General features: G+C 49.0%; 6 protein-coding genes and 1 long non-coding RNA gene across 8 annotated transcripts; 6 read left to right on the top strand and 1 right to left on the bottom strand.

The window, feature by feature from the left end:
• Window positions 1-2,008: 2,008 nt before the first annotated feature.
• On the top strand, window positions 2,009-4,279 carry Hoxa6 (homeobox A6). Its single transcript, XM_059257849.1, has 2 exons — window positions 2,009-2,624; window positions 4,020-4,279. The coding sequence occupies exons 1-2, from the start codon at window positions 2,183-2,185 to the stop codon at window positions 4,277-4,279; spliced, it is 702 nt and encodes a 233-aa protein (XP_059113832.1). The 5' UTR covers window positions 2,009-2,182.
• Window positions 4,280-4,281: 2 nt separating this feature from the next.
• On the top strand, window positions 4,282-8,794 carry Hoxa5 (homeobox A5). The gene is made up of 2 exons (XM_059257848.1): window positions 4,282-6,874; window positions 7,817-8,794. The coding sequence occupies exons 1-2, from the start codon at window positions 5,980-5,982 to the stop codon at window positions 8,065-8,067; spliced, it is 1,146 nt and encodes a 381-aa protein (XP_059113831.1). The 5' UTR covers window positions 4,282-5,979; the 3' UTR covers window positions 8,068-8,794.
• A 10,182-nt stretch (window positions 8,795-18,976) lies between these two features.
• Window positions 18,977-20,443, top strand: Hoxa4 (homeobox A4). The gene is made up of 2 exons (XM_059257847.1): window positions 18,977-19,499; window positions 19,990-20,443. The coding sequence occupies exons 1-2, from the start codon at window positions 18,989-18,991 to the stop codon at window positions 20,334-20,336; spliced, it is 858 nt and encodes a 285-aa protein (XP_059113830.1). The 5' UTR covers window positions 18,977-18,988; the 3' UTR covers window positions 20,337-20,443.
• Window positions 20,444-38,021: 17,578 nt separating this feature from the next.
• Window positions 38,022-41,677, top strand: Hoxa3 (homeobox A3). Its single transcript, XM_059257846.1, has 2 exons — window positions 38,022-38,657; window positions 40,005-41,677. Exons 1-2 carry the CDS (start codon window positions 38,129-38,131, stop codon window positions 40,808-40,810), a joined length of 1,335 nt encoding a protein of 444 aa, XP_059113829.1. The 5' UTR covers window positions 38,022-38,128; the 3' UTR covers window positions 40,811-41,677.
• Window positions 41,678-45,453: 3,776 nt separating this feature from the next.
• Hoxa2 (homeobox A2) lies at window positions 45,454-48,480 on the top strand. The gene is made up of 2 exons (XM_059256667.1): window positions 45,454-46,535; window positions 47,176-48,480. Exons 1-2 carry the CDS (start codon window positions 46,163-46,165, stop codon window positions 47,913-47,915), a joined length of 1,113 nt encoding a protein of 370 aa, XP_059112650.1. The 5' UTR covers window positions 45,454-46,162; the 3' UTR covers window positions 47,916-48,480.
• A 265-nt stretch (window positions 48,481-48,745) lies between these two features.
• On the bottom strand, window positions 48,746-52,338 carry LOC131905865 (uncharacterized). The gene is made up of 2 exons (XR_009378064.1): window positions 52,055-52,338; window positions 48,746-48,874 (listed from the first exon to the last, which is right to left on the bottom strand). It is a non-coding gene; the product is annotated as an uncharacterized LOC131905865 (long non-coding RNA).
• Window positions 52,339-52,523: 185 nt separating this feature from the next.
• Window positions 52,524-54,850, top strand: Hoxa1 (homeobox A1). 2 transcript variants are annotated; one of them, XM_059256665.1, is made up of 2 exons: window positions 52,524-53,181; window positions 53,658-54,850. In XM_059256665.1, exons 1-2 carry the CDS (start codon window positions 52,524-52,526, stop codon window positions 54,011-54,013), a joined length of 1,014 nt encoding a protein of 337 aa, XP_059112648.1. In that variant the 3' UTR covers window positions 54,014-54,850. The 2 variants fall into 2 exon arrangements, with proteins under 2 accessions (XP_059112648.1, XP_059112649.1); XM_059256666.1 differs by lacking the exon at window positions 53,658-54,850 and having other exon boundaries at window positions 52,524-52,883; window positions 53,087-53,146.
• The last annotated feature ends 11,636 nt before the right edge of the window (window positions 54,851-66,486 follow it).

Raw genomic sequence — 66,486 nt, 5'->3', positions numbered from 1 at the left:
ATCAAATTCTCTTATTGGTTGAGACAATTAAATGTAGAATCCAGGGCAAAACATAACAATAATAGTGGTGAACTATTGCCAGCTCCAGCCCTGTGCAGGACATGGAAGGATGAAAGAGAAATGATAAATGTAAACAATTAACACCTGCAAAATGGCTGTTTTCACTTCGAATTATATTGGTTGAAATAATTATCTGATTTTTTTTGTTTAAGAACCAATAACTCAAACTTATTTTCTTCAAACAGCTTTTTAAGAAAAAAAAATCCCCCATTTTTTCTCCCAGGTTTTCATTTTTCATGTATCGCATCTTCTCTGTGAGACACGCTAAATTTTATCCTCTCCTGGATAACTCTTGGTTTTATGGAAAGAAAAAAAACTTTCTTGGGTTGGAGAGATAAAGACTTAGGGCACACGGTTTCTGGCACAGCCTTCCTTCAATGTGCCTTCATAGGTTCTCTGGAGGCAAGTCCTTTTCCAATTTTTCCCTTTTAGGGGGAAGAAGGCCAGGGGAAAAAAATCAGAAAAGCAAAGAAGAGATTAAGAATGTCCTTACCAGATTCCTGCAAGACCATTACCAATTGTCACCTCGGCCCAAAGCCTAACCTCATCGGTCCGCATGAGCCAGGGTTTTACAGATCTTACGAACAACCTCCTGAATTCCAAGCAAACCTTGTAAACAGTCTCTCCACCGCCCACAGAACTGGGGATTTTAAAGCTGATTCAAGAGTTTTTATAAGCCCTACAAACACAAATGCCATCGAACCGACATCACGTTTTACAAAATGAGACTGATCCCTGTACCAGCAAGTCCAAGACAGGCTTTCCATGTCCAATCTGGAGGTCACCAGGCCTGGGCCGGTGGTCAAGGCAATTCAGGATTCTGGAGCTGGTGACAAGATGGCAGGGCTATTCTAGCTTTGGGGCTACTGCAGCAGTAGGGGTATTTTGGGGGTGGGGAGGTAGGGGACAAGTGGGTATACCCCCACGACAGTGCAATCTACGTACTACCAGGAAACCAAGCCCATTAATTATCCTGTGGGAAGCTTTGGGCCCCAGGAGCCGCACTCCGTGCCCTGCGACTGGGGGCCCTGCATCTCTCTTGCTTCTGGAATGAGACTAGGGAGAGACTGCATCTGGAATTTTATCTGTCCCTGCTCTGGGCAGTCCCAGAAGCTTCGGGGAGTCCTGGGACGCTGGGTGAGGGGAGTTAAATCCCCTGGATGGCTTCCTAGTCCGGGTCTCACAAACACTCTTTCGTAGAGCATTTCTTGTTGAAACCATGGATTTTTAGCCTTTCCTTTCTCTGGGTTCAAAGACAGGATGCGGTGCTCAGCGGGTGTAGCTGCTCGCTTTAAGTCCACGCAGGCACGGGCCACTACAGGCGAGTCAAACATGGAGTGCGGTCGTGGGAAGAGGGGGCTGCAGGAAGGCCCTGCCTTTGGCCTGGGTCTGCTCAGAGAGGGATGGTCTTTCAGCTTTGGGCAGTAAGGCCCAACCTGTAGTAAGAATGGGAAGGGATAAGGCGTTCATGGATCCCTAAAGCATAGGGCTGAAAAGCAGAGTGAAGGCCTGGTTTCCCAGAGCCCCTTCTCCAGCTCAAGAACCCACACCCACGATTAAGGGACCGCTAGGGGAGGGGCAGCCTGGGACCTGCCTGGGACAGAGGGCTCCCACGAGCAAAGCCGTTCTAGTCACCGCCCCTTCTGGCTCAGGCTTGTCAGGTTTCCTGTTTGGAGGGGAAAACCAGCAAAACCCAACAAGGCAAAAAGGGAAAGAGGAAAGAGCAGGCCTAGTGGGGCCTCCTCGTTGACCTGGGCACCAGTGCCTCTCCTCGGCTCTGAGCTGCACCTCCCTGCCCGGGCCGTGCCCGCCGCTGGCGTTCGGGGGGTGTGTGGGGGAGAGCGGGGGCCGGCTGGCTGTGTGCGCCCATTAATCTGCCGGGCGGGCGGCGGGCGGGCGGGCTGGGGGCTGTTTGTAACTTTGCTGCCTCGGTCGCCGCGGTCCCCGGGGAGCGGGCTCCGGCGCTCGCTCCCATTGGCCGCCGCTGCGTCAGCTGGTGCGATTTGCTGCTGTCGCTTTTGGCGTTCGGCCATCCAGAAACAAACCAGTTCGATGACTACTAATAGTTATAGCCAGATGTACTAATACACAACAAATCACAGTCCTGCAGAGGGGCGCGCAAATGAGTTCCTATTTTGTGAATCCCACTTTCCCTGGGAGCCTGCCCAGCGGCCAGGACTCCTTCTTGGGCCAGCTGCCCCTCTACCCGGCCGGCTATGACGCGCTGAGGCCCTTCCCGGCCTCTTACGGGGCGTCGAGTCTTCCGGACAAGACGTACACCTCACCTTGTTTCTACCAACAGTCCAACTCGGTCCTGGCCTGCAACCGGGCATCCTACGAGTACGGGGCCTCATGTTTCTATTCTGATAAGGACCTCAGTGGCGCCTCACCCTCGGGCAATAGCAAGCAGAGGGGCCCCGGGGACTACCTGCACTTTTCTCCCGAGCAGCAATACAAACCTGACAGCAGCAGCGTGCAGGGCAAAGCCCTCCATGAGGAAGGCACCGACCGGAAGTACACGAGCCCTGTTTACCCCTGGATGCAGCGGATGAATTCCTGTGCGGGTAAGGCATTTCCCTGCTCCCCCATCCCAGAGAGTGTAGGGAGAAGGAAGGAAGGAAGGAAGGAAGGAAGGAAGGAAGGAAGGAAGGAAGGAAGGAAGGAGAGAGAGAGAAAGAGAGAGAGAGAGAGAGAGAGAGAGAGAGAGAGAGACTAAGAAGAAGGACAAAGTTTCCTTCTCTCTCTCTCTCTTTTTAAAAGAAAAATTTAAAAAAGAAAAAACCCAAACATTCCCAGTGGGGCAATCAGGCCCAGCCAGAGGAAAGACTGGGCCAGGAGCTCCATGTAAGGTGACACTTGAGGGGTGTAAAAGATTCACTGCCAAGCTACATGAGGAGAGAAGAAAGCCTGTTCAGCTGCACCCTTGTGACACCCCTCAGGTTTCCACGCAAAGGGGGCCTCCAGAAGGCACCAAAGACAAACTCCTTCACATTCCTACCCCTCTTCCTTCTGCCCTTCGGAAGCTCAGAAGCCCAGACAGGCAGAGGCTCTCTTTCCCTCACTTGACCCTTTCAGGGTCCTCCACCAAAGCTCTGGAGCTGTGGAGGGCTACCTCCTTAGAATATTCATATTCTCTCTTCTCTCTCTCTCTCTCTCTCTCTCTCTCTCTCTCTCTCTCTCTCCCTCCCCCCTCCCTCCTAGTCTTACCTTCCACTCAACTTCACACTTTTAGCCAACTTCTATCTCCTCCTGAGACCCTTCCTGAGCCTCACACCTGCCTTGGGTACCTCTGGGTACCCAGACAGCCCAACTCAGTCCTACACTGCCAGAACCCCACCACCTCACCTATGGGACCATCTCTCTATTCCAGGTTTTTAAGGACTCCACAGGGACTCCCCTTTCCCCTTGCAGCAGGACAGAGCCTAATGGGGACTTTAAAACACACCCTCCCAGTGGAGTGTGTTCAGAGCAATCACATAACTTGCTAACAATATGCAAAGATTTGAGAAGGCTGGCCATATTTACGTTTCCAAAAATACATTGAGTTCTGACACGAGGAGCCTCCATAGCATCTTTCATAGACACCAGTGTGAGAATTCAGTTTTCCATGCTGCTCCCAGGATCCCCACTCCACCCACAGAAAAATAAATGCTACCCTCCCTTGACACAGTGGCTTTGGCCCCTCAAATTAAGAATGCCCATGCTATTTCTTCACTTCTAATGGTTTGCTCACAGACCACATTTGTCAGAAGCAATGACTTCCCACCCCAAGTCGTTTTTAGGTGAAAAACATCTCGCTTGGTAGGAATCATCTTTGGCTGGCTTTTTGCCTTCGGTTGTGGCTGGTGCTAGAAGCTGGGGTGGAAGTAAGGTGTTCTCAAGCTTAGGGACTGCTGGCGGGAGGCACACGGACTGGATTCCTTTGGCCTCGCTTACCCGCACTGCATTTTTGCCTGCAGGTGCCGTGTATGGGAGTCACGGGCGCAGAGGCCGCCAGACCTACACGCGCTACCAGACGCTGGAGCTGGAGAAGGAATTCCACTTCAACCGCTACCTGACGCGGCGCCGCCGCATCGAGATCGCCAACGCGCTCTGCCTCACCGAGCGCCAGATCAAGATCTGGTTCCAGAATCGGCGCATGAAGTGGAAAAAGGAAAATAAACTCATCAATTCCACACAGCCCAGCGGGGAAGACTCTGAGGCCAAGGCGGGCGAGTAGACTCCAGGCAGGGACCAGGCCAGCGTCCTAACCTCTATTGGCTTTGCCCCCTGGTGCCCCTGCCTGCTCCCCCAAGTTTTCTTCCAGCCTGCTCCCAGCCGGGTGCTTCCGCAGCTTAGGGAAGTCCAACGCTTTGCAAGCGTCTGCGCATTTACTTATTACAGAAAACAAACAAACAAAACTCACACACCCAATGTCAGCTGTGGGACAGACGCACTGTATACACACACACACAGGTTCTCTCCTCAAAGCTGCCCGAGCCAGCTTGGGAGTCCCGGGGTGCACCCAGAATTGGCCCTGCTGCTGTGTTAGCGCCCCTGCGCTCCCTGAGCTACGAGACGCGAGGTTGTTGGGGGAAGAAAGAGCCCCAGGCAGTGCCCGGTTTGGTGTCTGGACTTTTCCGCCTTGGTCCTTCGCCATCAAATCTCGAAGGTCATCTCCAAATCGGCCCTGGCTACTGAAAAGAAAGGGCCTATGAGCTGGGCCCCAGCCCTGTCTCGGCCTCTCAGGATGCCCCTAAACAAGAAGCCGGAGGAACAAAGGGGAACTCCCCTCTTCCCCGACAGAACCAAGTCTTTCTGCCGGCGCATAACCGTCAGTGGGAGAGCCGCAGTTTCAGCAGAGGCGAGCCAACCTGGGCGCGAGTGGAACCGTACAGCCTCGGGAGCGACTAGGCTCCTTCCTGCAGGCTCCCAGCTCCGGATTCCCACTCCCTGCCTCTTATAGCTCGGGCGCCGCATCCTAGAAGCTCTCAGGACCCAAGGAGGGGGCCCAGGACCATAGGAGCAGCAAGAGTCCAGCTTCCAAGCGTGCCAGGGACGCCTGAGATGCCAGGCCTCTAGTAGGGAAAATCTGCTCGCCTCTCAGCTACATTTGTGATTTACTTTCGTCTTTCGGAGCCCAGGAAAATAACTACGGAGATACTAGGCACTGCCACGAAATGGTTCCATTAGTTCCCGCAATTTCCTCTTGGAGGTCTAAGCGAGACCCCAATAGCTCTGCCCACGGATCCCAGCTTCCAAGCAGCCTCAGAGGCTGCAGGGAGTCAGGGCTCACTTTCTGGGTTCGCCAAGAACCCTGCTACCTGGGGCCCGGCTGGCCGGAGAAACCGGACCAGGGATGAAGATATTCCAGGCTGGATAAATAAGCAAATCAGATAGCAAACTAATGACACGAAAAACATATTTACAAGGGAGGAAAATCGACTCTGGTTATACGAGTGTATGGAATTTGACCTCGCCTCGGAGCAACACTACACAAAAGCTATCTTTAATAGACGCCTGTCGTTTAAGAGCGGCAGGGACACTGTCCTTCACGCGCGCTCACAAAAACAGAGCCGTAATTGTGGCTGCTGCTGTGGGCAGGATTTATTTCTTCAATTGGCTAAATGGTCTTTCCTTCCCCGAAGGTGATATCTGTGTTTCCAAAATTCACAGCTGCGGGCCGGACGGGCAGAACCGACCCCAACCTCTACACAGAAATAAGGGGCTACAAAGCCAGGGAAATAAAGTTGTAAATAATTCCAAGTCACCACCTCCCCCTAATCCTCTGTATCCTCGCCGGGCGTGCGATCGGCAGCTGACGGCCTCACAATTGGTACATCCTAATGGAACTGCGAGGGAAATGCAATAATTTTGCCATAATGGGCTGTAACCTCAATTCGACCCCGGCCCTTGCAGCCCGAGGTCGGAAGCGATGCGATGCGCCCTGCCTCCAGAGGGTGGCGCTCGAGTCCGACTGAACGGCGGCGGCGGGTGGCGGGCACGCGCCCAGGGCGCGCGCACCACCCCTCTCGCCTCCACCCAACTCCCCCATTAGTGCACGAGTTTACCTCTAGAGGTCATCAGGCAGGATTTACGACTGGACAACAAAAGCACGTGATTCGAAGTCGTACCCCATATTTGGGTGCCTACGTAGGAGGGAACCGAGTACATGTCCCAGTCATTTCCATAATTCATCATAAATTGTGCAAGGGTGCTATAGACGCACAAACGACCGCGAGCCACAAATCAAGCACACATATCAAAAAACAAATGAGCTCTTATTTTGTAAACTCATTTTGCGGTCGCTATCCAAATGGCCCGGACTACCAGTTGCATAATTATGGAGATCATAGTTCCGTGAGCGAACAATTCAGGGACTCGGCGAGCATGCACTCCGGCAGGTACGGCTACGGCTACAATGGCATGGATCTCAGCGTCGGCCGTTCGGGCTCCGGCCACTTTGGCTCTGGCGAGCGCGCCCGCAGCTACGCGGCCGGGGCCAGTGCGGCGCCCGCCGAGCCCAGGTACAGCCAGCCGGCCACGTCCACGCACTCGCCTCCGCCCGACCCGCTGCCCTGCTCGGCGGTGGCCCCCTCGCCCGGCAGCGACAGCCACCACGGCGGGAAAAACTCCCTGGGCAACTCCAGCGGCGCCTCGGCCAACGCCGGCAGCACCCACATCAGCAGCAGAGAGGGGGTTGGCACGGCGTCCGCAGCCGAGGAGGACGCCCCTGCCAGCAGCGAGCAGGCGAGCGCCCAGAGCGAGCCGAGCCCGGCGCCGCCAGCTCAGCCCCAGATCTACCCCTGGATGCGCAAGCTGCACATTAGTCACGGTAAAGCCAGCCGTTTTCTGATCCACGCGTCCGTGGGGGCGCGGGTCTCGGTCACCCTCTGTTCTTTGCAGGCTCTCTCCGGGTCTCTCTCCTAGTCTCGCCTCTCTCCAGCCCGCAGAGCCTCTCCCTGCGGTTCTCCTTCCCTGCCTTCCTCTTTACTTCCTCCCCATTACTGCAGCAGCATCCTGTGTTCGCAAATACTGGGGGGGAAAGGGGTGGCCGAGCGAGTTTAGATGTGGAAAGAGGAAGAAATTCCATCTGGAACCCTAACGCCTCGGAGCGCGCTTAAGGGTCAGGCCAGCCGAGCAGGGCATGGAGAGGTAGGGATGGTCGTAGGGGCCGTGAATCGGGCTTGTCAGGGTGGATAATTTATGAGAAGGGCTACGCTGGGGAAACAGCGTTACTAATTAGAGTCCCCTAAAAGGGGTTGGGGGGAATAATCCCGGCGAGGGCAGGCGAGATTCTGAAGTTTGGGGGCAAGAGAGAGAGAGGGAAAAGGACAGGGAAGGAAAAGAAAGCGGGCGCCCCAAGCGTACAGGCTGGAACAGGAGGCGGCTAGGGCGGCTGGAACTTTCACGGAGGGTGACCTGGAGGCCACTTGGGAACTCAGAAAAAGGCAGTGCTTCGGTGCGTTTCTGAGCGGTGGGCAGCCTGGGAGACCAGTGCCCCTGCTCATGACAGGGCCAAAGAGCAGAATGGGGGCGAGGGAGAGCCAGGCTGTCCTTCAAGACAGGGTTCCAGCCTCAGGTGGGCCGCTTGTTCCCAGAGTCCAAATCCTGTTGTTTTTCTCTCCAGAAAGGAAGAGGGAAGGAAATTCGGGACAGAGTGGGTGGGGAGAGAGGGAGGACTTGTTGAGCTTTCTCCCCAGCTCAGGACCCTGGCTGACTCTTGGAACCAGGTGCTAAGGGGTTGGTGGCTAAACCGCTGACTTTTCTGTTGCAGATAACATAGGTGGCCCGGAAGGCAAACGGGCCCGGACGGCCTACACGCGCTACCAGACCCTGGAGCTGGAGAAGGAATTTCACTTCAACCGCTACCTGACCCGCCGAAGGAGGATTGAAATAGCACATGCTCTTTGCCTCTCCGAGAGACAAATTAAAATCTGGTTCCAAAACCGGAGAATGAAGTGGAAAAAAGATAATAAGCTGAAAAGCATGAGTATGGCTGCCGCAGGAGGGGCCTTCCGCCCCTGAGTATTTGAGTTCAAAGTACTGAGCGGTATTAGCGGGGCTCCCTGCCGTAGTGTCAGTACTAAGGTGACTTTCTGAAACTCCCCTTGTGTTCCTTCTGTGAAGAAGCCCTGTTCTCGGTGCCCTAATTCATCTTTTAATCATGAGCCTGTTTATTGCCATTATAGCGCCTGTATAAGTAGATCTGCCTCTGTTCATCTCTTTGTCCTGAATGGCTTTGTCTTGAAAAAAAAAATAGATGTTTTAACTTATTTATATTGAAGCAAGCTGTGTTACTTGAAGTAACTAAAACAAAACAAAAAAAAAAAAACAAAAAAAAGAAAAGAAAAGAGAAAAAAACACACACAAAAAGTCCCCCCCTCCAACCTCGTTTAGTGCCAATGTTGTGTGTTGCACTTGAGTTGTTTAACGTGCATGTGCGTGGAAGTGTTCCTGTCTCAATAGCTCCAAGCTGTTAAAGATATTTTTATTCAAACTACCTATATTCCTTGTGTAATTAATGCTGTTGTAGAGGTGACTTGATGAGACACAACTTAACTTGTTCAACGTGTAGTGGCTAGTGGCTGTGACGAAGACTGTGACTCCAAGCGGTGTGTGTCCCTGCGTGCCTTTGTAGGACCCTTTGCACGAACTCTGGAAGTGGCTCTTATAAGCCCAGCTTCAGTGATGTATGTTTTTGTGAACAAAGTTACAAATATTGTCCAAGTCTGGCTGTTTAAGCAAACTGTGATCAGCTTTTTTTTTTTATTTGTATTTGTTTTTGAGGAAAAAATACTGACTGGAAACAAAAAATAAACTTTCTATTGTAAGTTCTCTTGGTCTGATTTGTGCCAAATAGCAAGCGGCTCTTTCTGTTTTTCTGTCTGTCCAGCCGTGCTGGAAGCTGGTGAGTCTGAGGCTACCTGGGCAGCTTGCCTGTTCACAGTGGCCTCCCACCGACACCTTGACTCACACCCTTCCTAACTCGGAGCCATCAGAAAATTCAGGCCAGAAGAAAGTGGGAAAAGCTGTAGGAGGTTCCAAAGCATGAGTCCACCCTGTCCATCTGTGAGGAAACCAAGTTAACTAACTTAGTGGGTACCAAAAAGGCGAGGAAGAGAGAAGAGAGAAAAGCTAGGTCTTTGTTAGCCATACTCCGGCCCACACAGATCCTTCATTCCTAAGGCTGTCCTAGGCCTTGCTGAAGGGGATTCTCTGCCAGGATGTAGACCCCCAAACCCCTGCCTACTAACCCACCCCAGCACCCCTTCCCCACTCCTCTCACTTAACCCAGTTGGCTTCTTTTGCTACAATTAATTTGCTACAAATGGAAAGTACTTACCCCATCTTAGCTCCAATGGGAAACTCCTCAGAACGGCTAAAGCGCAACTAGAGATTTGCACATTTACCGACTGCTTACACGGATGCCGTCTTTCCTTTTAAAAGTTATAAAACAGTAAACTTTATAAGCCCCAGTTCCGGCTATATGACATTTGGGTGCCAAATGAATAGGGTTTTGTCTATGAATTAGATCGTAAAATCATCCATAGCACAGACAGATCGGCTCACTGGCTATAAAACGTCACGTGGGGCCATTAAAGTAAGTTTTATGGTTTTGGGGAGTTGACATCCAACATTATATACCACATAACATATAATCTCACTAACGCTGGACTCCATTTGACTCTTTTGCAGGCTACGTGTGCTGCCTGGTCATTCAAATTGTCAATTTTAGGTCCAGAAGTGTCCAAACCACAAGTTCTCAAAACTCTCTGAAAAATGGCTCCCTCCAAGTTAAGGTAAGCTCGCCTCTTGAGTTTATTTGCACTCCGCAAAGTTCCTTGCTCTTCTTTCTCTCTGGCTCAGTAACGCTAAAGCTGTCTCTGGATTCAAAATGGGAGAACAAACTTTTCTCTCTGCCCAAATTAGCAAAGCCAGAGCCAGCTCTGTGGAGGCAGCACGGTGAACAGCGCCTGTGGCCGAGCCGCATCCTAGGCCTAACTTTAATTGCTGCGCAATCGTGGATGTTAATGACTTCCGCTGCTCCCGCCGGCGTGCAAAAAAGATGATTTTTGTGTGTGTGAGAATGGGTCTGTGCGTGAAAACTTGGCAGCCCCCCGCCCCTCTTTCTAAGCTTGGCCAGGTCCAGGCTCTTTGGGGGTCGTGGAGCTCTGGTATGGGGAGGGGAGGTCTGGGAGATGAAGGGGCGCGGGCCACTGGAGTAGAGGGCTGAACTGAACCGGAGAGTTTGAAAGAAAGGCCCAGGCAGGGCTGAGGCCGACACTGGCGGGATTCCTTCTGGAGCTGTGGCAATATGTCTTCGCGGGCCAGGGTCATTTGGCAGCCCTGAATTGAGGCGGCGGCCTTTGGGGCTGGGCTTCAGACTGGCTGGAGAGAGTAGAAGCTGCCTGGAGCCCTGGCTGTGTGGCAGAGACCAGGCTGCTAGCACCCACAGGGTGCTGGGGACAGCGGGTCCCCACCTAGGAGGTAGGGAGTACTCAGCTTCCCCGGAAGCAAGCACCGGGCCAGGCCCAGTTGCCAGTTCTTTTCATTTCGCTGGCCGTGTTCTCACCCGCCTGTGAGTCTGAAGCAATAAACTTTATGGCCGGATTTAACTTTAGTCTTTGAATCCTCAGGCTAATTGAAAGGGGTAAAAGCGCTTTCTTTTCTTCCGCCCTGCCTTTCTTCTGACTCCCTTCTTACCTTGTCCTCCATTTCTTTGTAGGAGTAAGACATCAGTGCTCAAGACCCTCGAGGGCAACTTAGGTGGTTCCCTCGATGACCCTAAAGAGAGAGAAATGCACCCCTCTTCAGGCTGCAGACACAGTCTCTCTTCTGAAACTGTGGCTAAAGTTTTGAGGGACATTGAGGTGTCTTCAATGCCCAACTTAAAAGTCCCTAGAGCCATTAGGCTGTTTTTCTTGACACATCATAAAGGGTAGTTTAGGAAGAAACTGCTCGTTTGTCAGTAGGAGATTTCCTTGTCTCTTTTGTTATTTGTTCTTTCTGTTTGATCCCAGGAAATTTACATAATATATGTTTTCCAAAACAGTCTCCAAAATTACACCAATGAGTGAAGTTAGGTAAAATACAAATTTCCTGGATACAATTCCATCCGGGCTCCAGCCTCCCACCTCCTTCAATGGCAAAGCAAACCAAATAACTGAGGACTTGCTGGCCTGTCCTGGGGTCTTTTCAGGGTAGGTACCCACCAGAGACCTAATAAGCTCCCCTCAATCCTGTTTCAGGAGCTCAGCAAAATTTCCAACTATATTTAGAAATGAAACAAAAAAAAAGGGGGGGGCTCTTCTCTTTCTCTGGAGCTGGGTAGTTCCTTCAAGTACTGGTTGGTAAAGGTATTTACCAAGTACTTACAGAGAAACATTTCAAAGTGTTGATTTGAAATCCTAACAAGTATTATTATGTAGATGTCTCTTTCATTCAACATAAATCCACAGAAGCCCCAATTCAGAGATCCAAAGAAAGCTAAGCTTAGGACATAAAAAAAAAAATGAAAACTCTCATAAATCCCACTTCCCCTAAACAGTGGCGAGCTGAAGAATCCACAAAGTTATTTTGTGTGCAGTGAATATTTGTACTTCAGCACTCGGGAATATGTGCCCACCTCTTAGAAAGAACTGGAGTAAAAAATTTACATGGGAATGGGTTCTTACTATTTGATGTTTCTAAGAATGCTGGAGTCTTTGTTTTGCTGCTCTGAGTTTGGGTTATTAGAAAATGTTGGGTTGTGGTTCTGTTTTGGTTATATGTCTGGTGATTTTGCTTGCATAATTTTTTGGTGGTTGAAATTAGGAGGTTAAAAAAAACCCCAAGGGTTGTAGAAATGCTGGTGTTCCTGGGTGTACCTAGAAGAAAGAAAGCATCCACAACATCCGTTGGCCACACCCTGAGGTATGGGAATGGGTAAAAAGGGTGATGGTATCCTATCCAACCAAATACATTCCTAGGGACCTTTCCCACAAATTAAAAAAAAAAAAAATACAGGCTATGAGTGCTGTCAGCTTGCTGGTTTCTGTCTGCTTTAATCTTCACAAGGCTTAAGTAGAATTTGAGAGGGCAGGTTGACCCATGTGGCGTTAAGTGACTGTGGGGCTGCCGTTGGAGGAATTGTTCTCTTTCTTTCTTACTGTTTTCACGGAAGCATACAGAAGATGCTGGTTGGTTATCTGCTCATTTTGTAGATGAGTTATATCTTCTTGTGGATTCTTTTGAGTCTTTTTTTTTTTTTTTTAAAGAGGAACTTACTTAGAGGAAAAAAACCCAACTCTCCCACTGAGGGCTTTATGAAGACATCCAGCTTCAGCTGGTGGCAGAAATCTGTGTGTTCTCTTGTAAAAGGAGAAGGTGGCGGAAATGTGCAGGGCCCTGTTTGTTTCTACGAGCCAAAAAGAATATATTTCCTCGACTATGAGTATCGTAGGAAGCTTCTGGTCACACTTGCTTAGGGGTTTGTTAGTGTCTCTCTGGTCTAATTTCACAACATTATGCCAAGATCCCTTTTCTCCTATGATTTCTCACTTTGCCCTGCTTCATTTGGCTCTGAGAGAGCAAGACAGAGTTTTCTCCCAGAAACAGTGGTTCTCACTTGTTGAGAGTTGGAGAATGTAACATTCCAACAACCACAGAAGAGAAAATTGGCTGTTAGAGAGGAAGACCACCCTTTCAGCTTGCAAGATGCCCTTGCCACCTCCCCTTCTCTGGCTGGGGTATACCCATGGCTTGCCCATCAGAAAGAAGGCAGAGTATCTTAGGCTGCAGATCCTTGACTTCCACAAGAGTATAAACAGGATGCCAAGGCAAAAGTGTGGGGGGGGGAGGCGAGGGGGGGTTCAGACAAACAGGGAAGGGGATCCACAGCCCTAAGCTCCAGAACTGGAGAGGAAGCCCAGATTTGTTTTGTTTGGTGTTTTCTGAAAAGAATTTTGTCCCTCTACCAGACCCCTTCCTCACAAACTGGCCTTTTCAATAATAATATTTGTTATGAAGGTTACTGGGTAATTATTGCGATTTTGTGAAGCAGCCCTTGCTGGAGGTGAAGTCTGTCATCGCCTAACAAATGGCGCCCATGCAGTTCACTGCCGGGTTAAGTAAATGCAGAGAATATAAATCTGCACACCCTAGGACCCGCCAGCAGAGCACGCTTTAGTACAAGTTCACAGTCAACCGGCCCTCCACCCGGGCCAGCTCTCCCAACAATTAAGGCTGCGGCTTTATTTTTAAATAAAACAAAAACCAACCCACACCCCCTTGCCAGCTCACCCTCCCTCTCTCTTTTCTTACACTTCTGCTTCAAAAGATTCTCCTGGTCTCCCCTAAATTGTCCTCGTTAGTGGGGTCACCAGCGATTTCAAGTTAATCTAGCTCCTAATTCCTGACTTAAAAAAAAAAAAAAGAGGAGGAGGAGGCTGGTTTGACAGAAAACATGGTCACAACACAAATACACAGAAATATATACTCTATCCTCTAATTCCAACAGAAAGTGGGAGAGGCAGGACTGCCTAGGATCCAGAGGGCCCCTTCCCCCTGAAGAGGGGGCTCAGGCTGTGTATCTTTGTGGTTAGTGCGTTACAACTGCAGGTCAAAAAGTTGAGGGTCAAAAGTTTACATTGTGCAGCACTCTTAGTCATCTGCACAGACAGAGTTTGATGTCAATGTTAGAGCTGCGATCTTGACTATCAGCACAAAAGATAAAATAGCTCAGAGTGACGCGTGTATCACGGTGTGGACTCCAGGTGAACCCTAGTGGTTGAATGACCTCAATTACAGAGGAAAGGGTAGAAAATTCCTCTTTTCGGGAGTAATACATGCTGTATTTCATATTGAATTATCACTCCCTTTGTGAGGGAATCGCCGCAGGTAAATAGGCATAGATTACCAAAATACCAAAAACCTTAAATGTTGGAGAATCAAGAATGGTTTGTAGACTTGTCACAAAATAAAAATGCTTAGAACTCATCAGAGGACCGCTAAAAATCCAAGTAGCGAGCTTCTAACGTTTCTAAAGTTCCATTATGCCCCTTTTCTATGAAAAAAGGGAGTGATTCTGATTAGTCAGAGTGGGTTTTTTTTATATAGTAATACATATAATGATCTCTAAAGTGTGGGAGAAAAGGGCAGATATCTTGCAAAGAGTATTCTTGGCAATTTTCAAGCATAGATTATGCACCCCCCAAACTGCAACCCAGTAAATGCAGAGGTTGTCAGAGCAGGGAGGTGGAAGCCCTCATAAAAGGGGCAGGATTCCTAAAATCACCACTACCCGGAGCAAAGTGCTTATGAGCGTTATTGTGTTCATGTGGTTGGAAAATTTTCTGTTATGTTTATTATTAAACCACTGTTGGATATAAAGACTGCGACAATCTGCAAATGAGTAATGAATGGCACAGAAGACAGGAAGCTGGGTTCCTACATGCCATGCCATTGTTAAACCACCAGGCTTCTGCTCTCCAGAAGACACTTCTAAAAAATAGGTGTGGACCAGGGGTGGAGGATGAACCCAGGACCAGAAAACGAACTAAGGAGGAGGGTGGGAGAACAGAAGAGAAAGGGAACAGTGTGTTCAAGAAGCAGACGGGGAACCATGCCTCATTTGTCTGTTGCAAATGAAGTGTTCACCAATATTTTATTTTTCATACATCTAGATTAGCTTTAAGTGTCTGGGCTGGAATCTATTTTCTAGGGGACATATTTTCTTTTCCTATATGTTGACCTTCAAATGATCAAAGTGGGAAAACAACAATGAGAAAGATAAAATATTTTTCTTCTTAATTTTGGGAATAATTTAAGGACTCAGAATGTCAACCTTGCAAGTATGTTTGAGACAATCCCTACACACTCAGGCTAATTAGATTTAATGGTGCCAGGTGTATGTTCAGTGGTAAAGTAAATATTTCCCAAATGCTGCCTTCATGGAAGCAAGTAACCAGAGTATCTCCTCTACTGTGCAATGGGTAAAGATTTACTCTGGCCAGAAGCTTGGAGCCAAATGGGGTTTGCCAGATGAAATGGAAGGTCACTGCTGTTACAGCAGTGAACACTTCACATCTGGTCTCTTGAAATGAAGAGAAGAGAACTCAGCCCCCACTTGCTCACCCAGAAATTATGTCTCTTCCAGGAACCTTTCCATTGCATTTTTGGTTAAAGCCATGTGACATAGCTAAGAAACATTTTAGCAGCAATACTCAAAAACACCCTTTAAGCTAGCCTAGTGACAAAATGGACCTGTGGAAGTCACTGTTTTGAGATTGCTTACCTCTTTAGAGGATTTTGATCATTAGGTTTTTTTTTTTTTTTTTTTTTTAATACCATCCTGGTACTAAACTATAATAATCCTAAAATGCATATCAGTCCTTATATCTGGGCTGTATTTTTATTTTAAACCATCACCAGGAAATTACACCCTAAACAAATTAATTGGTAAAAATGGCCAGTCAAGTGTTGTTCCTCTATAACCAAACGCCTAGTGTAGGTGGGAGGACGCCCTAAAATGTCACTACGAGGCAGTTTAAAATCCTGCCATTCCCCAGTTTGCTCCAGGGAAGCGCTTGAGATAGAGGACAGCCTGGAGGCCCTCACTCTAAAGAACAAAGGACAAATACAGTCAATACATCCCATAATGCTTACATTTCCTTTGCCTTTTCCCCTTGGTTTTGCCTGGGAAGGGCTGACCTGGGCAAAGCACCCTGCTCTCTAAAAGACACTGTATAGACCTTTTAGAAGCGCAAAGTCCAAGGCTGAGGTGAACTTCAGGTCAGCGCGTCTAACAAATATGAAAATGTCGGCTGGTGAGGGCGCGCCTGTGACTTAACAAAGACTGTCAATGTGTAAGATTAATAAGAAACAAAATGCACACGGTGTCACTGTTCGGTCACTTTGAAACTTGGGACAGGGTTGCATTCAAGTGGGAAGGCTGTTCCAAATATATTCAAAATGATTCAAATCAGATTCAAACCAAGCTGCAAACACTGCCTCCTCCTAGTCCCCCCTCTCCCTCAGACTCCCTTCCACTCGCCTCCTCCATCTGGGATTCGAGGACATGATGAAAAGTTATTTCACTTAATGGGATTTTAAGAAAGCTTCTGGGGGGATGTATGTTATCCCTGCACATGGAAATGAGCAAATGTGCTTACCAGTTTCCCAAGGAAAAGGTAGCTTCAGCCCCGCTTGGGACTAGAGCCAGTTGGTGTGGGAAGATTAGCACGCTCCCTCTCTGCTCCAGTCCAGGGCATCCCATCTTTTCCCCGGGCAAGATGCTGCTGGTAAACTTTGGTTTGTTTTCTCTAATTGAGTTAGTTTCTTCCTAGCTCTTCTTTGGTGTCTTGGATAGTATGTAAAGGCAAGAGGTGCTTTTTAGTTTTAATGTTTTTCAAAAGATGATTCGATTCAATGGGATTATGCTGTGGCTTGCTTGCAGAGGGAGGCTGTGGAAGGTTCAGGAAAGGTACTGAGACTGTTTATTACAGCCATAAATCTTGCAGTAAAATGTCAAAATGTCGGTGTGTGAGATAACACTTGGTGGTCCTGGCTCCGTTTGTGTTTATGATAGAAGAGCAAAGACAAGTTACAGGCCTTGAGGGACTCTGTGTAAGCCCATCTTCCTCAAGTAATAGAACCTCCGGAAACAGGCATAGTTAACTCACCCAGCTTAACCATATACAAAACAGTGCCAGTGTCTCCTTAATACTTAAAAGTAGAGACTCTGTAGACAATTCTGAGGCTAAACAACACGAATTCTGTGTCTCGGTGCCTGTAAATAATATTAAACAGACATGGTTAGGACTCGTGTGCTCAAGCTTGGCGACACCAGGAACAGGCGAGATTCCCTCATCATGCTTTTTTCTGTAACTTGAAACACAGCCAAATGTGTAATACATATATATTTGTATATATAGTCTATATGTGTGCTACTTATGTTAGATAATTTATGTATATATTCTCTTGCTAGAGAGGGCAGCCACATCACAGGCTAGATTTCCTCCCTCCAGTCTAGAGAGGATATCTAAAGATTATAATCAGTGTTGATTTCTGTCTGCGGCTCAGATTTCATTAAAAAAAAAAAATCAGGGTGACTCATGTCAGTGGACAGCTCTCTCTGGGCACACGCACCCAGTGTGGAAAAGCTCTTTGTACCACTTCAGGACGACTCCAGTCTGAAGCTAACATGATCCTTTCTTTAACCTCTTTTTCTAAATTAGTTTAAAGATTAGTCTCATATAATAGTCTTTATGTGGCTAAGCATTAAATGACTATCCATCAAATGGATATATTCCAGCATTTAGTAGCCCAAATGAGTAACCGATATAAATGAAGAGAGAACTGACATTCTTTCTGAAGTGTCTCCAGGCTTGGGTTATAACTTTCCTTGTCTTCGAGACTCAGTTGTCAGAAGGTTGCTGGTTTATCCTGCTGTCTGAAAAATCAGCTAGGTGCACCAACTCAACTATCTTTGCTTTGTATGCCAACATGAGTTATTTCTAGAATGGTGACATGCCAGTTTACACTGTTTTACTATCATGCAAAGGGGATCTAGGCGGGTGTGGTGTTCAGAAGACGGGAAAGAGGACGGACACAGTACGAATGAAGCATCAGTATTTACTTCAAAGACCAACATTAGGTGGAATTAATAAGTAATTTATTTGTTAATAATGGCATAATTAGTTTACCCATCAAATTTCAATTACCAAATGGCAGACAACAGTCCCCTCTCTCTCCTTTCCGGAGCTACTGATATCGTTAATATGCTAATTTTCAGCAATTCAGGGATTACAGGCTGTCCTGTAAATATAGCCCTCGCCCCTGATACAGCCTGAGAAAACAGCATCCAAATGGAGGAGGAGGAAAAAAAGGTTAGAAAAGACCCGTGGACGATCAGACCCGCAAGGGTCTTATTCTAGCTCGCTTGTTTTTGTTTGGAGTTTGTTCTGTAATGCGAAGTTACTGGATTCAAGCCGGGTTTTGTGCATTCCCATTCTCGGGTGGAGGTTTCACAACAGCGCCTGGTAAAGGAGGCATGTTTAGCTCTCTTCTCGGCCCCTCCATCAACTGCAATATGGGAAGGTTCCAAATCGTAAATGAAATGCTGTACAAATTCTGCCTCTGGGGGAAAAAAAAGAAAGAAAAAAAAAAGTAAGTATCCATGAGGTTTTACTGGAACACCCTCGCTGTATATCCTTGACTGGATTGTTCAGCGGCCCATTCCACCCACCCTTCCTGTGGGGCTCCAGGCCGGCTTCGCAAAGCAGGGAGCCCCCCAGCAGCTGGGTGGATGTGCAGGGTGTTGGTAAACAATCAATGGGCGAGAAAAATGGGTCTGTAGGCCTCCTTCGTTTTGTTCCAGAGTTAGGATAAAAAGCCAGGGTCTGCCTCTTGGTCCCAGTGTCCTTCCCTCTCCTGGAAGGCCTCGAACCCCTGGAGGATCACCCGAGGCCTGGATGGACAGGAAGTCAGCGCTGAGCCCTGGAGACCAGCTGCCTCAAGGCCTAGGACAGACTTGGGCAGGAAGAGGGCTCGAAAGGACCCAGAGCCTAACAGGCACCGATTTCTCAGCCGGAATCCAAGTTGGGGGACCGAGGAACGCAAGCCCCTGCTCGCTCCTCCCGCCCGGGTGGCTAGCGGCATCCATCACGCCCCCGCGCGTTTCCTGATCCGGGTCCGCGCGCGCGGATCGCCCATTGGCCGGGTCGCGGCACGTGGGGCGCGGGGCGGGGCGCGCAGGGCTGCGGGGAGCGCGCGGGGGCGGGGGGAGGATCGGCGCGAACTTCGGCGGGGACGGCGGGAGGGGGAAGGGCAGGCGTTTGACAGCGGGGGGAGGGGCGGGCGCCGGGGATGGGGGGGATGGGAAGCGCGGCGAGAGGGGGAGGGGCCTCGGCGAGCGCAGAAAAACGACACCGCGAGAAAAATTAGTATTTTTGCACTTCACAAATTAATGACCATGAGCTCGTTTTTGATAAACTCCAACTACATCGAGCCCAAGTTCCCTCCCTTCGAGGAGTTCGCGCCGCACGGCGGCCCGGGCGGTGGGGACGGCGGCGCGGGCGGGGGTCCCGGCTTCCCGCGGCCCCAGACCACCCCGCACCTGCCGGCCCCGAACCTGCACGCCGCCCGCCAGCCCCCAGCCTACTACGCGCCGCGGGCGCGCGAGTCCAGCTACCCCGGGGGCCTGTACCCCGCGCCCGCCTCCGCCTGCCCCTACGCCTGCCGCGGCGCCAGCCCCGGGCGACCCGACCAGTCCCCGGCCCCCGGCGCGCACCCCAGCCCGGCCCCGCAGCCCCCCGCGCCCCCTCGGCACTGCGCTCCAGGCCCCGCCACCCCGGCTGTCGCGACGGGGGGCAGCGCCCCCGCGTGCCCGCTGCTGCTGGCGGACCAGGGGCCGGCGGGCCCGAAGGGCAAGGAGCCCGTGGTGTACCCCTGGATGAAGAAGATCCACGTGAGCGCCGGTATGTGGCGCCGCCGGGAGGGCAGCGGGCGCGGGGGCGCGGGGCAGGGCGCGGGAGGGGACCCCCCATCTGGCCCGCGCTATGGCTGTGGGTGTGTGCGCGCTGCCCTAAGCCTGGTCCCAACGTGAGAACCCTTTTGTACCCAGGGTCCCTTTATCCCAAGATTTACGAGACGCCAAACTGTTAGGGCAGTAATTATAGCCCCCATAAATTTAATTGCCCTGGCAGAGGCTCCGGGCCATGTGTCTTTGAAGCTTTTCTTCAGCCCCAATGCCCAGCACCATTCTTTATGGCTCTCGGGTGTTTCCCGTTGTCAATAGCCTGTGAAACATTTTCTTTGCCGTTTTATGTATCTTGCGTGAACTTGGTGTCAGGTTATTATATAATGATGATGTCCAATTGCTCTTCCCCACCCTATCTCCTCTCTCCTCCTCTCCTTCTCTTCCACTCCCTCCTCCTTGGCCTTCTCTATCGGGGTTCTGGCGTTCAGTCAACCCCAGTTATAACGGAGGCGAGCCCAAGCGCTCTCGAACCGCCTATACCCGGCAGCAGGTCTTGGAGCTGGAGAAGGAATTCCACTTTAACCGCTACCTGACCCGGCGGCGCCGCATCGAGATCGCCCACACGCTCTGCCTGTCCGAGCGCCAGGTCAAGATCTGGTTCCAGAATCGGAGAATGAAGTGGAAGAAAGACCACAAACTTCCCAACACCAAGATGCGATCTTCCAACCCTGCCTCGGCCCCTGCCGGCCCTCCCGGAAAAGCACAAACTCACAGCCCCCACCCCCATCCCCACCCTCCACCTAGTGCCTCCACAACCATTCCCTCCTCCATATAACCATCCGGGGACCTACATCAGTTTCTGTCACTCACCTGCCCTTCTCCGCTCCTGCCCCTGTCCTCACCCACTCCTCCCCAAGGAAACCATAACAGACACCAAAACAAAATTCAACTTGGTGGAAACCATAACCAAAAAGAAGACATTATCCCTGGTAAGTGTCTGTGCGATCCCCAAGAGGACATCTGTCCTGGACACTGCCTAGTGGAACAACCTGCTGACCTGGACAACCTTGCCAGGGTTGGATACCTGTGAGGATATCATCAGATACCTTTGAGTCAGCTGGACAGCGTGCTGACTCGGGACATGCACTTGTGTCTTTGTTACAAGCAGAAGAAACAGGCCCTTCCTTTCCCAGCTCCTTACCTTCCTCTTCTACATTAAGGCAGCTCACAGGAGCTTTACTGAGTAGACATTGTGGACCTCACCAGATTATTTAATTCTCAAAAATGTGTAGACCTTGATGGTAGGTGTGGCATGTAGTTTCCTCTCCTTGCATTTATTTAAGATATTGTTATAGAGATATTGTTGTCTTACTCTCGGGCACAATCTTGGGGGAGAGGGAAGTGCATTTAGACCCACTTGCAACTGTACAAAGTGATATGGCTGTGTAAAAAGGAAAGTGCTAAGAATAAACATTTTAAAAAACATTAAAAACCTAAGAGACAGATTTGTGTGTATTTCAAGCTTTTCACACACACACACACACACACACACACACACACACACAAACCAAAACAACAAAAATCAACTCCTCTTGGTGGAGATATTTGACCTTGTGTGCAGAAGCCTTGTAGGCAGTGTGAGCTGGGGTCACATTCTTAGTACTCCCAGAATTTGTGCCTCTGTATGTGTGTGTATATGTGTGTGTTCAACTTGATCTGAATTCTTGTCAAGCTTGACCCACTGTGGAAATGTTCCAAAAAGCAGAATGCTCTTGAGTCCTGAGAGGGCTCCTCTTCTTTCCAAACTTGGCCAGGCTTTTAGGCTTCAAGTCTCTGTAAGGCATAGAAACATGTCTGTCCCCGCAGTGAAAGTTGAAACCTTGCAGAGCAGAGGCCCAGGAGTTTCTGCAGCTGCTCCACAGGGTGAACTCTGAGCACACTTGGAGAGAGGCGGCCCTTGGCATTTGTTGCACCTTCACACTTAATCTGCCTGTTTCCCTGGAGATAAAAAATAGTTTATGCAAAGGCTTGAGATTGCTTTTTGGTTTTTGGCTGGTCTTAAGGTCTTCTTGCTGAGCACAGCTTGGGAATTTTTGTTTGCTTCTCTAAGAAGGGCTTTTAGAGTAAAGTGGACTTTCCCACCACACGCTCCAAAGTATCCTCTGAGGAAATAAGAAGTGGAATGACACCCCAAAATACACCCTAAGCAAGGTAGATTTGGAAGAGCTCACTGTTGGAAGAAAGCCAAACCCTGATTAGGGTCACTTTCCTCAGTGCCCTAGGGGTGTGTGTCTGTGCACTCTCTGAGTTCCAGATCTCAAGGGTGAAAAAACACTGAAAACTCACCTCTCAACCTCTGTAACCCTGGTATTTGTTCACTGGTTGAAATTTGGTACTCAGACAGCCCTCTCTCTCTCTCTTTCTCTCTCTCTCTCTCTCTCTCTCTCTCTCTCTCTCTCTCTCTCTCTCTCTCTCACACACACACACACACACACACACACACACACAGAGCACAGAATATTAGAACTGTCTGCTACCTGGCCTTGAAACAGCAGTTTTGGAGGTTTGTAGTGTATGTAGGAGAGGGAAGGGATTTTCACCTACTTCTGTAACAGGAGATTTAAAGCCATTTCCATAAGTGGGGCAGGCTCAGCCACCCTTGCTGCACTGAGTACAAGCCGGGGGGGGGGGGGGGGGGTCTGCTCTCTACCTATAGTTAGGCCAGGTTTTAGAAAGAAGTGAGAGGACAAGAAAATTCATGGGGAACGGAGTATACACATGCCTTCCCGGTTAGCAAGAACCTGGCATAAAGTGCATTTTATAAGGTGAGAACAGGCGCTAAGCATTTCTGGAGGCAATGTAGCTGCTGCTACAACTTATTAACCCCCCTACTACATGCACTTGTAAAGCAAAATTAAATCACACTGAAAATAGCAATTTCCCCAGGAATCATTAATCACCTCATACAATAAATACTTCTTTGTAATTCAACAGCAATTCTGAAAAGGCGTTCTCTGGGAAAAGTCTTTGGGGGAGAGAGGGATGCTCTTGCAAATAATGCTTTCTCAGGCTAAGAGGCAGCATCTTGCTTGTCTGCATATATATACATATATATATACATATATATATATATGTATATATATATGCATGCCTAGGCTCTTAGTGGAAATTGAATGTCAAGCCGCAAAACCTCAAATGGCAGATTTTCATCATTTAAGGTAAATTCTTATATTTCTTCTCAGTGGGGAAGGAAGGATGTGAGACATTCACTGGCTTCATTCTGGATCTTGGTAGGTAGGTAAAGGGGACGCCTTTCATTTGTCCATTCAGAAAAGGAAGTGAGAGACAGGATCCTTTTTTTCTGCTGTTTTGGGATAAGATGTCATTTTTGTATTGATGATTAAGGGATTGGTGTTTTGCAAAACCAAAATTATTGAAGATGCTACAAATGATTATGCCATTTCTTCATGGTGGGCGTTCGATTTGTGATCCAGCCAGCCTTTAAGGGAGCTCGCTCTAACAGCTTAGAAAACCTCACTGTGTGCTCTAAAATCCTTCATTGGCTGCCCTTTGTTAGGGCAGCCATAGGAGTTCACTGAGAGGACAGATTTTCTAACTCATTAATTTTTTTTTTAAAGCAAACCTACTAGTCCTTCAAACCCTTGACCTTTAAAGACAGTATTTTGTGTAAGCTCCATAGCTGTCTCACCTGGCACATGCTCCCCCCACTTTCCCCGTCTCTTCCTTCAATCCACACTCATCCACTTTAGTCACATAGCCAAGCTGTGCATGACTCTGGAGAGAAAAGTTTTGTCAACATCTGAAATCAACCTAAATCGGGTAGGAGACATTTTAACGGTCACAGTTTGAATTAAGTACTTAACACTCTCCCCCTTGAAGAAAAATGGCAGTTTGTAGGCTTTCTTTGCTAGTTTTGCAGAAATCTACGATATACCCGGTGTTTTATTACAGCAGGAATTCATCTGTGACAGGCATAGTGGAGTACTTAATACCCAGGATGGAGCTCATGGGAAGATTACCCAGATATATGGGGTGGGCCCACTCACACTCTCTGTCTTTATGTCAGCAATCCCAGAGTGCCCTAGTCCCTCTACTTCGTCCCCTTCTCCCCACCTCTCCCGGACACCACTGTTCCCCTAAGCTTTCCAACTGTGCCCTGGTCCCCTGCTGGACTCCCTCTAGCAGTTCCAACATAGAAACAGATCAGCAACCCTTTAGAGAGACACCCCAGAGAATAAATGTAGCAGATGACAACCTTGGGCTTCTCATCCTCATGACTGGGCTCTGTACAAGCAACAGGCCTTCACCATCATTCCCTTGATGTCTGCATTAATAGGTATAGTCCTGCAAGGAAGAACTCAGGCCTAACCCTTCCCAACTGCTGCTCCTGGCATCCCTTTTCTGTATTATATACTGCATCAAGGGGGAAAATGCTTTGTATCTCAAAGAGGATGGTGTCTTCCTGGCAGTGGTGATGCATGCCTTTAATCCCAGCACTGGGGAGGCAGAGGCAGGCAGATCTCTGAGTTTGAGGCCAGCCTGGTCTATGAAGTGAGTTCTAGGACAGCCAGGGCTATACAGAAGAAACCCTGTCTTGAAAAAAAGGATGGTATACAAAGCAGAGGAGGAGAAGAAATGGGCTAATACTGGGTGGTGGTGGTGGTGGTGGTGGTGGTGGTGGTGGTGGTGGTGGTGGTGGTGTGATGAAACCTTCTAATCTGTAACTTCTGCCTTGGAACTCAGATGTCCCCATTGCTAATCTGAAGATGTCAAGTGTTCAAGATGAAAGAGAACTGGGGGCCATTTTGGTTCAGTTGTCTCAGTTTACAGAAGGGAAAACTGAGGCAGTTGAATGACTCTCTTCAATTTCCTTATGCTAATGAGAATGTGGGTTGTAGAACCGTTGGCATCACTCTGGATGGGTATAAGTGCTTGGGCATCTTTCTGCTGCAGGATAAACAGAAATAGAGAACTGGAGATAGATATCTAGGCTTGTGCTGATGTGTAGGGCCACAGGTATGTGTATAGCCTGGAAAAAGAACATATGTATTATTAATGCTACCCTGGGGATTCGGTAACTAAACTGCCCTATCCTGTATCCTGTTCAATCCAACAGGTGGGCTGACCACTGAGTTCAGGTGAAGGACTTCTGGTCTCTACAGTGCTGGTAGCCCCAGAATGATTAATTCTGCAGAGTTCAACCTAGCATTTCCAGGGCATTCCCTTTTAGGACAGGATGGTTGTGTTTTGGAGGCCCAGGGAACAAAAAAGCCAAGTATGGACCTTGGTTGCCACTGATCAAGGTGTAGCGCCTATTAGAGTAGAGGGAGATATTGAAATTGTGATTCTTGTGGTCACGTGACTCATTAAATAATTAATGCAGATCGTCAGGAATGGATCTGAGTCGTCAGGGCCTCACTAGGAATGAATCTCTCAGTAGTGAGACTCCAACTTCCTATTTGATTTTTAAGTACACATACCTTCAGAGCTATTTCCAAAGGCATTTAACTCCTTCAGGAAGGCAGACAAGAGCTTTTCAGCGTGGAGAACAGAGCTGTCCGGCGCTTACCAGGTCCAAGGCTTTCTTGTAAGATTGCTGCAAGTCCAGGGAGGCTCTGTGTCAAGGGAAACGTGAGTTTGGATTCAGGGTTTTTCTCTCTCTTCTTCTCTCTTTCTTTCTTTCTTTCTTTCTTTCTTTCTTTCTTTCTTTCTTTCTTTCTTTCTCTCTCTCTCTCTCTTTCTTTCTCTCTTTCTTTTCTTTTCTTTCTTTCTTTCTTTCTTTCTTTCTTTCTTTCTTGCTTGCTTGCTTGCTTTCTTTTCTTTCTTGTGGTCATACCCTGGTTTTGGTGATGGAGTGGGACAGAAGCACAGACAGTTGGTAATGTTCTGATTCACACTGGGGAAGGCTGCAGAGATACCACAGGAGGAGCACGCGGCTTTGTTCAATTTTTCCCGGCGTTCATAAATCACTGGTGCTAGGCAAGTGAGGGAGCAAGTAGATGCCAAAACATCAGAGAGGCCACAAAGGCTGCAGCCATTGCAGAGCGAGAGACCTGAGCAGCGTCCCTCCGTGACTCATTAGTCTGAAGGATTTACGGGGAAGAGGAACCATGACTATTAGACTTAAGGATAAAGAGAGAGCAACAACAATAATAACCATAATAATTTCAATACTCCTAAGCCTTGTGGGTGGTGGTGGTGGTGGTGGTGGTGGTGGTGGTGGTGGTGGTGGTGGATTGGGGCATAGCAGATCTTTCTGGGATGAAGTTGAGTGGCAAAGTACACAACATCTTGGCCCTCACCCTGCTCAGGAGTCCCAAGGCCAGGGACTTGAAGACACAAAGTCAGAGTTTGAACAGGACAAAAGGGGTCCAGGGTGGATTCTGGTCTTAAGCACCCTTATGGAGGTAAAGGCTGCGGGTGGATTTGTGGCAGAAGGCAGCTGCCAGTTTGTTGCCAACCCCTCAGCATTCTAGGAGGCTCCCCAGCCAAGAGTCAGGCAATTCCCCAGCTGCTTGGTAATTCTTTTCTGGCTATCAGCTGGATTTCATAGGTGTAGGGCAGACCCACACAGGGCTGGCTTGGAGCAGGCTGGCAGGTGGGTAGTGACTGGGTTAGGGTCAGGGCTGTAGTCTCAGCAAAAGACCAACAAGCTGGGGCCGTTCTCTGCCCTTTCCTTTTCCCAGAAAGCCATCTGGGACACTTTGACTATTTTCTGGTTAGCGGACAAGGGGGTGCTAAAATACAGAGGCATGGGGCTGCAGTAAAGTCTGGGGGGTGCTGGGGGATGGGGAGGCTTTCACAGGTGGGGCTGGTATTTATTGTCCAGCACTTTGGTCTTGCTTGGTTTCTAGCAGCAGTAGTTGGTCTGTTCTTAGGGACTGGCCACTGCTTTAGTCCTGCCAGCCCACCAGGACCAAGAAATAGCTTGCCCAGCCCTTGAATGAACCAGAAGACAAAACCTCCCAAGACTGCCCCGATCTGTGGACTGAGCAGGGGTCTGATTTCCCGCCAACAGAAATGAACGCTATTAGTGAGGTTTCAGCAGAGCCTCTGATTGACTGGTTCCAGACAAGGCTTCCCATTGTTTGTGAAAGAAAATAAAGCTTGCGTTCACATTCCCCAAGTTGGGGTACAAGCGGAGCTCTGCCAGCGGAATCCGCATCACCAGCAAAGCCATCTTATTTTTTCTTCCCTTTAATTCATTCTCCATCCCCCCAAAAGCTATACAAAAGGAAAAGGAGATTGTGGGTGCAGAGATGGAGTATGTATTTGTTTTACAAAAATAAATCACCATCTTCAGGCCATTTGTAGACTGGAATATTTCGAGCTATGAGTGCGTCTCATGGACCAGTGCCCTGGCGACAACTCCGTGTCCGCGTCACCCTGGGGCCACCCTGGCGCCCACACAGGACACATTTCTAACTCCAGTCTTCATTCTCTTCCTTCACAGCCACCATTCACCTTCTGGTGTTTATTTGTCTGCAGAGTGCCTGGACCCTGGAAAAAGCGATTCCCTGAGCACCTGGGATTGAAGACCATTCCTGATTCAGATTTAAACATCTTTGGAGGTAAGTGTTGCACCAAACTCTTCCTCAGGCTTGGGACTTTGCACCAGGAGGCAGGGAGAAGTGTACCGCCCCCACTCCTGGCAACTAGAGCTGGTTGAAAGAGGTTTTGGTCAATATTTAACTTTGGCAGACTTCGGAGCTGGGCTCCCTGAGGACCATGCGGGTGTGTGTGAGGCAGACAAAGAGCAGGCTCCAGAGCCTGTAGCAGGCAGGAGTAGAGAGTGCAGAAGCAAAAGATGAGGGAGGGAGAGCCAGAGCGGGTGTGCTTGGGTCTTCCTCCAAGCCCCAAACAGACACCCAACTGAAGCAAACCAAGCAGAAGCAGACAGGAGCCAGGGTAGCGAAGGGGCTGCGATGTGGGCTGTGGCTGGGGAGGCCGGAAGCCATGGGTTCCGAAACTGCCAGCCAGTTCCAACTCTGGGCTGAGAAAACTTGTCTCCACCACCTGCATTGTCTCTGGTCTTTCTGCCTCGAGAGATTTTTGCCAGTATGTAGGCCCTGCTCAGGCAGAGTCTGCCCCAGTCTTTTATGAGAGCAGATCCACAGTACTTCCCACAGGAAAAGCTCAGATCTTCTATGTCTGAATATTTTCTTTTTCTATTTGGAACAAGGGAAAAAGTCTTTAAAATTCTTTTCAAGTTCTGGCTTAATTTGTTCTTTTAGTTTGAGATGCAGGGAGGTAATTACTGTGGTTTATTACCTTGTAAAAGAGCCATAAATTACAGGCCTGTTTGGGGGAGGGGCTGCTGGAATAGTTTTCAGAAGTTTAGTGTGAACGAATGAGTTTGCTTTGTTCTTTCAGGGGTTAATTTTTTTTTCTGGTGCTGGGAATGGAACCCAGGGCCTCTGCACATACCAAGCAAGCACTCTACCATTGACCTATGAGGTACCTCCAACCCAGGGATTACTTCTTTTTTTTTTTTTTTTTTTTTTAAAAAAAAGCCAAACTTTTCAGATTTTGTATTCTGTTCCCTAGGTCCAAATCTTTCCTAAAATTTGCTCCCCAGACATATATCAGATTGCAAATTAATTTCAGCATGCTACTTAGTGGTGCTTTAAGGCTGGAATGCAGTTTGGAATACCATTATTTTTATCAGATAGGAAGTAAACAGTCCCAGTAACGGAGTCTCAGCTATGGGCATCTGTTTATATCAGATAGAGACGGAACATTTTAGGTATTTACAACTCAGCATGTGTACATGATTTGCATATCTACAAGTAATGGAATGATTGCCGATATTGGAAGCTGCAGGAGTCTAACAGGATGCACACACACACACATCCACTGGTGTCAAGAGAGCTTGAAGGCCATTTGTACGGCAGTTTGTACCCACAGGAAACATCTCATGTTAAATACAGATTTGTCATTTAAGTACAGTTTTGATAGAGAAATCAGATTGCGGTGTTTGAGTACAGATATATCTAATCTGCCAACAGCCTGGCAAATATTGACTGATAGTCTGTATGCTTGGTCACCTGCTCCTCCCAGGCCAACTTTCCCCCACTTTGGCTCTGGTGGCCTGGCTCACAGCATGGGTTCTCAGCCCTGGTCAGAGCAGAGGGAGTGGAAAGGGTCTGGTGACCCCCACCCCACCCCCAGTTTTGCTTCAGGAAAGTGGAATTCAGAGTGGTGAAGGAAGACTCTCAGCTGTTGGGTGCCTGTGTGGTTGCCTGGCCTCACTTCACTCTTAGGAGAGTTTTGTTTTGTTCTGTTTGCTCACAGGTTAAATTTCTTTTGACTTCCTCAGATTTCTTTTCCCTTCTCATCCCACCAAATCACCCACATCAGTCCTTAATGTTAATTGTTAAGCAGCAGTTAATGGGGATGTTAGTGGCATGGAGGCTGCAACATGGGGCTGAGATGCCAGTGGGCCTCACTGCAGGTAAGGCATTTCTCTGAAGCAGCGCCAGGGACTGCTACTATTGACTTATGGCCTCAAGAGTTCCAGTTTGCTTGAAACTGTTGAGAGAATTCGGAAGGCGGCCCTTCTTATCTTTGAATCAATGCCTCTGCAGAAACCTAGGAGGGAGTTGTCAGAGACTGGGCCGTATGTCTAGGTCCCTCTCTATGGTATCTGGAAAGCTCAGTGTGAAGGGCAGGCACTGGGGAATGGGCAGAAGACACAAAGATGAGTGGATTGAGTCCTTGGAAGTCAGAAGAATATGTTATGGAAACCAGCATTTGGTCTGTTCTTTATCTCTCAAACCGGGCACAGGCAGGTTTGGATTCCTGCTTTCCAGCATCTGAGTTAGGTCATGGCTAGGAAAGTTTCTATGGAAGTCCTCCAGGTATACCACAGTCAGAAACTTAGAAGTGTGCTGCCACCAGCTTAGGCTAGTCCTCACTCCCAAGGTTGTGATTTGGGCAACCCCATCCCTCACGAGAAAGTCTCAACAAACTCCTTCTGGGTCCCTTCTGGAGAGAAAGGAGACTCCTAAGGTCTTCTGCAGTTGCTACAAGTAAGTCCCCACACTCAGGGCCAGCTGAAGACTAACTCTCCAGGAATAAGACTGTGGCATGCTCACAACACTCCAAGTTCAGATATCAGGACTGGGAATTTTTTAGACAGCCTGTGAAAAGGTTGAAATGTGTGGGTGATGTCACCAAGCAGAAGGCAAGAGTAGGGGGTGGGCGGAGACTGGGAGGACAGTTTGTTTTAGCCAGGTTCTACTAAGCAGAACCAGTTCAGTTCCATTTCAGCTGGCAGATGTAGAGTTGTCTTGGGGGTGAGTGTATAGAACAGTGTACAGGTAGGGTCTCAGGCTGTCTGGTAGGTCAGCAGTGAGACTCCAGTGGAGCTCAGTGCTTCCCCCTATTTCAGAGGCAATTAGATCACTTCCTCCCACATTTTTCATCGTTAGAAGCATATAATTTCATGTATCACTCAGCTATGCACTGAGGAAATGCGTAAGTATGGCTTTGGCTGGGGCATTAGGTCTCTCCAGATTTAGCAAAATCTTGACCCACAACTTTATAGCGGAGCATGTCTTTCCCAGTAGGCTGCCACTGAGCCAAACCAACTGGACTTGGAGGAGAGACTTTAACGTTTTGTCAGGTAATTACAGGCCTTTTTGGTTTCTCCAGTGACTGTGGTGGATGGCGTGGGTGTTAGCAAACTCCATACAATTGCATACCATAAAGAAATCTGCTGACTGATCCACTGACTGGCCAGTTATCTCTGGGCTTGGCTCTTGCCTTTGGGTCTGTGGGTCAGAGAAGCCTAGAGGGGGTAGTGTCTGGGCATGCTGAATTCAATTTGTCTGTAGAAGAGAAGGCCATAGGGAAAGTGAACACTAGGAAGACAGACAGTGTGGCTGTACCCTTGTGTTGGGAGTGTGTGTAAAGATACATAAGTGGAGATAAGCGCCTTTGTGTGATATGTATGCGTGTGGGGTACCTCCCTCATGGTCCTGCTGGTAAGACAGAACCCTCTGACCCTGGTCAAGATCCCCTACTTTTCCTCCCCCAAATCTAACCTGGTTCCTTCAGTGATTCCCTATTTCAAATAAAAGGATTTAAGTTGACGTATGACCACGTGAGCACATAATACTGCACATTATTGTGGTATTTGGAGCGGAGACCCAGGCAGGCTTCGTCTGTGATTACGTTTTCTAGATTCTCTTTAGAGCGAGAGCTTTTCCCCCACCCCCACGCACCCACCTCCTCCTTCTCCTTCTCCTTCCCTTTCTCCGGAGCAGGCAGGCGCTCCTCCAGCGGCTTGCAGTTTTCAGTTCTCATGGAGCAGTCCTGGGCAAGCTAGCCGACGAGACTCCAGGCCATACCGGGAGGATGGAATTTATTTTAAGGTATTTCCTCTGATTGTTCATATCTAGAGTGAGTTATGGCTATGAGAGACAAAGGTCAGGCGAGGAGACACTGGATCATGGACAGGACCCTCAGCCTCTGTCTTCCTTTGTTTCTGTTTTAGAACCGAAAGCATTTGAAAGATTCCCAGTAACTCCTCAGACTCCGGGTTTAATTCCCTGGAAAATATTGTGAGGTGTAAAGGAGAGGGCACTTGGGGGCTACTGGACGGACCAGGTACTCTCCAGTATTAGGCTGGCTTTGTCCCACTGCAATCTGCAGGGCTGAAGTCCCAGGAGCTGAGCCCCAGGCAGAGGGAGGGTTCTGATGTCTGAGGTAGCTGGAAGCTGTGGTCAGGCAGAGGTGGCCGGCTAGCCAGAGGCTGGAAGGGCCAGACCTCATGAAAAGAGTGGGGGCCAGCAGCTGGGAAGGGGAGTCTTTCTCCATTTGGCCAGTGTTTACTGAGCAGGATGGAGGGTTAGGGCTGACCTGGGCAGCCTGAGCAGATGGAAGAGGAAAATCAATGAGGAAAATGTGCAGATGCGCTGCCATTTTATTGATGATGTTTCCAACCACGTTGTTCAGTGTTGGGTTGCAGGGGCAGAGTTCCCCACGCCGGACCCAGTGAGTCCAACCTGGGGGCATGCCATTGTTTCCAGAGCAATATCTGCCTGGGAGGGATGGAGAAGGGCAGCTGGGACCTAGGGGAAGCTTGGGATGCTGGTGAGCATGCCGGTTGCCCGGAGGTTGGGTTGTTGTGATTTTCAGAAGCCGACTGGGGCTCGGTTTGGGCTACCGTCAGTGTTTTTGGTTTGGATGCTTTCTTATACCCCTAAGCCAGCCTGAGTTAAAGAACTGGCCTATGCGCCCAAAATCAGAGGGAATTTTGCAGGTATAGTCCTCAGCAAGCAAAGACAGACATTTCTCTGGCTTTATATTCCCTGAAAGGGAGCTGTTGCCAGCATGGAGGCAGATGAGCTAAACCGCTTGCTTCTAAAGTACTGGCCAGGCCTGGGCTAATTGGACTTTGGGGACCTTTTGCTCCTGGGAAGAGTGGAAGTCTTTGGAAAGGTGGAAGAAATTGGGCTTTACTTTGCTCCTTGGAGCAGAGAAAGGGATGCCTAGTGAGAAGTTGGAATCAAATTTTCTCTCTTTAATAAAACAAAAAAATCTTATTTCTTTATTAAAAACAAAAACAAAAACAAAAACAAATGGGGCTTCTTCTACTTGAGTGAGATTTACTTTCCCAGTAAGGGCCGCCTCTGCCTTCCCCTATGCCGATCGGAGGTAACTGTGCTGAACTGAGACTGTTTGGAGTGCTCTAAAACACCCCTTGGAAATAAAATGTAAGCTTTAATTGCTGTTCAATTACTTGTCAGCATTTCATATGATTTATGACCCAGTTCTGGTGCATTTTTTGACCCAGTTAAAGACTCATAAATAATATAGTTTCACTAGAAAGAAGGAGAAATGGAGTAAAGGTTTGTTAGAGGAGTCTTTTTATTGTGGCTTCAGTGCCGGCCAGCCGAATAAATATCTAACGACAGACTCTCCAAACTGGTTCTGTGTAAAAGCATGCACGGTGAGAAGCCAATAACTGCTTTCATAGAGCACAGTGGTTCTTTTCCTCCCAGGACAGAGCTAAAGGCACTCTGTTACAGCCAAATGATCAGCTATTAAAAAGACCGGTCCCCTTAGGCACCCAAAGTACCAGCCTCAACCTCACAGGCCAGGGTATTTCCTCAACACCTTCCCTCCCCATTCTTGGATTTTAAGGCTTCTTGCTAAAAGTTACTCCTCACCTTCCTCCCTGGCTTGCACAGACAGACAGCCTTGGAGCGGTGAAACCTCTCAGAGATGGGTAGGACACCCCTTGGAATGGCAGTAAGGTTCCGTCAGGCACCTTCATTGCTCCAAGTTCTACTGGTCTGTGCCGGAGAAAACGCTCTCTTCTAGTCCCTCTGGAAATCATGGGATTTAGGGAAGCTCAGCTGCTGAGCAAAGACAAATTTGGCGGGTTTGAAGAAGTCGGGTGAACGGTGGAATTTGCCTAGAAAGCTTACCGCGGCAGTGAGCAATTTCTAGAGGTGGAAATCAAATAGCGTATTTTCAATCACAGCACAATAACAAACCAACAAAAACCTATTGTAAATCATTAATTTTAATCATCTCGCCCATGCTTGCTCCAAAACCAGCCTTTTGGATTTCAGATGAGAGGCATAAGGCCGGGGTACAGACCCGTGTCTTGAAATCAGAGCTCTATTTCGCCCGCTGGGGCCCACCGCCCTGAAGCCACCTAGTCGCCCTGCAGCCGCCTAGTCGCGAGTCGGTGGAGGCCCTGGTCTGAGTCGAGCTCACCCAAGCTCTCCCGGGGCTCCCACACCTCCTCCTCCTCAGGTCGGGCCTGGTCCCAGCGCTTGGGTGGCTGGGCTGGGTCTGGTCGAGCCGGAAAGGTACGCGTTGCAGAAGCCCCAGCTCCAGCGCTCCCAGCCCCTTGGACCAGACAGTCCACTCCCAGGTCTGGTTCTCACGGCCTTCCCTGCAGCTGGCTTAGCTGAGAAGGCGGTGAGAGTCGCGTCAGCAGTTTGGAGGAGAAAGTGCGGGTTGATTATTGACCCACGCCTTCTTTCTTCAAATGCCACATCCGACCCTGAGGGTTTGAAGAGAAAATGCCGCCGAGCGGATTTTTGCGGCCGGGTCTCACCTCCTACACGTCCCGGCTCTTCCCTTTCAAGTAGCGCCGCTGCAATATGCCATAAGGAGCAAGTGTTTGCTGTTTTGTGCTCTGTTTACAGCTTTGGGGAGCCGAGTCATAAATCTTGCCCAGCCATAAATGACAAAAACCATTGGTATGCATGAGGCCACCCTGGCCCGGAGTGCTTTTTGATTTCTCCCTTTCCCCAGGCTTTGTTTTTGCTCTAAGGTGACACTTTGGCTCCCTGACAGTTTAAACATACTACTTATATTTTTAACACCTTCCTTTGAGAAAGGACCCTTGTTGACGCCTCGGAATGGCACGAAAGCTCCATTTCTCTCTCTCTCTCTCTCTCTCTCTCTCTCTCTCTCTCTCTCTCTCTCTCTCTCTCTCTCTCTCTCTCCACACACTCCTGCCCAGGAGTTTGCTTCTGAAGCTGAGAAGCTGAGGGATGATCCCATCCTCTTTAAAGTTGTGGTACATAACCAGGCAAATTTAGGCCTTTGCTCAACCCGGCAAAAGGAAGGCCACTCAGCTGGTTAGGGGGTGAAATCTCATGGATGTCCATTTGTGTTGGTGTCAGAGCCCTATCTGTCTTCCTTGTAGGCGACCCCGTTGCGTGCAGTGCTGTGAAATGGGCACGCAGGAGGTGGAGACTCCAGTTTCTAGGTATCTTTGTGTGTGCCTGAGCCCAGAGAGGTTCATTTCGCTGTGGGGACAGTTGTCTCTCTCCCCAGGACACTTTCCTCCTTTCGGCCTAGAAATATAACCAAAGGCAGTTGAGTTGTGTTTGGGGAGGTGTCTGAAAATAGGCCTTATCCCGGCACCACAGGGACTGGCTTCGGGGTGTCTGTATGGGGAACGGCAGGTGAAGTAAACTCCCCAAAGTCAGGGCAACTCATTTCTCCTTCTCTCCCCCCCACCCCAGTGCAAATGTCCAGGGCAGGGAATTGCGTGGTTTCTCAGACAGATTCTTAAGAAACAGAGCCCCGCAAGAGAGCCCCTTTGTGAGAGGCGTTTGTCCTCATTAGCATAATTTTCCTGGACTTTAGTGACGCCTAGGAAGGAGAGGGAGGGCGTGGGGTGGGGGAGGCCGCCCTCCTCCCGCTGCCGCCGAGCTCGCTCTGCTCCTGTTCCTCCCCTCGCCTCAGCCCCATCCCCCACGCCGGCGCTTCCCCAGCCGCTCGGCTCTCCCCTCCCGCCCGCCCCGGCACCCCTTCCCGCACCCCCCGACCGACCCCTGCTCGGCGGCGCAGTGTTCATAAGAAACATACCCAAGTCCGTGCCACCAGCCCCGCGGAGCCCGGCCGGCCGCGCCAGCGCTCATCGGGGGCCGCGGGCAGGGCGGGGGCGGGCGTGGGGGAGGGCAGGGGAGGGGAGGGGGTCCGGGAGCCCCAGTCCGCCCGGGGCCAGCCGCCCGAGCAGCTAGTCGCCCCGCTCTCCGCGGAGCCCCGGCCTCGGGGGTCTCCCGCCAGCCGGCCCGCCTGCCCGCCCGCCTCGGCGGATGCTCAGGGTCGTTGGCCATCATCCCGCGCCGAGGGGACCCGGGGCCGCAGCCCGAGCCCGAGCCCGAGCCCGCGGCGGCCGTCAGAAGTTAAGGTAAGCGGGGCCACCGGCGGCCTCTCTCGGCGCTGAATGGGAGAGTGTGTGTCTCGGTGATTTATGGCTGCAGACTTAAATCTCGGTTCAAGAAGAGTTCACAAGCCGGAGCTTCCTCGCCGGCAGTGACTGATACCCTCACACTTCAGTTCAGGCCGCGCTCCCATCCCCGCCCCCACTCTCCCCTCTCCCCTAGCCCAGCCTCAACTTTTCTGGGTTGGGGGAGAGAGGGAGGAGTGGGGCTGGGAACGCGGGCTGCTGCCTCGACGTCCCCTGGCAAACTCGGGCGAGGGCAGCTAAGGGAAGGCGTGTGCCGAGTGTGGAGAGGGAGGTGAATTTGGGCATACCTTGTGTAGAGACGACAGGGCTGGCTTCCAGGACTCAGTTCAGCCTCCTCAAGTCGCTTCTGCTCCTGCACCTGGAGGTTATTGTCCAGGAACAGATCCTCGCGGAGGAATCCCCCTCCACCCCCAGCTCTTGCTTGGGGGGACAAGGCAAAGTTTCCTGGCTGGCAAACCTCCAACTTCTTCACTAGGTTGAAAACTTTGGGGGCTGGAGGGGGCGGGTTGTGTGGGTTCCAAGGTGATTGCGGACCTCAAACAATGGGGTCTCTAAGTTGAATTCGTATTTTAAGTTTGTGGACGCTCCCTTATGCTCGTTGATTTTTAAAGATTTTTGTTGTTGTTGTTGTTATTTTAAAAGACAATATACAGTCTGATAAAAAGGCTCAACAAAGCATCAGGCTGGTATAGCCTGTGCTAATGGCTTAGAAAGTCACTAGAAATACTGCACGTTCAAAATCAACTTAATTTTGTTTTATCTAATATCTTGCTGTTCAAATGTCTGGAGTAATCTTCTTAACCTGACGTTTTACCTTAATCAAACTTGGTATCTCAAAAATGTATAATGACAGGCATTAACACCGCCAGGTATAATAGGAACTGTTTTCAGTGTAAGAACGAACAAAGTAGACATTAAATTGTAATTCACTTTAAAATTTTATTTTACCCTTTATTTACTTTCCATAGTGTTATCTGTAGCTTCCTAGACATTTCCAAAAGGGAAACAATACTCCAGGGTTCATGACCACGCACAATAACTCTGGATAAGTGCTGCTGTAATTCTTTATTGAGGTTCTGGAAAATTAATTGTGCTTGTTTTCCAGATGTTGATCAGATTGTTGGTTTAATGATGAAATCAAAGGGAGTTCATTATTAAAAACAAAATTATAACCACCCATTGGTGGATGCTTGTTATATTATTATTTTTTTTCTGGTTGATATCTGCTATTTCTAGAAAAGTTAAATAACTCTAGGATTCAGTAGCCATAGTTGGGGTTTGAAATGTAAAACATTATCTGCCTGGATTTGTCAGTAATTTTCTTAATGGTCAGAGGGACTAGCATTCTGAATGTGTGTGTGTGTGTGTGTGTGTGTGTGTGTGTACATGTAAGACTCACAAGGAACTTTTCTTGCTGAGAACTAGAAGTTTACCATACAAAAGTTGAAAACCAAGAGAACACAGATTTCACTTCTACAAACTGCTTTCTAAATAAAAGAGATTTTAAGTTGCATTTTAGGTTTCTCTTTACTTATAGTGTTTCTGAAGGCAGAAGATAAACCAAATAACAAATATGATCAACAACAGTATACAAAGATCAGGGAAGTCTGGCAGGAGTTTATGGTCTGTGTTTCCATGCCTCCTCTGGAGTCAAATGACCCCATACATCAAATTGCATAGCAGTTTCTAAGACAGACCCTATTATCGTTAGGTTGGAAGGAGAGTTCAAGCCGTGGTCATGGAGATGAACGCTGGTTTTTCAGGTTCCTGGTGGGTTGTTTTTTTCTCTAATCCATCATGTTTTAACAGGTAGAATTTGATAGTTGCCCAGAATAACAGCACCTCAGAAAGTCCAAGCCAGGAAAGTCTGGGAACCTCCTGTAACTCGGAAAAAGAGGTTGGGGTGGCTTGTTTCAAAGTGTCTGAAAAATAGGGTGGGAGAAAGAGTACAGAAAGTTACAGGATTTGAGTTGTGACTTGTGGTGGGGTGGTGGTGTTAGTCGTTCCTAACACCCCCCCAATACAGAGAGAAGGAGAGAGAGAGAGAGAGAGAGAGAGAGAGAGGAGTTCCACTCAAAGTTTTCTCTGGCACCCACCCACTTTTTGACCTCACAGGGTTCATTTGGAGGAGGTCGGTCCTCTTCACTGAACTAAAGCAGGCTAACTGCCTAACAGGCTCAGCTTCTGAAGTCCATCATGGTCTGATAGGGCAGTTGCCTATGTTTGTGTGTGTGTGCAAACCTCCTGTGAGAGTTCCAGGAAAAGGCAGGCTAGGAAGGAAGTCTGGCTATCTTAGGTCTTTGGGGCAAATAGAAATCCTAAAGTGGGGATTGGAGAAAAAAAAAATGGCGACCCATTGCCCTCTTGAGAGTTCCCCCAAGATCTCGAGAGCGCCTCAGCCTCTACAAAGGGACATCACAGTTTCTTCTGGAAAAGAAAGACCCCCAACCTAGCCTCCAAAGCCTTCCTCGCTTTGGACCTGGACTCCAGAGACCCAGCTCCCAGCCCTTACTGGTTCTGCTCCTCTCCGCGGAAAATCCCCCAACTCCAGACACAAGTTAAGCAAATATTTGTAGCTGCCAGTAAATTCCAGCAGCTTTTTATAGCGCAGCTCCCTGCGCCCGGGGCCACGTCGTGCTGCTAAATATTGCTGACCACTTTTTCTTTTATGGCTTTCATGTCACTTAGCTATTGAGAGTAAGATGGATTTGCGCGGAGCCCTCACGGCCGCTGCACTTCTCCCCCCCACCCCTCAGGTCTGCGCGCGGCGGCCATTGGCGGCGGAGTGTCACGTGACCGCGGGGGCGTGCCAATGTGCTCCCTCACGGGTGTCAAGCCCCTGTCAGAGTGTGCGAGCACGATCGTGAAACATCGCGATGCAAAAAGCGACCTACTACGACAGCTCGGCGATCTACGGTGGCTACCCCTACCAAGCAGCCAATGGGTTCGCTTACAATGCCAGTCAGCAGCCATACGCGCCGTCGGCGGCTTTGGGCCCCGATGGCGTTGAGTACCACCGACCCGCCTGCTCCCTCCAGTCCCCCGCCAGCTCTGGGGGCCACCCCAAAGCTCACGAGCTGAGCGAAGCGTGTCTGCGCACCCTGAGTGGCCCTCCTAGCCAGCCCCCAGGCCTGGGTGATCCGCCTTTGCCTCCACCTCCTCCCCAGGCGGCGCCCCCAGCCCCACAGCCTCCCCAGCCCCCACCACAGCCCCCTGCGCCCACCCCTGCGGCTCCCCCGCCTCCCTCTTCTGTCTCCCCCCCTCAAAGTGCCAACAGCAACCCTACCCCCGCCAGCACAGCCAAGAGCCCCCTGCTCAACTCTCCCACGGTGGGCAAACAAATCTTTCCCTGGATGAAGGAGTCGAGACAGAACACTAAGCAGAAAACCAGCGGCTCCAGCTCAGGTAAATGGGCGCCTTCTGGAGGCGGGGCCTATGGCCCAGCTCCCTAAGCCACCTCCAGCGTTACCAGCACAGCCTAGGAGCAGTGAAAATGTATCTTCCCCCACTCTTCCCCACGCAGACAAGGAGAAAAAGGTTTCCAGAATCTTTGCTACTTAGGGAGGTGATAAGGTTTCTGTGACAAGGGTCCCCCAGACATAAACCAGACTCAAGTCCCTCTGGACCTCTCCAGGGCAGGAATCTTTCCTGGTTCCACTGTTGGGAGTTGTAACCTCTAGGCAGAACCATCCTGAGGGCCTCTGTCTCTCCAAGCAAAGCTCTTTTTTCTAAGCAAACAGTGGCATCCTCTCCATACAGAAATGTGGCAGAATAAAAGCAGGCCTAATCATCACCCAAGTCAGAATCAATGCTTTGTCTATAATCAGAGCCAGGGTTTGCTGCAGCAGATGGAGGCGGCCTTACCTCTGAGAAGGCAGGCCTTGCTCAGTCTTAGCACAATGAAGGAGGCAGCCGGCCATCTCCTGGGGGAGGGGATTCAGCTTATCATCCTAATGGGAACCACATGGGGCTTTGGGAACTGGACTCGAGTGGAGGAGCCTCAGCCCCGAGGCCTTGGGCTTCCAGGCCTCCTGGTTACCTTGGCCCCTCCCTCTCCCCCCCCCCCCCCCCGAGCCTGAGCATCTGGAACATCCAGAGCCAGTATTTGGGGATCCAAGAATGACAGGAAGCACAAACGTGAGGGGCCGAATTGGGCAACCTGCTTGATGACGTTTAAGACCCCTAATGACCAGGACTCCTCGAGGGCCTGGGCCTCCCTACCAGGACTAGACAGCTTCAATGAGGTCTGGTCTTCCTTGGTCAGAGAAGGTCTTCCAGTTTGACCTCACCACTCTGTCCATCTCCTCTTAGATTTTAAAACTGGTTAGTTGAAGCTAATGGCTGATCACTCTCAGTCACACAGGGAGGATGAAAGGCCTTCGTGCATATTTCTAGATCTCTCCCATTTCAGCAACTGAAGGCGTGAAGACACCTGCCCACAGGAGGCTTATTGTCTGATGGGCCAGTAAATAAGCTAGACAAGAAAAGGGTTAGAGAGGAAGTGCAGGCCAGAACGGCAAGCCGGAGGCTCTGCTGCTCTGTCCTTCCCTTGAAAAGCCCATGATTCTCTCCTTAGCGGAAGGAAGGGCAAGCTAACCGGGCTGTTTCCGCACACCAAGAGGACTTCGGGCGGCGTGGACGTCCTGCTCCTCTCTGGTCGTGGGGTGAAGAAAGGAGGGGCTAGGCTAGAGCTGGGGAGCTGGGCGGGGTCGCCAGCAGCCCCTGACAGGCTCTTCCTCTCTGTCCCGGCAGGGGAGAGCTGCGCTGGGGACAAGAGCCCGCCGGGGCAAGCTTCGTCCAAGCGCGCGCGCACGGCGTACACGAGCGCGCAGCTGGTGGAGCTGGAGAAGGAGTTCCACTTCAACCGCTACCTTTGTCGGCCGCGCCGCGTGGAGATGGCCAACCTGCTGAACCTCACCGAGCGCCAGATCAAGATCTGGTTCCAGAACCGCCGCATGAAGTACAAGAAGGACCAGAAGGGCAAGGGCATGCTGACCTCGTCGGGGGGCCAGTCCCCAAGTCGCAGTCCCGTGCCTCCCGGTGCAGGAGGCTATCTGAACTCTATGCATTCGCTCGTCAACAGTGTCCCTTATGAGCCCCAGTCGCCCCCTCCCTTCTCCAAGCCCCCCCAAGGCGCCTACGGGTTGCCTCCGGCCTCCTACCCCGCTCCCCTGCCCAGCTGCGCACCCCCACCTCCCCCCCAGAAGCGTTATGCAGCGGCGGGGTCAGGCGCAGGGGGCACCCCTGACTACGACCCGCACGCTCACAGCCTGCAGGGCAGCGGCAGCTATGGGACCCCACACTTACAGGGAAGCCCCGTCTTCGTGGGGGGCAGCTATGTGGAGCCCATGAGCAACTCCGGGCCAGCACTCTTTGGCCTAACTCACCTCCCCCACACCACCTCGTCTGCCATGGACTACGGGGGCACTGGGCCGCTGGGCAGCGGTCACCACCATGGGCCGGGGCCTGGGGAGCCGCACCCCACCTACACGGACCTTACTGCCCACCATCCTTCTCAGGGAAGAATTCAGGAAGCGCCCAAGCTCACACACCTGTGATGGGCTCGGGCTGCGAGCCAGGAGAGTTGCCCTCCCCACCTCCTTTTGGTTCTTTTTCCTTAAAAAAAATTTTTTTTTATTGTTTTATGTTCTTCCTGCCTCTCCCTTTTCTCCTCTGTACCCCTCCCTTATTTTGTTTTCTTTGGTAATGCGTTTTTATGGTTTATGTGACGTAGCAATCTTGGTTGCTGGAAAGGCTGTCAGTATCAGTGGTGACATTTACATCCCCCACCCCCACCCCGGCCCAGGCCTCTGGCCCTGCACCCTTACCTTCTCTACTCTTTGATAAGAAACAGGGTATATGAACAAACTTTCTAGTTGAGTTTTCAATGTGAATTTGTTTGTACGTTATGGCTCCCGAGAGGAAGCGATTGCGGTTTTTTTTTTTTTTTTTAAGTTTTAGTTTTTAAAATTGCACTTCTTGTAATGAGCGAGAAAAAGAAATCAAAGGCGCTTTGAAACAGGGACTCCCTGTGCAAAAATGACTAAGTGTACGTCTTTCCGTGTGTGTATGCTTGTGAACAGTCAGATTTATTTATATTTTTTGCAAGCATTGAATAGTCTAAGTTTTAAATATTATTTATCCCCATCCGTTCGTATTTATATTAAAGAAATTCTGTACCCTGATTGTTCAGAAGGTTTCTTGAGCCTTTTGTTCAATGATGTATTGGCATACATAAAAAATTTATTTGAAAGGGAAATAAAATTCCTTTATAAAAACCGTAGCGATGCAATAAGAAGAGAGAAGACCCAGCGTTTGAAAACCGTGGTTTAGGTTTGTAACATCCGGCAAAACTGAACGCTAAAAATACTAGATTTGTTTTGAGAGTTTTACATTCCTTGCTGCTCACATTCTGAGAAACAAAACAAAACAAAAAAAAATAAAGTTTTTATTCTGATTAAGATCCGTGTCAAAAGGGTGTCTTTGGCTGAAGAAGGGGCTCGGCGTGGAATACAGGCAGAAGCGAGCGGGTAGCGGCTGCGGCAGCCCCGCGACTCCGGTGGCGTGCGGCCTGGCTCGGCGGCGGCGTGTGGCCTGGGAGCTCGGCGAGTTCAGGAGCAAGAGGCCGTGGTTTCGGGAGGCCGCCGCAGCTCGGGAAGTGTCGTACTCCGGGTCCGCTGGGCAGCCTGGTTCCCAGCTGCTGCCGGAGCAGGCGGAGGGCGCCTGGCTGCGAAGTGCGGGCCGGGCCGGCGTGGAGGAAACAAAGGCGGCAGGCCGGAGGCGCGGCGGGGGGCGCACAGGTGCGGGGCGATGCGCACCGAGAACCCGGAGCTCCTCTCCGCTCCCCCGCACCGAAAGCCCATCGGCCAACGCCTCAACCTGGGGAATCTCCCAGGGTCTTGAGCTCTTCCCACAAGCTATCACATTCCACGTCTCCATCTCGGATGCTTTGTGGTTCATTATCGCTCCTGGAGAAGGGAGGAAAAAAAAAAAAAAAAAAAAAAAAGGGTCTCCTAAATTCGGCTCCAAAGGGACTCAGCTCCTCCTGGTCTCCAGCAAAAGAACTGAGCTCCAGAGAGTCCTCCAGGCCTTCCTTCCTTGGACTGGAAGGAATCCCTTCCATGAATCTCAGCATCAACTTCCTCCCGGAATTCAGCATTTGCCATTCTGTGGATTTATTTCCTCTCTTTTTATGGCCCCAGGGGGAGGAGGAGAGAGAAAGGAGATTGGTATCTTTCTAATAAAAATGCAATTGTACAAGTGCTTCCTTCATTTGCTGCTACACAAGCTTAATATTACATTTCCACGTTTGGATTTAAGATAGGACACAGGCTGACTGGCTGGCAGAGTCAAAGGCAGACACAGGAAAAGGGAAATATTTCCATCTTCAAGATAAAGAATTACAGATTCGAGAAGCCAAATTCAGAAAATACAAGCCTCAGAGCTGCACCCCATCATCAACCCCTCAGAGCTGGAGGTGAACAGCCTGTGCCTGGGAATTAGGAGGATCTGAGCCCCCATTCTCCTTGGATTGTATCATTCAGAGGCAGAAGTAAAAAATGTCGCCATTTTGTTTGCAACCTCAAATATCTATCATCATGGCCTCTACCCACCCACTACCCCAGCACCCTAAGAAACTCCTTAGAAGCCAGCACTGGAGTCATTTCTGGGTACCTGCTGAGTCTCAGAGAGCAACTTTAAGGGACCTTTCCATGTTTTAGGAAAAAGAAAAATCTCGGAGGATACAAAACCAGGCCGCTGCAGAAACCTCTGGAGTCTCACACCGAAGGAGCTCTCCCCACGTCTATCCTCCAGCTCTTGACTCATGGTCTCTTTTCAAAGATTTTGGCCTGTGGGGAAGTGGATTTGCTCCCCTCACCCCCAACCTCTCTACTGAAATATGATGCAAACATCAGAAATGCAAAACCAGTCTTTGTGAGGACTGGAGCCTTTTGGTTGTTGATGTGGTGCAGATACAGTAGTCTTTTTAATGTAAGCATTTTAAAACATGCACAAAATTACCTGGGAAGCATCGAAAGGAAGAGGTGTGTGTATGGGGTCTCCATCTGAAAACCCTTCAGAGGTATCAGCATTTGAACCCATTTCTAACATCTTCCCTTTAAGGCAAGAATGGTTTGGGGGGCTTCCTTCTTCCCTCAGGGCAGAGATTGTACAAGGAAATTCTAATACTATTTCCCATATCTTGCCAGTCAAGGCATTTATTTTGGCTTGCAAAGAAAAAAAATATCCATCTCATCCTCAGCTTTATCAAAATATCTCCAGAGTTAAAATAATAGATTGGGGGAAGATCTGAATGCTGGGCCATCTTAGAAAAGGGTTTTCTTCCAGATGGCGTTTGAATTAAGGCAGCTGAGAGAAGCAAAGCTCTCACCCACGTAGCCTGACAAAGCCCAATGGTGTGGGTAGCGGCTTTCTAACTTTCTTACCCTGTCCCTCAATACTTTCTGGTAAAAGCAAATGCCCAAAGCCACCACCCTCCGACCCGCAAAGCACCTTCCCTAAAAGCTGCCTTAGAATCCTCTCTACTGCCCCAAACCAATCTTTAAAAAGACAAATTTTCCTTGTTTACTTGCGTTTCCTGCTCTCCTCTTTGCTCGGCCACATTTGAGCTTGGAAAAAGCTTGAAGCTGAAATGTGTTCTTAAGGGCCAGAAGCTGTCAAGGCTTTTGGTGAGCAAGATTGATCACACTCAGACTTCCTTCAGAGCTTTGTTTGGAATAAAAGCAAGAAAACGGGAAAACCTTACATTTTCCAAAATAGCATCTCTATCTGCAATGCTCTGGGCTGGTCAAGGTTGAAGACCACTTTATAGCTCCTTTCCAACCCAAACCCCTCAGATGCTGGCCTCAGAGACGAAGTTCTGCCCTTGTTCCTTGGTTGGCCTTTCTTGTTTCCTGCATAGAATTTTCTCCCCCACCAACCTCTCTCTCCTTGGCCATCAGAATGATTTATTTTCCTGCCACTGATGCCTGCCGGCCTGGGGCACCCTGATCACTTGGTCCATTTCAAAGGAAGAAAAAAAAAAATGAATCTCCATCCTTAGGGTTTGTGGGAGAGAAGGTACCTTTAGCAGTCTCTCTCTCTCTCTCTCTCTCTCTCTCTCTCTCTCTCTCTCTCTCTCTCTCTCTCTCTCTCCTTTCTGGCTTGGTGATTTTTCTTTTTAAGTTCTTGCTTGGTACCTAAAGGTGTTATCTTTTGAATCCTTCAGCACTGTCCAGCACTCAATCTGAAGTCCTGTCTCAGGAACTGGAGGAAAAAGGATGAAGGAGAAGTTGAAGAGATGTAACTCCTCCTTGAGTCGCTCTCTCCCCCGCAGTGCTGTTTCCCACAACAGAACCAGGGTGCAAATCTCCCTGGTGCCCAAGAGCAGGAAGGTGTGGGAGGCAATTCAGGCTGCCAAGAAACACTCGCTGCATCTGAACCAACCAGTCCCCAACCAGAGCGACAAGTACTCGAAGAAGAGTAAGAGGGAAAAGAGAGCGAGGAACCAGAGTCCTCTCCCTCCCTGCTGATAAGTTCCAGCAGCCTTCCTGGAAATCGGAAATACTCACCGCACCCGAGCCCTACGGGTATGAAACCCAGAGTGCCAGGAGCCGCACGAGCCTGCTCGGGGCGGCATTTCTTTGGCTGGCCGCCGCCCAGGCTACGGGGATTTGGACACAAGGACCTGGGGCTGCTGTCTCTCTTGGCTCATGCCTCTATCTTTTTCCAGCCATGCCTGAGAAGTTGATGGCGTAGGAAGGAAGATCGGCAAGCTTCGAGAGTCGCCTCTCGTTTTCCGCTGCCCGCAGGAACCAGATGCAAAGCTACCGTGGAAAAGCAGCTAACAATGGGGCTGGGGGCGCAGATCCCAGGCTGGACATTGAGTGGAGGAGAGGGAGGAGAGGCGACAGGGCAGAGTGGGGTGGGGGAAGGAGAGAGGAAAAAGAGGAAAAGGGAAAGGAGAGAGGGAGGGAGGGAGGAAGGGAAGGGGAGAGAGAGAGAGAGAGAGAGAGAGAGAGAGAGAGAGAGAGAGAGAGAGAGAATGAATATGTGAATTGATTCTGAGATCCAGGAACTGATTTTAGGAAAAGCAGAGGAGGAGGAAAAGGAAAGGGGAACCCCCAATATCCTCTCTCTCTCTCTCTCTCTCTCTCTCTCTCTCTCTCTCTCTCTCTCCCCCTCCTTCCCTCTGCTCTTTTCTCTTGCCTTAGCAGAACTTATGTGGCTGGGATGCAGGGCCCTCGGGTGTCAAAACTTTGAAGATTAATGGATTACTTTGTTAATGACTGCAGGCGTCAGGCTGAGGTGCTTAAATGATTTGTGAGGTGCGAGGCGTCTTCCCGACAGTCCCAAACAATGCGCGGAGTGTGCGGGGGAGGCAGAGGGCAGCCGCTGGCGGGACCGGCAGCAGGGCTCACACGCACACACTCACACACACACTCCAGGGAGCACACTAGATCTCACAGATCAGGAGGCAAACAGGCACTCTCGCCCCCACGCACTCCGGGGCATTCCCATCCACACCCACATATATGTATTTTTGCCCTGAAAAAAGTGTAAATAAAGCCTCGATGGCCCCCAATGAGGCGTTCCTTTCTGACTTTTTTGGATCAATCAAACAGACAGTGGCTTCTTTTGATTAAAGCCCAAATTGTCATTGGGCAGAAGCAATCATGTGACAGCCAATTCGGTCCAATTTCAACCTTGTCTCCATGAATTCAATAGTTTAATAGTAGCGCGGTCCCCATACGGCTGTAATCAGTGAATTAGAAAAAAAACACCCCAGCAGCGATCTTCTATGATAGATTTTTTTTTCCTCCGCGCTCGCCTTTTTCTTGGGCCTTGCCCCCCCAAAGCCCCTCCAAAAGAGGGAACTTTTTCTCCGAGGGGGCTCCAAGGAGAAGGCCATGAATTACGAATTTGAGCGAGAGATTGGTTTTATCAATAGCCAGCCGTCGCTCGCTGAGTGCCTGACATCTTTTCCCCCTGTCGCTGATACATTTCAAAGTTCATCAATCAAGACCTCGACGCTTTCACACTCGACACTGATTCCTCCTCCTTTTGAGCAGACCATTCCCAGCCTGAACCCGGGCAGTCACCCTCGCCACGGCGCTGGCGGCCGCCCCAAGTCGAGCCCCGCGGGCAGTCGCGGCAGTCCGGTGCCCGCCGGCGCCCTGCAGCCGCCCGAGTACCCCTGGATGAAGGAGAAGAAGGCGGCTAAGAAAACCGCGCTGCCGCCCGCCGCCGCCTCCACGGGCCCTGCCTGCCTCGGCCACAAAGGTCAGTCCCGAGACTTGGCCCAGGGTCCCGGGGACCCTCGTCCCCCTGCGGGCTTCCCAGAGAGCGGTTATGGGGGAGGGGGCCGTGGGCTTCCAGGGAAGGGGGAGAGAGAGAGAGGTGCCTGGTGGCGGGTCCCCTGCCCCTGTGGGCTCAGGAGTGGGTTTGATGGAGGAGAACATAGATCCTGAGCTCCACAATGAGACATATATATTTTTGAGGAGGGGGGGACTTTCCCTAACTTGTGTAATGTAGGATGATTTATTTGAGTTGGAACTGACCTCCTCTTGTCTAGTTGTCCTAGAGTTTGGCTTTTTGACAGTAATGAAGAGTGATAGACCGCTCTTGCTCAGCTAAGCAGCTGATGCATTAATTATAAATTGTGTTGTAGCTAATATAAAGTTTGCTCCCGGATGAAGAGGTTGGGGGGAGCCACAGTCAGGATTTGACGGAGGTGGAGGAGATTGGGCTTCCCCGGGCTGGGCTCCCAGGAAAGGGAGCACAATAGCCTCTCTGCATCCAGGGGCGGCCATTTTGTTGAGTTGATCTCTTCTGCTGTATTTATTCTCCAGTGGAATAACCCTGCTCAGACCCCTCCACCTTCAACTGTACGTGTGTCTCTTGTTGGTTTCCCTTCCCGCAGAGTCCCTGGAAATCGCCGATGGCAGCGGCGGGGGATCCAGGCGCCTGAGAACTGCTTACACCAACACTCAGCTTTTGGAGCTGGAAAAGGAATTTCATTTCAACAAGTACCTTTGCAGACCCCGGAGGGTGGAAATCGCCGCGCTGCTGGATTTGACTGAGAGACAAGTGAAAGTGTGGTTTCAGAACCGGAGGATGAAGCACAAGAGGCAGACCCAGTGCAAGGAGAACCAAAACAGCGAAGGGAAATTTAAAAGCCTGGAGGACTCCGAGAAAGTGGAGGAGGACGAGGAAGAGAAGTCACTCTTTGAGCAAGCCCTGAGCGTCTCCGGGGCCCTTCTGGAGAGGGAAGGTTACACTTTTCAGCAAAACGCGCTCTCTCAACAGCAGGCTCCCAACGGACACAATGGCGACTCCCAAACTTTCCCAGTTTCGCCTTTAACCAGCAATGAGAAAAATTTGAAACATTTTCAGCACCAGTCACCCACTGTTCCTAACTGCTTGTCAACAATGGGCCAGAACTGTGGAGCTGGCCTAAACAATGACAGTCCCGAGGCCCTCGAGGTCCCCTCTTTGCAGGACTTCAATGTTTTCTCTACAGATTCCTGCCTGCAGCTTTCAGATGCACTGTCGCCCAGCTTGCCAGGCTCCCTGGACAGCCCCGTAGATATTTCAGCTGACAGCTTTGACTTTTTTACAGACACACTCACCACAATCGACCTACAGCATCTGAATTACTAAGAACATTAAAGCCAAACAAAGCATCCCAACACAAAACCCCCTGTGACCAGGTGGTTTTGCCTTCTTTTATTCCGGGAGTTAATTTTTGTTTTATTCTCTTCTTGATCTACCCCTACTCTCTTAAATGTTGAGGATTTTTCTGTTTAATGTTCTCCCCTGACACAGTTTTAAAGCCATCTCTTACAAATTATGTTGGAGTTTTAGCCGTTTTACACCGAACCCAACAAGCTTCTATGTGATTTTCCTGAAAGCAAAACATGAGGCCTGCGAGAAAGTGACCATAAATCGTCTCGTCACTTTCTTTTTATTTTTGTATCACACTAGGATGCGTTGTCATGAGTATTTTTGGTAGAATAAATTCTCCTTTGCTATAAAGTAGCTTTCTTATTTTTTTTCTTCCCCTCTTTCTCAAGGCTCATACTGATTTCTTTTTACTTCTTTTAGTCTAATATGGTAAATAAAAGTCTGGTCACAGTTTACCTTTTTCAATTTTAATATATTTTATTAGGGTAGCACATTCAAAGTCTTCAATAGACAGCAACAAAGAAGAAAGCCAGAAAGTAGCTAGGGCTTCTGGCAAGTGGTTTTTTGTTTCTTTGGATTTTTTTTTTTTTTTTGGCTTTTTCTCCCTAAGGGAATGGATTTGGTTTTCAGTGAGACTCAAGCCATAGAGGTAAATTAGTAATAGAAACAGGATTGGGCTGCCTGAGTTGGCCCCAGCCCAAGCTTTTGAAAGTGGAGAGATAAAGTGCCTATAGAAACTCCCAGATCTAGGATGAGTAAAGTGGAGTTCCCCTAACAAGCTGCCAGCCTCTAGGTCAATAACCAAGTGATCAAAAATTCATTTATTTATACACATTTGCTTCAAACATCTACATTCCGACTCTTCCCTTCCCTCTCCCTGTTTTCAGTGTGGTTGATTAATCTCCCCGTTGTTGATGGGTTCAGGCAAAACAGACCTAAAAGACAGAGGAAAACAAAATAAAACAAAACAATGGTTACTAGCTGGAAAATCCATGCCAGGAAGGATTCTTTCCAGTCACCCCAGGATTCTTGTCCCCATAACACACACACACACACACACACACACACACACACACACACATTTAATTCTTAGATTTGTTTACATTGCTAATAATAAATCATTAAAGGTTTGAAGTCAGGTTAGCAAGTTGAGATTTTAAAAGAGAGTTTTTGCACCTTAGATTATTAATTAACCCACTTTCTTAGACAGAGAAGGAGCACTTTAAATGAAATATCAATAAAATGTGATCTAGGGTGTGTTATTGGGGTGTTCTGTTTCTTTTTTCCCTCTTCTTTTGTCTGCCCCTACATTTATTTATTTTTTCCTTTCTGGGCTCTGTTCTGATGGCTTTATTTACCGTGAGAAAACTGCAGCAACATGTGCGTGGGGTGAGCTGATTGACATTCAAGAAGCCAGTTCTTAACTGCAAAGGCTTGGGAGTTACAAAGAAACCTCGATCCTTCTTCAGGGGTATGCTTCCTACCTTCCCTCTACCCTTCATTCCTCCAGTCCCTCAGTGGGGACAGTGCAGGCTCAAGCCCCAGGCTCCGAGACAGCCGAGCAGGGCATCCCGGCTGTGGCAGGGCTGTGCAGCTCCTGGATGCGATTCGTCCTAAGCTCATAAATCAAACGCTTTCTATGAATGAGAATGTCATCAAAGAGATCAATTGCAGGAACACATGCACAAATAAAAATCCTCTTACGTATTTGCCGGGGATCCCCGTCCGAAAGCATTAAGTTAGAAGGCGTTTAGTCATAATTCATTTTTATTGCTCTTTTAAAACAACAGCTTGGCTGAGCCGCGGATGCCAAGAACAGCTCTGGGCCTCGGTTTGTCTCCTCCTTGCTCATTCCCTTTCCAGTAGAAGAGCCCTAAAAGAGGCACTTGGAGCCAAGTAAGCCGCTTGCAGAGGATTATTTCACTCATGGCCCAAGCTCGCCTTTCACCCACTCTCTGGGGGCTATTTAAAGAGACTTTAGCTCGATTCCTGCGTGGGTCGCTGGCCTCCTTGCTCAAAAGACCAAAGGTCTCTTACCCTGCACAGTGGCCTTCCCGATTCCTCCGGGTGGGGGTTGGGAAAGAATCCGGGCTGCAGAGCAGAAGCCTACCAGCTCCAGGCTGGGGGAGGTTTTCTTGGAGAGCCTCCCCGGGAAAGCACGGGCCCACAGCCCGCAGAGGCCAAGCCCACAGTTAATAGGGCAAGGTCTGTGGAAGCCCCGAAACTGTGGGCCGGGTTCCAGTGTGTGTTTGTGATCTCGAGGAAAACACCCCACCTAGGCTGCCCAAGAAAACAGGCGGAGGGAGAGGGCTGCAGGGAGCGAGAACTAGCACAAGGAGGCCAGCCGGGGCCTGGGGCAGCTTTGAGGCGGGCGTCCTGGAGCTGGAAGGTTAGTGCAAATCCGGAGGGAAGAGGCCCACAGAAGGCCGAGAATGAGACAAGCCGGAGACTAAGAGACCGGCTCACCGGCACTCACAGCACTGAGCCTCTCACTTCCTGTTCCTGACCCACAGGAGTTCCTTTCCTCATAGCTGGAGGATTGCCCTCCCAAGAGAACCTCTTCCGGGAGGTCCGCCTTGCTTTCCTCTGGTATGATTCCTCAGGAGCTGAAGCTAATGCAGGGGAAACTTTCCAGTCCTTGCTCCCCCTTAACCAGGCTTTGGGGGTGAGTCAAAGGTCACAGGGAAATAAGTGGTTGAGGGAAATGTTCAGTTGCTACTGAGGGAGTTCAGGGACAAAGGTCTGCTTAGGTTTCCCTGAGGATGGTCAGGTTTGGGGAGTGGGGTAGAGTTGGAGGATTACGACCTCTATCTGTGGAGAACAAAACACAGAAGTCTGAAGAGTGACTTCACATTTGAAAAGTCCCGCCCTGAGCAAAACTTCCTTTTTCTATAGAGAAAAGACCCCCAAACTCACACATACATTACACTGTTAATTTCATGTCTGGATCCAAGGCTAGAAGCATGGTCAGAGTAAAAACTGTGCAGAATTGTCTGCAAGGTTTCTTAGGTGACCACTGAATTTCTCCTCCTTAAGAATGCGTCCATTCTGTTTGGCCTTTTCTCTTTCCAAGCCCAGGGCTGACATTAAACCCAATAGTAAACAGCAATTACCAACACCATCAGCATCATTGTAGGGCGAGGTTGATGGAAAACAGGACCCCTGTCTTGGGATGATGCTCACATCTGCACGTGTCTCTCCCGGGAGTGACCTGAAGGCTCACACAAGCAACTACACAGTCCGTTGGAAAGTGTCCCATCCACTCAGCCATCTGTCCACTGCCCCTCCCACCTGCCAGTCCTCATCCCCCCCCCACTCCACACTCCAGACACGCAATAGGGGGCAGTGGGAAGAGGGGGCTCTCCCACTCCTAACATGCCCCTCCTGAAAGAGAGAAATGTGCAGGGGGAGGTCAGCATACTTTGTAGGAGCTGTGATCCGGCCCTCTGAGGCCTACGCTGGAGTGCGCAAGCTCCTGGGTCTCTAAGAAGGGACAGATGGCCTGCAGCTCAGGCTCGGCCCTCACGCCGGCCACGTCTGCTAGCGTCATCTCTCTCCTCTGCCTTCCAGCCTCAAACTCCAGCAGCAGAGTTGATCCGGATCCTGCTAGGCTACCAAGGGCAAAGCTGGCTGGGGAGGAGGAAGGGGAAGAGATGTAGGGAAGGAGGGCAGAGAAGAGAGCCTTTCCCGGAGAGCTAGGTTCCTAGGGCTCCCCCGCCCCCCGGGGTCGAATTACAGAAGCTCCCGTGACCACGCTATTGGCCGAGAGGGCTCGGAGACCCTCCGGAGGAGGACAGTGGTTTCTTTCCTTTCTCCGGTCCCCTGCACACCCACCCTGGTTCCTCCCAGACAATCCTCTGCGCACGTCCCCCTACATTCCGAGGCTGGCGAGCCAGTGACGCACGCAGCCTTGCCCTAGGCGCCGCGGTTCCGGGCTCAAGTCTCTGCAGGGGCTGGGTGGGGGCGGCGGTCCCCAGACGAGGGCATGTCAACTGGATTCCTACCCTTCCCACCCCGCTTGCTCCCGGCTCCGCCAGGGTCCTTGCGACCATGCAGAGAGCTCTGGCCTACCGATGTCCGCCTCAAGGGAGCCGGGAGGCCTGGGCCCCTCTCACCTCTTGCCAGTTCAGCTTTCTGGGCTGGGTGGGGAAAAGGGCCGCCGAGGGTCGCCTCCCATCCCCCACATCCTGGAGGCGGAGGCGAGCAGAGTCGGGTGCGCGCAGAAAGGCAGTCTCTACTCCCTTTGGCCCCAGTGCTCCAAGTCAGCTCTGGCAGCGGCCGCAGCGACCGCCGCGGCCCGGGCTGCCTGGGGGGGCGACCGCGCGTCACCTAGACTGAGGAGCGCCGGGGATTTAAATGCCACTGAAACGGTGATCCATCACCGCTGCAGCCGGTAAACTTTCGCAGGCGGCTCAGCCATTGGCTGGCGAAGTCACGTGTCCTTCCCCTAGCGCCCTCCGCCTTCCCGCCCCGCCTCTCGCGCACTGTACATTCATATCATTTTTCTTCTCTGGTCCCATGGAGGAAGTGAGAAAGTTGGCACGGTCACCCAGGGCTTCGCAGGACCCAGTCACTCAGTGACAGATGGACAATGCAAGAATGAGCTCCTTCCTGGAATACCCCATCCTTGGCAGTGGCGACTCCGGGACCTGCTCTGCGCGAGCCTACCCCTCTGACCATGGGATTACAACTTTCCAATCCTGCGCGGTCAGTGCCAACAGCTGCGGCGGCGACGACCGCTTCCTAGTGGGCAGGGGGGTGCAGATCAGCTCGCCCCACCACCACCACCACCACCACCACCACCATCACCACCCCCAGCCGGCTACTTACCAGACTTCTGGGAACCTGGGGGTTTCCTATTCTCACTCGAGTTGTGGTCCAAGCTATGGCGCGCAGAACTTCAGTGCGCCTTATGGCCCCTATGGAATAAATCAGGAAGCAGACGTAAGTGGTGGGTACCCCCCGTGCGCTCCCGCTGTTTACTCTGGAAACCTCTCATCTCCCATGGTCCAGCATCACCACCACCACCAGGGTTATGCTGGGGGCACGGTGGGCTCGCCTCAGTACATTCACCACTCTTATGGACAAGAGCACCAGAGCCTGGCCCTGGCCACGTATAATAACTCCTTATCCCCTCTCCACGCCAGCCACCAAGAAGCCTGTCGCTCCCCTGCTTCAGAGACTCCTTCTCCAGCGCAGACCTTTGACTGGATGAAAGTTAAAAGAAACCCTCCCAAAACAGGTGAGTCCTGCCGGCTAGCAAACAAATGCTGCTTGATTTTGAAAAGGGGCCGGTGCGCTTAGTTTCCTAGGAAAGTTAATGATTTTGAACGATGGGTTCTTGCTTCTATCTAGTGTCGTCTGGAGTTGTAGTGTGTGATGTAGGGTGCCCAGGTGTGTTGGGGCAAAGGAGTTTCCGGGCCCGGCTTTTTAAAAAGGGCTGAGGTTTAAGTGGTCTAGAGCAGGAAGTGTGTATGTTGGGCATGGGAGGTGTCGGTGGTGGAGGAGTTCTGTTAATATCTACAAACTCCATTAATCAGGAGCCTGACCACGCTAATGGTTGACTTCAGGTTAACACTTTACATACACATCGTTTGTCACTGGCGCTTCCCAGCCGGGTTTGTGCTGAGCAGTTAACCGAATATTGCCCCAAACATGAGGCAATCGGATAAGGGTTTAAGAATTTTTACCTTTTTCTCTCTTCTTCCGTTACCCTAGGGAAAGTTGGAGAGTACGGCTACGTGGGTCAACCCAACGCAGTGCGCACCAACTTCACCACCAAGCAGCTCACGGAGCTGGAGAAGGAGTTCCACTTCAACAAGTACCTGACGCGAGCGCGCAGGGTGGAGATAGCCGCGTCCCTGCAGCTCAACGAGACCCAGGTGAAGATCTGGTTCCAGAATCGCCGCATGAAGCAGAAGAAGCGTGAGAAGGAGGGGCTCCTGCCCATCTCTCCGGCCACTCCTCCTGGAAGCGACGAGAAAGCTGAAGAATCTTCTGAGAAATCCAGCTCCTCGCCCTGCGTCCCTTCTCCAGCATCATCTACCTCAGATACCCTGACTACCTCCCACTGAGGCCACTGCAGCCCAACTCTGCAGTCCAGGCTTCTTCCTGGTCTGGGATTTCTTACCCAAAGCACATTCTTAGCTTATCTTCCTTTCTTTACAGTCTCTCTCTTCCTTTCTGGTCCTATCCAGGGAGCTCCTGGACAGGCTAATGTAGTTCCAGAGAATTCTGCAGACTTGGTTGGAAGTTAACTTCTTAAACCACTTCGGGTACCCACATCAGTTTCGGGTGGTCCCCAACATTCCTTCCTCACCGTTGTGATATTTTTCACACAACCTATGGTTCCTTTCAGATGTCCCTTGGAGGACAGTTCCCTTTGCCAGCAGACATTTGCAGGAGGGAGGCATCTCACCTTTAATCTGTGTATTGTTCTTCTCTACCTGGCTCTTAAGTAGGACCCCCAGAAAAGAGAGTATCCGAAGGCTCATGAACAAGAGATGCACTGAGTGTGTTTACACAGTTAATTCACTCCTTAACTTAGTTGGTTTCATGTGTGTGAGTTTGCTGGTTCTAAATGCTTTCTCTGGAGAGATTTATCTTTATACAGATTTTCTAGAAACACGTAGGTAACTATATCAAACAGGGTGGGCAAACTCTCAAAACTGATACAGTTTATGTGTGATTATGGGTGAAAAACGGCGGGGGGGATCCCTCTCTCATTCAAACAGAACCAGATGCCTCAGAAGGTAGCCTCAATTTGTTATTTTAGAGTCAAGAAGGCCTGAGAAGCCCAAAGTTCAAAACGTTTGCTGTGCCAAGTCTTCCCAAACTACCGATTTCTTCTTGCTTCTCTGGCCACCCTCCATTTAAAAAAATGTGATGGATTATTTGTAACCTAAAGGTATTTCAAGTCACCCTTTCTATCCACTGTTATAATGGCTGGATACAATGTATTTTCAGCTGATTGTTAATGTGATGGATGGCACAATGAATGTATATTTTGTGTGATTCGTGAATAGTCTTCTGCATGTCGCACAATGTTTTGATGTCCCTGAAGTACCACACTGAGTTCTATCAGTTATCCTTTGTGAGCCTATGATAGTCCCCATGTCCTGTACAATCATGAACAGCTCTGAGATCCTGGAGGGATGTGATCCAGAGCAGAATTTACGGGTCTTAAGATGTCTGTAATAAAAATATTCAAGTTTCAGGTATGCTTAAGCATCTGCGTGTTTGCCTGGGCTCCAGTTGGTGGCTTACCACAAAGTAAGGGGAAGGACATGTGGGGAAGGACAGAAAGGTGGTGTTTATTTGCAAAGAAGTGGGGCTTCCATTGCCAGGCAGCTTGCAGCTTTCCCTGTAAGCATATTTTCATCCAACCAATGTCCAGTTAATGCACTGGTCTTTTTACAGTAACAACAGCTCCTTTATTATAATCAAAGTTCAAAATGGAAAAAACTAATGGAGAAATTTATGAAGGAGATCTATTTTTGAAACAAACATGGATACTTCCTGGGTCAAGTGCTAACCTTTTCACCTCCAACTGAATGATGACATATATATAAACAGAGCCCCTTCAAAAGCTAAGAACTGTCTTCAGTCAGTCTTTCCTCACATTAGGAAACCAAGAGCAGAGAGATTCACATTTAATCAGCTTCAGTATAAAGCTGTGTTAAGGATCCCCCTTTCTCTTTTGGATGGTCAGGCAGTGTTTCAATATATTCTATCCTTTAAGTTGAGTATGGTCTGTTTTCAGTAGAGCCTTGCCTCCATTCCCCTATCCTTCCTATCAGTGTCCACCCATCCAACCACTTCCTCACATCTCTGCATTGCACAGCTTATCCCTTCAGATTCAACTTTCAAGTCATTGGCACCATGGCTGCCAAGGGTCTTCATTTCTAATTCCATGCCACACCAGCGGGAAAGAAGTTTATACTCTCCTCTCTAGAGTCCGATTCTTCCAGGTGACCTTGTGGAGACCAACTCACGTCTTTGTCACCCAAGTTGTTTCTGATCCAGGCATGTGTCAGATCTCAGAGGAAGTCAACCAATGATGGCGTTCAACATGGCTCTCCTAGACCTCTTGCCAATTCCAGTTTATTTTTAACGTATTTCAGGGTTTAAGCAACATTTTCTAACTTTTCCTGATGGTGCTGGGGATGGGACTCAGAGCCTTGTACATTCCAGGCAAGTGTTGGACCAAAAAGACAAGTCTCCATGGTCAGTTTTCACACCTATTTGGAGGTTTTGAGCCCTAAGAGCAGAGCAGAAAATCTACAGCATCACAAACACAGACGTATGACTTCCTTCCTTTTCGGAGGGGGTTTTGAAAGGATGGGCTGGGAGAAAAAGCTACAAAACTTGGGAATTTGCAGGCCTTCTAGAGCACTTGTGAGGTTTCCTGCACATCCCTGTTAAATGGGATGGACTTTGAGGGAGCAGTTGCTGCATGCATATCAAGGGCTCTGGGAGCCCTCCTCTCAGCTGCTGGGTTCTGAGGTGGCCTGAAAAGATTCAAGTGGGTGGAGAGAACTTCAAAGACACCACCCTTTTCTTTCCTTTCCCGCCTGGCTATACTGTATCTTTTGTTTATTAGTGTAAGGCCACAAAGCAAAACAGATGGCTGGCTTTCAAATACTTTAATGTGCTAAGGTGTCATTTGCATACCACTGTCCTGATTTCAATATCTGAAAGCAGGGTCCGACCTGCTGGAATCCTAGAGATTCCTATCCTTAAGGTGCTGTTTTCATGTAGCTGAGTGGAAAGAGAACGATAAATTACGGCTAAATATCCCTAGCCTTCCCTAGGTTGTAGAATAAATCAGCTAACAAGCAATGCATTTAGGAGACATTAATACACCTTTCAACAAGGAAAACATTTGTATCTTTTTAGCTGTCCCAATCGATTAAATCAAAGGCGTTTAGTGCATCCTATTTCAAGGTCTCTCTCTTTTTTTTTTCTCTTCTGGTCTCTGAGGGGCATAGCTAAAGGCTTGAAAAATGACAGCAATTGTAACGGAAACAACCTAAATAGGGACGACAGAAAATAACACTTTGTTCACACGTTTAAAAAATGAAACAAAGGTCTTAATCAGGGATCCCGGGTAATTGCAATACAAAATTTGTTTTCAGATGCGCCCTCTCCCTATTTCCTCTACCTTCATCCAAAGTACTGGCTAAACTGGGGGTGTCCTCAAACTGGCCTGAGTTAGGGCTCTGTGACGGTGATGTCTGCTTTGGCTTCATCTCTGAGAGTTTACTTTTGGAGGCTATTCAGATGCAGCGGTGTTTTCCTCTGGGGCAATCAGATTCAAACCGATCAATATTTACTCAGTCTGAAAGGGTTGTTGAAAAGGCTGCTAACAACAAACTGCCTAGCTGCTCACCCCTGTTTAATCTCAGGTTCACCGAAAGTTCAAGAAGAGATGAAGGCAGTGATGGGTCACTTTAGAATGAGTCCCAGCAGTTTATCTGAGCTCACAGCTAAAGGCAACAATTATAGTTCCATCCCTCCTTGGGAAAGGGGCAACCTTCCTATTATTCTTTTGCTAAACAATGTTTACTAGAAACTTAAAACACTTTCCTCTTCCCTTTTAGCTCTTTTTTTTTTGGGGGGGGGGAAGAGAGGCCCTTCTAGCGGCCCCCCACTGTGTCTCCTCCAGTTTTTCTGCCAACCCACTCAGGCTTCAGTTAAAATAAGTGACACTGAATACTTTTTAAAAATGTTAAATTATTCCAACGAAAGAGTTCTGACTTATTTCAGATGCCATGAACTAAGAAATGAAACTCACTGGGTCATTAGCGCTAATCTTTGTGAAAATGTGGGGGTAAGACTGAATTGAAATGCGTTGCTTTTGAGCAACATAGATAATCAGAGCCCCGATATCTGAGAGGGATGTTCAGACAGGAGTGGAGGGCAAATCTGACTTGTGAGGAAAAAAAATCTTGGGCTAGAAAGCCAGCTTTAATAATTTACACCCTCCTAGAGCATAAACTACAGAGAGGAGGAAGGAAGGAAGCCGTGGGGAATGGTGTGTAGGAGATCCCTGAACCTAATTGCTACAGCTCTTCAGAGGTCAAAGTTCATGTAATCACTGCATAAATGCATACTAAATAGGGGTTTATTAAGCTTTCTTGATGGCTGAGCATGCCTGTGAAAAATGGTCACTATTGTTTGTTTTTCTTCCTTAAGAATAATCTTTCTTGAAGTAGGAACTCTAGGTGCTCCTGTCTAATTTACCATTTTGAGAGACAGGCGACCTTTCTGTTGTAAAAATTATTCGAAGTCGGTGAATGGGCAGTATCTTTCTCTACGTTGGATGGGACTGCAAAATGCCTCTCATTCCTAAAACAGCTCAGGCTCTTTCAATGCACACAAGAACACAACTTAGTGCGTCCATGTCAGATAAGCCATGGATGGCTGACCCTGGCGGCTCTCCTCAGGTAGGAAGCCTGCTTGGTGCCTCACAGAAGCTCTGCCTTAGAACCCCTTGGGCGTACAAGGCCAGAACTGAGTCAGGCCCATCTAGCTAACCACTCATTTTGAGAATCAGAAGAAGAAGCCAGTGATAATTGATTTGAAGGAGAACCAGCGAGCAGTACCCAATTCTCAAATAAAAACCAGGATAACTTAGAGCCCAAGTCCAGCCCACTTCTAAGTTCTAGAATTCTGATTTCGCTCATTTTCTCCACTCTTTATCCTATGTGCTTTCTCTCATTCTAGTTACTGTTTACAGTGGAACCACTGAATCTTTGAAACAACCCTTTAAATGACATGTTTTTTATCATCTTGTTTAAGTAGTACAGTTTTGGCCTCTTACTCTGAAAGGCATACCATCTTAAAAATACACAGAAAGGGCATGTACGTGTACACACACACACACACACACACACACACACACACACAATTTGCTTTTAAAACCCAGGCTTGAGAACAGTAAGTGAATAGTAGTTTCCTTCAAAATATAAAGGAGCTTCAAAGTGCAAGTCTTCTGTTGTTTTCCTGTTTTGTTTTTTCTTGTTGGGTTTGCCTCCTGACTTGTTCCGACCCATATTTCTTAATTTATCCATGACTCACTCATGTTCCTAAGATGCACAGACTCCAAACCTGAAACATTAACATATAGATTCGTTGTGACAGCACTTTGCACCTTCTCCTTCCGTCTCATCCCCATGGGGTCCCACTAATCTCAGCAGAACCTGTTGCCCCAAGGACATCAAGGGCTGTCAATGTTTGAAGAGTTGAACTGGGACCCTCAGAGAGTTAGTGCCCTATTTTTAATAACGTCGTTAAGTACAGCTGGCTTTGGATTGCACTGTAAACCAAGCGTCAGTCAGGCAACTCCGTTGTGTGGGGGCTAGCCCTTAACTGCTTTTGCTTGGGGGGGGGCGGGGTTTGGGGAGTGGGAGTGGATGTACAGGGTACAGGACAACCCAAAGCTCTAATTATATCGTGTAGCATTCCCTTCAGATACGGTGTTTAGAGTTTATTGGAAATACATGAAAAGACCAATGTTTCTCTTTCAACATTTCCAGGCACAACTAAAACGCTTATTTCCATCTTTCAAAAATTTGAGTTATTCCAATTAAAAACGTGCTGCACAAAGGTTCAGTCACAAAGCTAATCTATAGGCATCAGACTCTCTCGGGTTTTCACTTCAGGCGTGTGTGGTTAATGGCTTAGGAAAAAAATATGCAACTGCTTGCAACACAAGATAAAAAAAATGACATTTTTCTTGTCAAACTGCGATATTTTTAGCTGCGTTGGATCTTTTACAAACGATGGCCTGCCTCATGGTAAAGAATCACCGCTCACCACAAGGAGGACGTTTAGAAGGGGGGACTCCGCTCCTCCGCCCGCTCCCGCAGTCTCGCAGAGTGGCGAGGATGCTGTTCTGGTCAAGTTTGAAAGGAGACCTTCCGTTCGGAGGAACAAATGGGGTCCCTCCTTCAGGGGCAGCTGTGGCAGCCTGTGCCAGCGGCGGCGCTTAGCTGCGGCTTCCCAGCTGCAGGACCGCAGCCGGGCTTGGCGGTGCCGAGGGTACCGCGGGGCCAGCCGCAGAGGCCTGGGATCCGCGTTCCTCACCAGCCCCCCAACACCGCCTCACTCCCCAGAGGACAGCATCGCGCCCTCGCTCCATGCCTTTGCTAGCTCGCTTGGGAGTCAATGGAAAGGGAGTTGGGAGCACACCTTCCGTGGCTGCAAAAAGGCCCAATCCTGGTTCAAGAAACAAGAAAACCTCTGTATTCTTTTCTCGCCAGCACAGCCCTGCTTCCAGGTGCTGCTGAAGGGTGGCTCTTTCTTGACCTCTGTGGGATCGGAGGGGTTCCCAACCAAGACATAAGAGGAAGAAGGACCTAGTAGTTTCGCTCCTTAGGAGAAACCCAGGCTTAAGGCCTAGAGAGCTAGCGACCTTCACCGGTCCATCTTTCTAAGGCTTTGAAAGGAAGGCGGCTTGCCTCTCAGCCCACCCCCAAGAAACTTGAGTATGAGCTTCCTTTTGTAACTTCACTCTTCTAGTTCAGTCTTACACGGCAAGGACAGGGACGAGGAGTGATGGGTAGAAGGTTAGAAACGTTATGTTTCTCTGTCTCCGTCTCTCTGTCTCTCTGCCTGCCTGCCTCCCTTTCTCCTTCCCTCCTTCCCTCCCTCTCACCCCTCCAACCCCCCCCGCCCCCCCCCCCCGCAGTATTTCAGGCTGGCCTGGAACTCATCAGATGACCTTGAACCTCTGATCCTCCACCCTCTACCTCCCCAGTGCTGGGATTACAGGTGTGCACCACCGCCCCATCTCCGAGGGCTTCCTGTGTGCTGAGGGAGTGCTCCGCTGAGTGAGCTGGGACTTCAGCTCTAAACTCAAGAGCACTCAGAAAGTAGCCTTGACGCTCCTACTGCCAGAGTGGAATCAGGCTCCAGCATAGAACTTTCCCTCCAGTCTTACTTTTGTTTCTAGAAAGTTTCCTATTCTACCTTCCTTTCTTTTTGCTAAACCCCTTCTGGGAATACTCTTTTTTTTTTTTTTTTTTTTTTGTATAACCCCTAGCTAGGATGTGAACTAGGCTATCCATAATGTTAGTCTTGACTCTTCACATGGATCTCAAGTTTCTTGAGGTCACAGCTCTTGACTTCTTGGAGTTCTTTGTAGTCAAAAGAACTCTGGGTTATGGGGCTGGAGAGATGACTCAGCGGTTAAGAGCGCTGGCTGCTCTTCCAGAGGACCTGGGTTCAATTGCCAGCACCCACATGGCTCACAACTGTCTGTAACTCCAGTTCCAGGAATTTCTACACCCTCACACAAGCACACATGCAGGCAAAACACCAATGCACATACAAAATAAAACCCGGCAGCGATGGCACACCCCTTTAATCCCAGCACTCAGGAAGCAAAGGCAGGCAGATCTCTGTGAGTTCGAGGCCAGCCTGGTCTACGTGGTCTACAAAGTGAGTTCCAGGACAGACAGGGCCACACAGAGTAAACTCTGTCTCGAAACACAAACGAACAAAAAGTCTGAGGTACAATGTGATTCAAGTATGCGTTGTAATGATCAACGCAAACCCAACACCTTAAGCTTTCATGATTTCTTTGTTGTATTTTCAAATTCCTAATATGAAATATATAAGGCATTATTATTCATTGTATAGGTGCTTATATTGTAGGACCCCAGAGTTGATTCCTTTATCAAAAAATATTATTGTAGGCCTTCCCTTTCTCCCTTCCCTATATTCTCCACAGTCTCTGGTAACCATTACTCCACACTCGGCTTCTGTGAGATCAAGATTTAGATTATACTTATGAGTGTGAGTATGCATACAAAGCTACATTTTCTTTTTCTCACTTACAATGTAAACTTAGAGAGAAGGAGTGGGAATTGTACCCAAGGCCTCACACACATGCCCTTCCACTGAGTTCTAGCTCTGCCTCTCAGATTCTTAAACTATAAAATGACTATTCTTGTTAATGTTTAAGGTGTCCTATCCAATTTATGTGGTTTTTCAATTTCCTGAAATTCTGAGTTAGAATTGTTCTGAGCCAAGCCCTGTGAGAAATATTTTACAAGTACAAACTCATATAATCCTTACTTAGCCCCAAGAAGAAGCTATTTTTGTTGTCTTGATTTTGTAGATAAGAAAAAGGAGTGATCCAGGATGTTAAGTAACCCATCTACTGAATCCAGAATGAAGCGCAGTTTACTTCTCTACAGAGTTAACTGAAGGAACTGGTATAAATCTTCTACCAAAAAACTTATTAGGTTACTATTATTCCTTTGGTTTTTTTGGGACAGGGTTTCTCTGTGTAGCCCTGACTGTCCTGGAATTTGCTCTATAGACCAGACTGGTCTCGAACTCATGGAAATCTGCCTGCCTCTGACTACCAGTGCTGGGATTAAAGGTATAGGCCACCACATCCCAGCTTCTTAAGCTATTTTTAAAAGTGAAGCCACTGATGGTCAAAACATGTTAACAGCAAGAATGTAATGAAAATATTTACTCATATCTCAAATATACCTTTAAGCCTGTATTAAAACAACAATCAAGACAGGCGGCGGCGGCGCACACCTTTAATCCCAGCACTGGCAGATCTCCATGTGTTCGAGGCCAGCCTGGTCTACAAAGCAAGATCCAGGACAGGCACCAAAACTACACAGAGAAACACTGTCTCGAAAAACAAAACAAACAAACAAACAAAAAACCAATAAAACAAAAAACCAACAACAATCGAAAGTAAGGCTGAGCACCTGAGTCCCCAGTAAAAGTGACTCTGTACAAGCCTGATGACCTGGGTTCAGACACCTGGGACCTGCGTAAAAGCCAGATGCGCTGGCACAGGCCTGTCACCCCCGCGCTCCTCGGGTGAGATGGGAGGCAGAGACAGGAGAATGTTCCAGGAGCTTTGGGCAGGCTGGCTTGGAGTACACAGTACAGTGACAAAGGACAAAAGAGGTCCTGCTTCCAAAACAAGATGCTGGGCACTACACCAGAGGCTGTCCTCTAACCTCCTCGCCGGTACCATGGCACAGGCACACACTTCCACACAAACATGTACACACACACCCAAACAAATAAATATTTTAAAAATTAATTGCATGCTGGATATAGTCACATAAATAATTACTACAGTAAGCATAGCAGTTACAGTAGTAACTAAATATTAAAGGTTATATATATATATATTATATGTAATATACAAAATAATATTAAAGGTTCTATATAATAACTAGAAGTTATTAAGAATAAGCAAATCCGAATAACCAGATTTTGGTCAGACATTTTCTCATACCTTAAAGGAAACTAGCCAATTTACTTTGTTTCTTCCATTCCAGAATTTCAAAATTTATTTTTGTGCATGTGTATGTGCAGTGTACAGTGTATGCACACAAGTGTGTTCAGGTGCACTCGTCTGTGCATGCTCATGTGGACTTCAGTCTTCTTGCTCTATCGCTCTCCCTGCTACCTTTTGAGGCAGGATCTCTCATTGAACCTGGAACTCATGCTTTTGGCTAGACCAGATGTTCAGTGAGCTTCAGGGATCTTTCCCTACCTGCTTCACAGTGATGGTATTACAGTGATGTGTTGTTACATCTGGCTTTTATGTGGTGCTGGAGATCTGAACTCACTTTACTCACTAAGCCATCTTCCAGTTCTAGTTCACCCTCCTTCCCCTCCACACACGCGCGCCCCCTGCCAGAGACAGGGTTTCTCTGCATAGCCCTGGACATGCTGGAACGGGCTCTGCAGACCAGGTAGGCTTCGGAATCAGATTCACCGGCTTATTTCAGAATTTTTAAGACTTATTTTTCAGCCGGGCAGTGGTGGCACACGCCTTTAATCCCAGTACTCAGGAGGCAGAGGCAGGCGGATCTCTGTGAGTTCCAGGAAAGGCGCAAAGCTACACTGAGAAACCCTGTCTCGAAAACCACCCCCCCCAAAAAAAAAGACATATTTTTCTAGGTGAGGCAAAGACAACATCATGAGACTCAAGTTCCTTAACTGCCTTGCCCAAGCTACTGTTATAGTATGCCAGCCCCTCAATCTCTGTTTAATTTAGGCGCTATGGCAGCTGAGGGCATTCTGGATTCATTGTTGAGAGAGTTGGGCTGAGAAATTATGCAGTCAGTATAAGGCAGTTCAGGGCAATGTCTCTGTAGGAACATACCTGCTGTGTTAGACTTAGGGGACAACGGAATGGGAACTTCTCTGCCTTCCAGAAATATGCTGCTAACTGTAAAAGCAAGGAGGACCTCCTTCTAATCTCATCATATTGGAGACTATTTTGAAGCAAGAATGTTATTTGATCCTAAACCTTTGTTACCCTAAATTGGACAACAAATGCTGAGATTCTAAAGGCTAAAGAGAAAGCAAACCCAAAGTATAATTTTTAAAGATCTGGATAAAAGTCATGTTCTATGGGTGTACAAAGTAACTATGATTACTATGATACAAAGTGACTTTCTGACCAGTGTTGGCCCAGTTTGGAGACTCCTGAAAATGTGGCACCTGTTCCCCTCTGAAAGTCAAGGCCGTCCTGGAAAGGCTGGTGGCCAACTGGCCACTCTGTGTGATTGAAGATGAAAGGAAGGGCCCCAGCTGCCACCACCACCCTCTTGGTTCGTGGCTCTGGGGGACACTGGATGTGTCATGGGCTTGTCATGTGCTAAACCCTGTAGGTATATATATATTTTGAGTTTATGTGCACCATGCACCTGTGTGCAGAGGGGCCCTGGGAGGCCAGATCCCCTGGAATTGGAGTTGCAGGCAGTTGTGAACTGCCATGTAGGTGCTGGAAACCAAACCTGGTTCCTCTGCAAGAGCATTAAGATCTCTTAATTGATGAGCCATCACTCCAGCCCATGGTGACTGCTCTGGATGACAGCTCTTGATAAACCATTCAGCATAGTCTCTGCCTCTACCCTGGCACATGGTGAGTACTTGGCAGTATATGCAGAATTTGTGAATGAGTGAATGATTGAGAGAGCAAATGGTCCTTTGGGTCCTTTCCGTAGCATTCCAATGTGGTTTGGACACCCTTCCCTCACAAGGCTGTATTTTCCTCCTTGTTACTGAAATATTTTCTCATTGTTTGCTGAAACTGAAGTTCAAAATTAGGTAAATTAAAGTTTAAATTCTCTAAGGAGAATCAATCAACCGTTTTATTTTTTATTATGTAACGAGGAGTAAAGGGCTTACAATGCAAATGTCCCTTGAATTAACATAGAGACTAAAGCTTATTGAAACTGAAGTGTAACCCATCAGTCAACCAAAAAGTGTAAATAACTGATACTAGGGTCTTTTCTGTTTTGACAGGGGGTAGAGGTCAGAGAGAAGTCGGTGTTTGGGCCTTCCCAGGGACAGGGGTTCAAAAGGTCATCTGGGAAGCTACAAAACATAGACAGGGAGACTTGGGGACATGGATTTCGTATTTCCTTAATGTCTCATATTTAGAGAGGTGGACAATGCTTATGCTGTGAAAACAGTGTTGGGGGTTCTTTAGTCCACAAATAGTGTTTCAGTTAAGATCTGTTGTATGAATTTTAAAAGGTCTTTTAATAAAAAACCCAAAACCAGATATTGGGGTAAATGCTGAGAGATCAGAGAGACAAAGGAACAAGCCACTGCCACGACTCACCTCTAGGACTCCTCAGCCTGAAAAGTTCTAGCCGAAAGGGCCTTTCGTTCCTGTCTCCTCACGCCTTATATACCTTTCTCCACCTAGCCATATCACTTCCTTCTTAGTGCTGGGATTAAAGGCGTGTGTGCTTCCCAAGCAAAGGCATGAGCTCTCAAGTGCTGGGATTAAAGGTGTGTGCCACCACTGCCTGGCTCTGTTTCTCTACTAGACTGAGTCAATCTCATGCAGTCCAGGGTGGCTTTGAATTCACAGAGATCCAGATAGAACTCTGCCTCCTGAGTGCTAGGATTAAAGATGTGTGCTACCACTGCCTGGCTTCTATGTTTAATCTAGTGGCTTGCCCTATTCTCTGATCTTCAGGCAAATTTTATTAGGGTACACAATATATTACCACAAAGATCTGGAATGCATGCGTGTGAGTGTGTGTGTGTGTGTGTGTGTGTGTGTGTATGTGTGTGTATACTTTAACAAGTGGCTTCCCTACAAAGTAATTACATTTCCATAGGAACTAAAGAAAGGGTTTCATAATCTAGATTGAATCCTAAAACATCTCAACAGAATCGTCTGAGTATTTTACATGATTAACTAAATGATGCCGAGTATTTGCTAAATAGGGAATGCTTGAAGATAAAACATAATTTGATTTTGAGTTGAGTTCCTTAAATGAGGGGTGGGTATCACACACACACACACACACACACACACACACATACATATATACATATATAATGATATATATGTACACATATAATGTATATATATATATATATATATATATATATATATACAATGATAAATGGCTAAAACCAAAGAACCTTCAATTTATCAGATTATTCCCATAGGGCTATTTAAGTAGCTCAGGGCGCTTTGCAAACTTCTGGTTTGTTTTCTTAACACTTTTATAAGTAGAAAGTC

This window comes from Peromyscus eremicus, chromosome 3, assembly GCF_949786415.1.
Source record: "Peromyscus eremicus chromosome 3, PerEre_H2_v1, whole genome shotgun sequence".
NCBI lineage: Eukaryota > Metazoa > Chordata > Mammalia > Rodentia > Cricetidae > Peromyscus > Peromyscus eremicus.
Note: the sequence above shows the minus strand (reverse complement) of the source record. Positions and strands in the feature narration are given on the sequence as shown.

Excerpts from the sequence above, each read along its gene's own strand:
- Hoxa6 (XM_059257849.1), top strand. The coding sequence starts at position 2,183 with ATGAGTTCCTATTTTGTGAATCCCACTTTCCCTGGGAGCCTGCCCAGC. Across the intron at positions 2,625-4,019 it reads GCGGATGAATTCCTGTGCGG|GTGCCGTGTATGGGAGTCAC; the intron begins GTAAGGCATTTC and ends TTTTGCCTGCAG.
- Hoxa5 (XM_059257848.1), top strand. The coding sequence starts at position 5,980 with ATGCGCCCTGCCTCCAGAGGGTGGCGCTCGAGTCCGACTGAACGGCGG. Across the intron at positions 6,875-7,816 it reads CAAGCTGCACATTAGTCACG|ATAACATAGGTGGCCCGGAA; the intron begins GTAAAGCCAGCC and ends TTTCTGTTGCAG.
- Hoxa4 (XM_059257847.1), top strand. The coding sequence starts at position 18,989 with ATGACCATGAGCTCGTTTTTGATAAACTCCAACTACATCGAGCCCAAG. Across the intron at positions 19,500-19,989 it reads GAAGATCCACGTGAGCGCCG|TCAACCCCAGTTATAACGGA; the intron begins GTATGTGGCGCC and ends TCTGGCGTTCAG.
- Hoxa3 (XM_059257846.1), top strand. The coding sequence starts at position 38,129 with ATGCAAAAAGCGACCTACTACGACAGCTCGGCGATCTACGGTGGCTAC. Across the intron at positions 38,658-40,004 it reads AACCAGCGGCTCCAGCTCAG|GGGAGAGCTGCGCTGGGGAC; the intron begins GTAAATGGGCGC and ends CTGTCCCGGCAG.
- Hoxa2 (XM_059256667.1), top strand. The coding sequence starts at position 46,163 with ATGAATTACGAATTTGAGCGAGAGATTGGTTTTATCAATAGCCAGCCG. Across the intron at positions 46,536-47,175 it reads TGCCTGCCTCGGCCACAAAG|AGTCCCTGGAAATCGCCGAT; the intron begins GTCAGTCCCGAG and ends CCCTTCCCGCAG.
- Hoxa1 (XM_059256665.1), top strand. The coding sequence starts at position 52,524 with ATGGACAATGCAAGAATGAGCTCCTTCCTGGAATACCCCATCCTTGGC. Across the intron at positions 53,182-53,657 it reads AAGAAACCCTCCCAAAACAG|GGAAAGTTGGAGAGTACGGC; the intron begins GTGAGTCCTGCC and ends CCGTTACCCTAG.